General features: G+C 45.2%; 1 protein-coding gene across 2 annotated transcripts; it reads right to left on the bottom strand.

Moving 5' to 3' along the window:
* Window positions 1-461: 461 nt before the first annotated feature.
* GC (GC vitamin D binding protein) lies at window positions 462-34,461 on the bottom strand. 2 transcript variants are annotated; one of them, XM_035103095.3, is made up of 13 exons: window positions 34,315-34,461; window positions 18,112-18,181; window positions 17,117-17,249; window positions 14,491-14,702; window positions 11,637-11,769; window positions 9,501-9,595; window positions 7,921-8,050; window positions 6,166-6,371; window positions 4,105-4,237; window positions 2,403-2,494; window positions 1,809-1,941; window positions 1,403-1,503; window positions 462-607 (listed from the first exon to the last, which is right to left on the bottom strand). In XM_035103095.3, exons 1-12 carry the CDS (start codon window positions 34,376-34,378, stop codon window positions 1,447-1,449), a joined length of 1,458 nt encoding a protein of 485 aa, XP_034958986.1. In that variant the 5' UTR covers window positions 34,379-34,461; the 3' UTR covers window positions 462-607; window positions 1,403-1,446. The 2 variants fall into 2 exon arrangements, with proteins under 2 accessions (XP_034958986.1, XP_034958985.1); XM_035103094.3 differs by lacking the exon at window positions 1,403-1,503.
* Window positions 34,462-71,932: the final 37,471 nt, after the last annotated feature.

The raw sequence follows: 71,932 nt of genomic DNA on the forward strand, positions 1-71,932 counted from the left end.
GGGAAAGGCTGATGAAAAGCTGGTGGGAAAGAACCTCTGGCAAGCACTGACATATCAATAGATACTAAAGTACATAAGATGGCCACTATTTTCACCTGAGGTAGGTCTGCCTGGCTACATCACCTTCTGGGCTTTGTTGTCCCATGAGTTTTCTATTTTTATTTTGACAGCGTTTTGAATCTGTTGTCTAGCATGATGATGCTTTTTCCATCACTCCTTTTCTGGCTCAGTTCCCTTGTCTGCAAAATGGGTGATTTTGTGTGTGTGTGTGTGTGTGAAGCTGAATCACAACTGCAAAGCATTTCACCCTCTGAAGCAAAAGAGCTATACAAACAACATTAAGTAGAATTCGTGAATTATAATGAATGGGATTTTTTAAAAAAATCATTTCTAGGTGTGCACTTAGAGAACTCCCCCCCCTCAAGGCTCCCCCCCCACCTGTATTGAAACAACCACAAGGCTGGAAATATGAATACAGCTTTTATTAAGATGCCAATATGCCCTAGTCTTGTTTCTAGAAAACTAGACAGAGGTCAGCAGTGTTGACTCAGCAAAATCTAGGGTCTGTGTGCAATCTGAAGTCACAGAAAGTCTTTTCGTGCTGCACCTGCAAATATGAAAAAGAACGTTTCTTTCACGGGTATGGGAAAGGGATGAATTAATTAGCAAAGATATGCTTGGGCAGTGTTAGCAATGGAGACCAAATACATGATCAGCCTAAAGGATTTGCCATGCTAAACTTTTAATTCTCAGTCGCTTGCAATAGCACAGGTGTAGCATCCTATCATGAACGAGCCAGCCCCCAGTGAAGGCTTGCAGCCAGCTCCCAGGGAAGACTTGCAGCTAGCCCCCAGTGAAGGTTTGCAGTCAAATGAAGAAAGAAGCCAGGAACAGAGAGGGTTAACTGCCATGCAGGATGAGCTTCGGCTAGTGTCAACTCCCCCGCCCTTTGGCATGCCGGTTGATCAGGGAATGGCGGGGAGCCAGCCGGAACCCAATCAATGCTCTCTGGAAGTGCCAATTGGCGTGGACAGATAAGGAAGCAGTTCATCAGAACAAGATGAGATGGGTGCTGAGCCAATCCCTCTTAAGAATAGGCTAAGGGGAGGGCTGTTAGACAGAAAACAAAGCAAAAGGCGCAAAGTGAGAAAGTTCAATATTTTATGTAACCGGAAGAGGTCTTCAGAAGGGTCATCTTGATTGATGATGGAAGAGGCTGCGTTAAAGCCATCTGAAGCCATCTGTTTGTTTTTGACAATAAATCATCCTTTTTAATTAACAGCCGGGGACTGGACTCCTGACACATCCCAAAGAGATGTTAGTGAAATAAAAACTTCTCAGTGCATACATAGGCACAACACTGTACCCTGCATACAGAGTCTATTTTTGCTTTCCTACCTACCTGAGCCTTCCCCGCTCTAGAAGACACAAATCATATTCTCACAATTAGTTCTGGGCCAAGCAGTCATCACTGGTGCATGTGTAAGCCACTTCACTTTGAACCTGAAAATTGGGGGGGGGGGGTGTTTCAAAACTCAATTTTATAGAATTGCCATTTCAAAAAGTGAAAATCTGGACACAAAAGGTCGTTGAGCTTTTTTGGGGGCAAAGCTGTTGCGAAATCTCAGAAGAGAATGAAGTTTTTATTTTTTTATGAAATTTGCCAAAATTTAGACTTCTGACGTCGGTTGCCATGCATCCGGACATACAGTTCCAAGACACTTCAGTGATGTCTGAAGTAGGTCCTAGAAACCAGAAATCCAAGGGCTGATTCCTTGAATTGCTAAGCTGGAGAGACGGCTCCTTACCTTCAACCCGCAGTACGACGGAGGTGCGTTCAAATGGCAGCAGGTGGATGCAAACGTAGCCCTTTGCTCGACGAGCCCAGAAATGGTATCTTCAGAGGCACTGGGAAGTGCCTTGTGATAGTGTTCTCTTAGCCTGCAGAATGGGCATAATATCTGGTTTAAGAAGGCCTTGCATATTGCAATTTTTTTGGGGGAGGGGTGACTTATTCGATATGTGTTTCATGAGGCACTGCTAAGCCAATGGACTATATTGCTACATAGTGGATTTTTTATAGGAATTTTTTTATTTTGTTTCGACTACGGCAGACCAACACGGCTACCTACCTGTAACTGAGATCAGGAACACTTACTTCCGGGTTTTTGGCGTTTGGGAGCCGATTTGTTCGTCAACTAAGCCATTTGAGAACCAAGGTTCCACTGTAGTCATAATACACTGGGTTCAATGGTGGCTGGGATCACCAAAGTCATTTCCCCCAGAACCCAGACTGCTTTCTGCCTCCTATTAATTTTTTTTATGCCGCGTGCATAACATTGAATGCCCACAAATTTCGGGCTTACTATACAACCACTCCTTATCTAGAAGGTAGCGCTCACCTCTTCTTGAAATCCAGGAAAGTGTGAGTTGTGTAAGCTCCGCACATTTCGTTTCCTTTTGAAAGCAATTCAAATAACTTCGTCGGTGGTTTCTGGAGTTCATAAGGAAAAGTGTAGAGCGGCAGTAATATTAAGCAGTATATAAGTGCTTTTTGAACAATAGTGAAATTCTGCAGTGCTGATGCCACCAGTGAAAAAACCTGTCTCCATGTCAAAGCAAGTCAAGAATGATCAGGCCATGTCTAAACTAAGTGGGTTCCATTTGCAGTACACTACTGGCGCTGTGGGCTAAACCACTGAGCCTAGGGCTTGCTGATCAGAAGGTTGGCGGTTTGAATCCCTGTGACGGGGTGAGCTCCCGTTGCTTGGTCCCAGCTCCTGCCAACCTAGCAGTTCAAAAGCACATCAAAATGCAAGTAGATAAATAGGAACCGCTATAGCGGGAAGGTGAACGGCGTTTCCATGTGCTGCTCTGGTTTGCCAGAAGCGGCTTTGTCATGCTGGCCACATGACCTGGAAGCTATACGCCGGCTCCCTCGGCCAATAATGCGAGATGAGCACGCAACCCCAGAGTCGGTCACGACTGGACCTAATGGTCAGGGGTCCCTTTACCTTTACTAGTTCTTTTAGCATTCCTTTTAGGGTAGGGATGGGGAACATGTGTGACCATACAGTCATTTGTCGGACTACAGTTACCATCATCCTTGACCATGCTGGCTGGGGCTGATGGGGGTTAGAGTCCAACATCTAGAAGCCCACATCACCCTCATATGCGATTTTTAATTTTTTTTTTAAAATGTGAAATGGGGAGCGGAAAGGGTTTTGTTTAGGGCAGTGTTTCATGTTAATATGCCATGCATCTTTTGGAGACCCTATGGAGGCAAAAGATCGCTTGTGACTGGCCCAAGGTAACTCAGTGAGATTCACAGTTGTGCGGGGATTTATCATAGAATCAGAGAGTTGGAAGGGACCACTAGGGTCATCTAGTCCAACCGCCCTCTTTTGCCCAACGTAGGGATTGAACCCATTATCCTGAAATTAAGATTGAGGTTGGATGGCCATCTGTCATGGATGCTTTAGTTGAGATTGCTGCAATGCAAGGGGTTGGACTCGATGAACCTTGGTGGATCACTTCCACCCCTATGATTCTAAGAGTCTCTTTCATATATCTGAAGGAGCATCTCCACCCCCATCGTTCTACCCGGAGACTGAGGTCCAGCGCCGAGGGCCTTCTGGCAGTTCCCTTGCTGCGAGAAGCCAAGTTACAGGGAACCGGGCAGAGGGCCTTCTCAGTAGTGGCACCTGGCCTGTGGCACGTCCTCCCACCAGATGTCAAAGAGAACAACAACTACCAGACTTTTAGAAGACATGTGAAGGCAGCCCTGTTTAGGGAAGCTTTTAATGTTTAATGGATTACTGTATTTTAATATTTTGTTGGAAACAGCCCAGAGTGGTTGGGAAAACTCAGCCAGATGGGCGAGGTATAAATAATTTATTATTATTATTATTATTATTATTATTATTATTATTATTATTATTATTTCAGACCGAGCTCTTTCAGGCTTTAAAACTAGGGCAACACTATATACGGAGCTGCTCTTGACATGCAACCTTCATCTGGTCCAAAATGCAGCTGCTAGATTACTGGCTGGGCTTCCGTTTAGAAATGAAAAGAAGCTTTCAGAACTATATTGCATCTTACCTTTCCTGCGAAACAAGCAGCGGGGTCCTCCGTGCTACAACAACTATTCGCCACTGTTAGGCTATCGTCATACAGAGCAACGAGAAGAGCTTCTGGTGCATATGTAAATGTCTGAGCAAAGCGGTGTATATAGCTGCAACAGAAAGAAAAACATCTCAGAACATTTTGCAGTTTGCACTAGCTCTTGCAACAGCACAGTTTGCAATAAAGGTAAAGGGGCCCCTGACCATCAGGTCCAGTCGTGTCCGACTCTGGGGTTGCGGCGCTCATCTCGCTCTATAGGCTGAGGGAGCTGGCGTTTGTCCGCAGACAGCTTCCGGGTCATGTGGCCAGCATGACAAAGCTGCTTCTGGCGAAACAGAGCAGCGCACGGAAACGCCGTTTACCCTCCCGCCGGAGTGGTCCCTATTTATCTACTTGCACTTTGATGTGCTTTTGAACTGCTAGGTGGGCAGGAGCTGGGACCGAGCAACGGGAGCTCACCCCGTTGCAGGGATTCGAACCGCCGACCTTCTGATCAGCAAGCCCACCTGGGTCCCTACAGTTTGCAATAGCTCTATGCTATTATAGAAGAAACTAACCAGGACTTTTATACTTCACGAATCAGTTCTTGAAAAGTTTGTTTTAGGAAGGAATTGGTTCCAGCTCATTCCTCACCTTACAAATGAATTAGTACCCAAGGCTCTGGATCAAGGCTGGTACTGTTCCCTTTCTATTTTAATTACTGGTATGGGTTTAACCAGTGCTTTTTTTCTAAAAATAAAATAAAATAAAAAATGTTTAGCGGCACTCTCATTTTCCTACTCATATTGAAATACTGCCCCTCAGTGAGGCCAAACTTAGATTCACAAAATGTTCCCCCCCCCCCGAAAAAATCACTGGGTTTAACAGATTTTACATATGTACAGTATATAGTTCTGATTTTATCAACGTTTAGCCTCTGTTCAGGGAGGCTTTTTAATGTTTAAGAGACTATTGTGTTTTATTTTTCTGTTGGAAGCCGCCCAGAGTGGCTGGGGAAACCCAGCCAGATGGGCGGGGTATAAATAATAAATTATTATTATTATTATTATTATTATTATTATTATTATTATTATTAGTTTTTAAATGATTGGTTTTGTTATGTGCTGAGCTGAATCATAGAACAATAAGATCCAGAATCAGCAGTCTGATTGGTCCGCAGGAGCCACCCAATCCAACTCCAGGTGGAAGTGAATCCGTAACCTGATTGGCCTGCAGGAGCAGCCAATCAGGCGGCTGGCAGAAGTGAATCCGCAACCTGATTGGCCTGCAGGAGCAGCCAATCAGGCTGCTGGCAGAAGTCAATCCACAAACTGATTGGCCCACAGGTGTAGCCTGAAGTAGCCAATCACGCAAAGCCCATTGTGTAAATAATGTATATAAGCAGATGGTTTTGGGGAAAGGGGATTCTTCTCTTCTTCTCCTTGTCATAGCTGCCAAGTTATCCCTTTTTTTAAGGGATTTTCCCTTATGCTGAATAGGCTTCCTCGTGAGAAAAGGGAAAACTTGGCAGCTATGCTCCTTGTTGACTACGAGCTGAATAAAGAGCATGAAATTCACTCTCGACTCTGAGTATATTTCAGGTTTCTTTGAGATATGTTTGTAGTGGTTCTTGTTTTTAACTGAAAGCTGCCTTGAGTCCTGTCCGTCCAGAGAAAAATACAAGTTGTGAAAATAAATAAACACATTCAGTTTCAGCTCCTGCATATCACAACGCACCATACCTTGCCTGGGATAACTTAAATGCTTTTCCTTGGTGCCTAAGGCCCCCAGTCTCTTTCACAAGCACCCCAAGTCCTGCCCTTGATGAATTAAGAAATACCCTGTTACCTCCAAGTTGGCTGGAAAATAAAAAAAGAATATAAATGGGTTCTCCCACTTTTTTGATGCAGGTTTATGTTGAAGTGGGAATTAAGGTCAGTTTGCAATTTTGAGTTTGGAACCAGCAGGTGTTGCCAATAATGAATAAGCACATTCAAATTGCAGCTAATTAAAAAGCTTATCTCTAGGAAAGTGTGTGTTTGGGAGGGGGACACTTACTTATAAATTTCCCGCTGTCTGCAGTCCACATTACACAGGCATTCGGGAGTCGGACTTGCAACATTTGAACTGTCGGTGTTCTTGTCCCATGGCAGCGAATATATGCACACGTATTTTTGCAAGGAGCAATCTCCTTGGCAACAGTTGTTAATTCTTTTATCCTGGGCTGAGAGTTTATTGCAGATTTTGGCAGTGTGGTTTGACACCTGGGGAGGAAAGACAGCCAATGATTTCGCAACAAAATGGAACCACGTGGAAAGGTGCCTTTCCTACTGTAGTAAGTTCCCCTCCTCCCTTGCCTCCATGTTTAAGGCTGCTTTGGAGGCATTCAGCCGGGGAGGAGAGTTAGTGGGAAGTAGAAGACAAAGACCTTCAGTCCTGGCAATTATTTCGTGGGGGCCAGACCTTGGTGACTGGGAAGCTGTTTTCTTGAATAAAGAGCTAACTTTTCTGCTTGTCTCTGCCTCTTGATTGCTGACCTACATCTGAACTAGCCCTGACATATACAGTGGTACCTCGGTTTTCAAAAGTCTCTGTTGAAGAACATTTTGGAATGCGAACACCAAAAACCCGGAAGGAAATGCTTTGGTTTTCGAATGAGCCTCGGAAGTCGAGCATGCCATATGGCTTACGTACTGAGTTTTCCGTACTGAGTTTTCCGTATTGAGTTTTCCTTATTGAGTTTTCCATTTTCGACCATTTCGGAACACGAACGGTCTTCCAGAATGGATTACGTTTGAAAACTGAGGTACCGCTGTACATGGTCCAAACCAAAAATTAACTGATTGAAGGATGCCTGCCTGCCTGCCTACTGGTAAACTTTTGGATATTCTTTTTTGGAATTCATAGACTCATTGCACTAAATCCACACTGGAATTAGTACTGGAAGTAAGGCTCATTGAAATATGTAGAACTTGCTTCCAGGTATATGAGAAGAACTAGCTGGCTCAATCTGTGTTACGTAGTCGGCATGATCACATGACACAGCTCTTCCTGTCTTGTACCATTTTGGAAATAGTGGAGGGTGGGATCACATGTCTGAATGCCCCATATAAAAATTGTTCTGCAGATGGAAAACCAGCACATAGAAGACTAGTTGAGAAGGCCCAGTTAAAGCCTTTCTTCCCTGATTTGCTACTTTTCTATGTGGAGCTGGAAGCGGTACAACCCAGCAAGAGCCACATATAATAATAATAATAATAATAATAATAATAATAATAATAAATAATAAATAATATATTATTTATACCCCGTCCATCTGGCTGGGTTTCCCCAGCCGCTCTGGGTGGCTTCCAACAGAAAAAAGAAATAAAATAATCTATTAAACATTAAAAGCCTCCCTAAACAGGGCTGCCTTCAGATGTCTTCTAAAAATCTGGTAGCTGTTTTTCCTTTGACATCTGATGGGAGGGCGTTCCACAGGGCAGGCGCCACCACCGAGAAGGCCCTCTGCCTGGTTCCCTGCAACTTGGCTTCTCGCAACGAGGGAACCGCCAGAAGGCCCCCCCACTGGACCTCAGTGTCTGGGCAGAACGATGGGGGTGGAGATGCTCCTTCAGGTATACTGGACCGAGGCTATTTAGGGCTATAAAGGTCAGCACCAACACTTTGAACTGTGCTCGGAAATGTACTGGGAGCCTGATTCTGCAGATAAGAGGACTCAGCCATTTCTGCTGGACACAGAATGCTCTACTATTTTCAACAGAATGACAACGGCCATCAATGGGAAATGGCCTTTTGCTCCTGAATGCTCACCTCCTTCTGGATGCAGTCTTCTTCCAATGAATCGCAGCACTTGGCAAGCACTTCAGAAGCATCTTCAGCGAGGGATAGGATATCCTCAACAGAAGCATTTGGAATTTTCTGAGTATATGTTATGAAATAGCTAGACATAGGCAGAAAAAAATAAGTGGGAATTTAAATTAGTGTAGCTATCCCGAAATGGTCCACCCACCCTTTCTAAGCAGCTTCAACTGCCAGCGGCAGAATATAGACGCCACAGATTGAGTTGAATACACAGTCTCTTTCTGATCTCTTCATTATTATTATTATTATTATTATTATTATTATTTGAATGTACTGTATATACTGCCCTATACCTGGAGGTCTCAGGGCGGTTCACAGAATTGCTGCAACATGCCTATTAGCCCTATTTATGGGCATTCTTGTCTGAAGCAGTGTAGGAAAGGTGTCAGTGGTTGGTTGCATTTCCCAAATCCTCTGATACTCTCTAACCTTCCCACATTTAGTGTGGTATATTCTAACCATGCTAAGTTAAATGTGTGACAAATCCCAGTCCCTAATATGTGTTCAGGCAATAATAGGTTTATTGTTATGATCTGGCTTCAGGCAGTGACCTGGACACAGTGGATGGGAGTACCAAAAAGTTTATAGAGGATCTATACCAGGGGTGACCAACTCCCAAGAGACTGTGATCTACTCACTGCAATAAGTGGCAGTGATCTACCCCTCTTTTGGGGGTTCAGGTCAAAGTTGTTGAGTTTTTTCAGGGAGGAGGTAAAATGTTGAGCTTTATTTAGGGGAGCCACAGTTGTTCAGCTTCTTTAGGGGGAGCCGATGATCTACCAGTGATTTACCGGTAGATCACCACCTACCTGTTGGATATGCCTGATTTATAATTTAGGGAACCTCTGGCCCAACTTGGGAGCTCCTGAGTGAAGCTGGCAACTCACAAAAGGTAGACTGTGGCTGTCCCAGTTTCTCATTTTTGCATTCTTAAATTCAGTTCTCCACATTTCTCCAGCAATTTGTGATTTTTGTTTAAATCCTCATGAAAATTCATTAGCATTTTAGTGCGAATTTCGCCTGACAAAGACATTTTTGTATGCAGTTTGGGCTAATGTTAAAATTTTAGTAAACCATTTCCCTTAACATAATGCACGTTTGCATGCTATTTTCGCTAATACATTCATTTTTATGCAAAATTCCCCTTATATTATTGTCTAGTCAAAAATTGCATTGCAAAATTCAGTAAAGTGTGATATTTTTTTTTGAACGATAGTTGTGTTTCAGTTCCCATATTGTTTTGCAACACGTGAATTGGGTAGGTTTACCTTTAGCTATGAAGTGAATCATTTTGTGTGTGCCCTAGACAAGATTCTTATGCACTGCTGCATGACTTGAAAGACACATGTTTGGATATGGTAGCAAATTTGGTACTATCCCATGAAATTCCATTGCAGTTTGCTTCTTCCAACCCAAATAGATCTATCCAAGCTTTCACAATGAACAGGAACTACCAAAAATTCAGAGGTTGAAGAGGTAAAGTTCTGATCTGCCATAAATACATAGGAGGCAGAAGGTTTGCTTTGTACCTGAGTTTTGTTTTCTCTTTCCCAAACACGGAATAGCGGGAGCACGCTTTGTTGGACAGATCAGTGAGCATCCTGAGAGACTTCCTCTCCAGCTTCTGCAGCATAAAAGAAAGTGGTGAGGTCAAACACTTGACTCATACTTAGTGAAGGGATCTGCTTCTAGCAAATCTGGAAGTGCCTGTTAACAGGAATCCGAAATATAACGGAGCTTTGCCGTTGCACATTTTCACTCAATTTAGTTGTCAGGGATTTGAGGCGAGTGGTCATGAGGAAGCCCTAGCACTCAGTCATAGAATACCAACCGTAAAACGGGTGTTAGGAACATTCCTTCCCAGAGTGAAAGCGAGAGCTCCGAGGAACAAGGGGTGTGTGTGTCAGGAAGGAGGAGACAGAGGGTTGCTTCCTTCATATGTGGAGAGTGAAGTGAGCCCCTCCTGTCCTGGAAGGCAAGTTGTAAATTTTCAGGGCAGTGCCAGGCAGGCAGAGGGGCTACAACTCTCAGACATGCTTTCAGGGGAGGAGGCACAAGCTGCTTGTGAATCTCCTCGTACTAGAAGGATGGGCAGAGTTCAGGCTTGGTGTCAAGCCCACAAAAGGAGGAGCAAATGGCGTATTTCCTGTTGGAAAAGAGCCCACCTCCCAATTGGGCTCATCTGACCCGTCGAGTGTGGAAGACTGAGCTGCGTGCTCAGAATGAATATTGTGTAAATACAAATAAATCTGAAAATTATAGAAACGCTGGCCTGCCGTCTCTTGGTGTGAGAGGGAGATAGTAAATCCTGACAGCGGGAATCAAATACTTACCTCACAGAGATGTGAGAATCTCTACCACCACCTTGATCTCTATGGTGACTCCCCATTGACTGCATTACAGGTAACGGCCAATTTATGCACATCCAATGGGCATGTGACTGTGAACATGTGCATTATACCGAACCCATTAGCCACTTTTAAAATGGCAAAAACGCCCCCAAAAGAGCCCAGAAAGGGCAAAATTTGCGAAAACAGTGCCTAGCAATCCCAGGAGCCTTTGCACCAACCTTTGAGGCCTGTGGAGAGTTGGAGTTTAGTTTAGTTTATTGTTATGGTTCTCGACCAGCATAGGAGAGTTGGAGTTTGAGCTAGGCGGTTTGGGGGGAGCGGTTGTGGTGAGAGTTTGGCATCTGGTAAGTTCTGCTGGGTTTTTCGAGAGTTTCCGGAGATTTAAAGGGTGTTTGCAGGCTTTTCCAATGGCATTTCCAATATACACAATTTCACGTAACCGTGTGGTGCCTTGGAACGTAACCCCCATGTAAATTGGGAGTTGCCTGTACTTTGAATAGTTCTGCGCACGAGTCAAGGACAGCAATGAGTGAGTTCCACCCAACTTCTCCAATGGAGAAGGTCTGTAGCCTAGTAGAAGAATATCTGATTGCATGCGGGAGGTCCCAGGTTCAATCCTCAGCATCTCCAGGTAGATCTGGAAAGATTCCTGGGCTGAAACCCTGGAGAGCCATTGCTAGTCAGTGTAGACAATATAGAGCTAGATCAGGCTTCCTCAAGCTCGGCCCTCCAGATGTTTTGAGACAACAATTCCCACCATCCCTGACCACTGGTCCTGCTAGCTAGGGATCATGAGAGTTGTAGGCCAAAAACATCTGGAGGGCCGAGGTTGAGGAAGCCTGAGCTAGATGGACCAATGGTCTGGCTCAATATCCTATGTTCCTAACTCTGTTGGTTTAACCTTTGGACAGATACTGAGGTTGAGAGCAGGGCCAGCCCACCCATGAGACAAGGTGAGGCAACTGCCTCAGGCAGCAAGATCCACACGGGCAGCAGATCCAGACTCCAAGGAATGCACAATGGCAGGGAAATGTGAGTCCTGGCACCACTTCTTCTTCTTCTTCTTCTTCTTCTTCTTCTTCTTCTTCTTCTTCTTCTTCTTCTTCTTCTTCTTCTTCTTCTTCTTCTTCTTCTTCTTCTTCTTTGTGAATCATCACTGAGAAGGCATTTGATGTGCTTGGTACTTAAAGTTCATTTGTCAGGGAAATGGCTGCCGTCATTGGGCTGCAGCTGAATTGGAGGATAGTTTGTTTGAGCTGTTCAGAGACAAAGAAAGTGTAATGCGTTTAGTGCTGAGAAAAAGAAAGCACCGACCTCTTTTAAGAAGCAGACTGTGGGTTGCGCATGGGTACAACACGTTCCGACGATGGACAAGTAGGTCGTTGTGGAGGCAATCAGGAGAGGCAAAGGTGTATGGCTATGGTCAATGGAAAACTCATATAGAAACCTAGAAAATGGATCACAAAGGAAAACATGAGGAGATTGCATATCACAAGTGAGGTCAGCAAAATATTTGCAGCCACTTCCACTGTCAGACTTCTCCGAATGCCAGTTGCTGGTTTCCCACAGGCATCAAGGTGGCCACTGTGAGAATAGGCTAGAGTACCGTATTTTTCACTCCATAAGACATACCTTTTTCCTCCTAAAAAGGAAGGGGAAATGTCTGCGTCTTATGGAGTGAATGCATGGCCCCTGGAGCTGAATTGGCCAGGGGCGAAAAGCAAATAGTGCTTTTTTTTTTAAATAGAAAGAGCTAAAGGCTAACAAGAGGGAAAGAGGAAGCCGCTCAGCAGCAGATTCCAAGAGATCAGGGAGGGAGATAAGGGACTCTAGCTCCCTTCCAGCCCCGGCCCCTTGCCCCGGCTTCCATTGTTGAATGTTCTGCAGAGGGAGAATGTTTGTTTCCCCAGTGACACGTGACTGGCTGATTGGATTATCTGGCTGATTCGATTATCAGAAGCTGCAGAACTGTGAGTTGAACAGGTTTTTTCCCTTTGCAAAGTAAACTCAACAAGTTTGAGCTGATCCTTTAAAAATGGGGCTTTTCCTCTTTGCGAAAGAAGCTGCACAGCTGTGAGCTGATCCCCCCAAAAATGGGGCTTTCCCCCTTTCCTCCTCTGAAAACTAAGTGTGTCTTATGGTCAGGTGCGTCTTATGGAGCGAAAAATACGGTGGGTGGGCCATTGGTCTGATCCAGCAGGCTCTTCATCTGCAACACAAGACTTGCTTTGCTGCATATCCCCAGATTAGTCTAGGGTTGTAAATATATCAATTCCAGTTTTGTCTCGATTTCTCATTTTTCAAATTCTAATTTTAAAGTCTGATCTTTTTAAAGCCCTAATGAAAATTGGCTTGCATTTTATTGTTAATTTTCCCAATGCAATTTTGCAAACAATTCCCCTGTTTCCTAAAATAACAATACCTCAGTATAATATAATGCATTTTCCCCTACCTCCTACTAGTGCGAACTTCATTCGGCTCTCCATCATCATAGGTGGCTCTCCATAAGCTTTCTTACACTGTGCCATGCCATTGGTTTATCTCCCTCAGTGTTGTCTACTGTACACTGACTGGCAGGGGGTCTCCAGAATTTCAGAAAGAGGTCTCTCTCAACCCTTACTGGAGATGCTCCTGCTGGGGATTAAACCTGGGACCTTCTGCATCAAAAGCAAATGCTTTACCACTGAGCTATGGACCTTCCCCAGGCTCTGAAGCAGTCCTTCCATTCATAGATGGGACAGTTTGGATTCTGCCCCTTGTGTGGCAGCAGTTCTCAATAATTTATGGGAGTAACCAGTTGCAACTCTGCAACCCAGGTTGGATATTAACCATAACGCTTTATATGCAGTAAAGCATCTACACATCTTCTTTACAAAATGAATAAGGGGGCAATCCTTTTTTTACAAAGAGGGATGAGAGGCCAGAGAAAACAGAAGACAATTTCTTCCTGGTATCCTTATAATCTCGGCCCTCACTTCCCCCAGAATTATAGTATCAAGTTTTAAATGTGGGAAATGATGTTTCAGTCAAAGATGAAATTCCATGTTTGCTAGGCAAGCAAAGGGTTAAGACACATGGAATTCCTTGAAAGTTCCTAGAGAAGGCATTCTGTGAGGTCATATCCTCTGCTTGCACAGGTGAGGAAAAGACAATGGCATTTTAGTCCTTTGTTCTTCCTCTTGCCTCAGAAGACAATCTGCTTCTTCACCATGTAACCATGTAAGAATGCTTACTCTGTGATCTCCTCAGTACAGACATTTTGATCTCAACTATGTTTCTTGTAATCTAGAAGTATATTCTGACTTATTTTCCACTGTTGTTTACTGCTGAATCAAGTCTGCAACTTTAAGTAAGTAAATAATACCCCCCCCCCACATTACAGATTATTTTGTTTAAAAGGGAAGATCTGGTCTGCTAAAGCATCCTGGATAATTGCTAGTAAAGTTTGGCAACCTTTGTCCCAAATGTTTCCACATTTTATGCTGCAAAGGCATGGTAAATTTTAAACTCTACTAACTGGACGTTAACTCATAGAAGTGATAAGAAGAAGGATAAATAATAAATAATATCCTATCCAACCTCCAAATCCCTCCAATTTTAATTCCCAGCTGTGCAAAACAATGAGATGAAAACCTGTTTGTGGTTTTAAAGCTCTTTCTCACTTCACAGACACCTCACTGGAAAGAACTTTTGGCAAACTGGAGAAAATTTTCTAGAAGGAAAATATATGGGGTGGTATATTTGCATTATAACAGATCCAGGAAGGAGCTATAGCTCAGTGGGTAGAGCACATCATATGCGTTGAGTGCAGAAGCTCTAGCTTTTCCTCTCTGTTGTTGAGAGTAGAAAACTAATTCTAGGCTGAAAAATCCCCGCCCACCCCCAGACTGCTGTTGGTGGACAGGAGTGAGCTAGTTGGATCAATGATCTTGACTCAGCAGAAGCCAACTTCATAGGGTGAGTTTTGTAAGAACTGTTATGATAGGATAATCAGCAGATAGAGACAAGGGTTAGGATCTTTAGCATTCTCACCAACTACAGGGATCTGTCTCCAGGGCTTCCCTGAGCCCATGGAGTCTGGACCAGCCATCAGAGTGTGGCCAGAGATGGACTCTGGTGCCTGAATGAGACAGGTAAGTGGCACAGTTGAAATGCACACATGACTCACCTGTCTGCAAAGTCCTGGGGGTCCTTTCTGAAGGCCCCACATAGTTCCTCATTGGATGGCTCCACATATGTATGGAACTCCTTGGGTGGGTGCTTCAAGGCTGCCAGGCACAGCTTTCGTTCAAGGCCTTCCTCGCGGCAACAGGCAGCTGTCCCTGGATGCTTCGGGAAAGGGTTATTTGGGTCGCAGGATTTGGCCGAGAGTGCTAAAGACTGGGTGGGAAGAAGAGAGAGGGAAGGAAAAAAGAGGAAAAGGTTGCAAGTTTGCCTAAGTACTACAGCGTCTGATACATAAGATCACAAGAAAAAACACTGTCTGATGAAGCAAAGGGAAATCTAGGTGGAATCTACACACATATGAAAAACACTGTGAAAATGTTTTTTGAAAAACGTTTTGAAAAACACATTGAATTTTGCATAGCTCACTGTCGCCACCTAGTGTCACATTTGTATATTGTGCTTTACAACACATTTAAAATGTTTGGTTTGCAGCCGTATAGCTGAGTCCATAGTCCAGTATCCTGCTACAAAGCATCACCACACAGATGCCTTGGGGAACAAGCCCAACAGCAGGAATGAAGGATGCAGCTGACTTTTTCTGCTGGCCCCCTGCAAGTGGCATTCAATGATACACTGCTCTTGTACATGGGAGTTCCACTTGACAGCCCTTGATAGCCTTTATCCTCCAAGGATCAGTGTAATCCAATTTTAAAGTCACCTAAGCGCCACACTAAATATTACAGGCGACTCTCAACTTATGCGGGTATTATGTCCCAGAGATAGCCCATAAAGCCAAAATTGCATATAGTCAAAACAAATTGGGTTCAATGGTGGATGGCATTGCCAAAGCCTTTCCCTCCCAGATGTCTGCCCCCTTTTCCACCCTGTTTATTGATTTATTTAATTATTGTCAAGCACATAAAGCTGAATACACGTGTCAGGATTTACTATCTCCCTCTCACACCAAGAAATGGCGGTTTTATATCATTCAAATTTATTGGTATTTACACAGTAGCTCAGTCCAAGCACACAACTTCCTCACTCGATGGGTCAGTTGAGCCCACTGGAGGGTGGGCTCTTTTCCAACAGGATATACGCCATCGGCTCTGCCTTCTGTTGGCCTGAACTCTGCTCCTCCTCCTAGTCTGAGGAGACTCATGAGCAGATTGTCCAGTTTGCCTCTCCTCCCCTGAGAACCTGTCTGAAAGCTGCTGCCCTTCTGCCTGCCTTTTGCTGTTCTAAGAAGTTTCGACTTGCCTTCCAGGATGAGAGGGGCTCACCTCACTCTCTGCATGTGAAGAAAGCAAGCCTCTGTCACTTTCTGCCTACCACCCTTGGTCCTTTGAGTCCTCACTGTCGTGCTGGGAAGGGACATTCCTGACATCATGCAAGTTAACTAACTGTGCACAAGATACGAGTTACCTGTATGTGCATAGCTGTGTATGGTGCTTTCGATTGCAGGGTGGGTTGGTATCAGGAGTCCCATTCTTTGCCCCATGTCAATTCCCCACCTTTGATTGCTCCCCTACTGCTATTTTCCCCATTAGGTTTTCCCCTAAATGGGAACCTAGGAATGTACACAGCTGTCGTTGGCCCGTCCAGCCTAGCAATGTCTAGACCAGGGATGGAAAACCTTTTACAGCCTGAGAGTCACATTCCCTTATGGACAACCTTCAAAGGTGAATGTAATGGAGTATCCTGGAAGAGATTGTGGCCAGCTGACAGGCAGGAATCCTGTACAGGAGCACTCAAGACTGCAACATTTTGTTGCATGCACAGTTTGTTCCTTCAGCTAATAAGTGACCTTAGGCACCCAACTCTTGGAAACTGGGGTCCCTTGGCCCGCCAATAATTTTCTCCTAGGGGCACAGCCCCCTTAATATTTTCTCCCACCCTCCCTCAGTCTGCTGCCTCCCCCCAGCCATGCTTCTCTTTGCCCCGCACAGTTTGTGTCAAGGCTTCGGGAAAGCTATTCCTACCCGGTTGCAGCAAGAGCAGAGAAAACAAGGTAGAGTCCTTTCTAATGAGTTTTATTCAATCCTAATAGCGAGAGACAAAATAACGCAACAAGCCTTAACAATGGCTTTGCTCTAAACCGGGCTCCTCCTCCCCCTTTCCTAGCAACAGCATCTCCCTTTATGGTGGCTGCTTGTGGCCAAATGTTTCTGATTCTACTGTTCCTGCACTCTCAACAAACACCAAGTTCTGGGAGAAGGGGGGACATAAATACTCTCCAGTGACAACGTGTCAGCTGGCTGCCTTGCCTCTGTCTCCCTCCCCCTTCTTCTAACACTTCCCAACTCTTTTGTTTGTCTGTCTCTGAGCTGTGACCTTCCTCAAACTCCTCAAACCCCTGCTGTAAATCAAGGCTGCATTCCTCTTCTCCTGCAGCATCAAGAGAACTGGGGTGTGTGTGATCTCCACCATTCCAACTGTTGCTCACTGAGCCTGCCTGAGCGCATGCTGGCCTGACCTCGACTTGGAAGGAGCATGATATGATGAGGGGGCGTGGAGGGGGGCAAGGGAACCCCCGCCACCTGCCATACCTCCCCCCAATGTTTTCCTCAAGTTGGTACCACTTAGCACCAAGAAGGGCTGGATGCACATCTATGCTTGTGGAAGTGTACCTCCGTTGTGTAGCATTCCGGGTCGGCTCCTTCAACACAGCATTTTTCTGCAAGGGCGACAATCTCCACCACGATACTCTGGATTTCCTCAAAGGTGCCGTTGGTATACTTCCTGCTGTTCATGATGATTGCTCTGTGAACCAACAGGAGGGAAAGGGTATTATAATATAATAATAATAATAATAATAATAATAATAATAATAATAATAATAATTCAAAGTGCTGGTTTCGCCCTACAGAGCCTTAAATGGCTCAGGACCACGATAACTCAAGGACCACCTCTCTCCATATGAACCTACCGGGACCCTGAGAGCATCCTCTGAGGCCCTTCTTTGTGTGCCTCCTCCTTGAGAGGTCCAGATGGTGGCAACATGAGAACGGGCCTTTTCTGTGGTGGCTCCCCACTTGTGGAACGCTCTCCCCAGGGTGGTTTGCCTGGCACCTTTATTATATACCTTTATGAGCCAGGCAAAAATATTCCTCTTCAACCAGGCCTTTGGCTGGTTAACATTTGATACCTTTTAAAATGTGTTGTGGGAGGGGGTGGGGCTCATTGGTTTCCTTTTCTTCTTATTTTTTATTGCAATCAAGCAATATATCAATTTTGTTTAATAACGGTAAAAATAAAACAAATATTTCCACGCTATACTGTTGCCACCAGCTGCAGCCAGCAAAACCCTAGACATGAAAAGCCATTCAATTCCACATTTTGGCAGTCTCCACCCACAATGCAGAATTTGTCCCTCAGATTCAGCCTGCCTTACCAAGTGGCTGTGTGATCCACCAAACTCTCTCCTTAAGTTATTGGGTTTTGCTCTGGTTTTCCCCACCCCACTCCGCCTGGCTCAGTATTTTCAAAACCAAACAGGGGCAGCCCTGTTCAGAAACAGATATTTGATATCTCTCTTTTACGACCAGAGCTTTCCCATTTTGGCTGGTCTCAATGACAGCAGGTGTGTGGCTCTGAATAGGCGTTGCCTTCAAAAAATACGTACAGAGAACGGAATTTGTCTTTTCCCAAGTTGTTGAATTCTTGACAGATTTTGTCTCTCATGTAATCCCGTCCTGAAAAACCAAACAGGAGGAAGAGCAATTAATTCAAAAGCCCGTTTGCATTTCAAAGAGCTACCATATCACCCCAGTTACTGTATCATCATTGCCATCAGTCATCAATATGAGGACTGAATTCTCTGGAGCCATGATAGAGTTCGATAATAAGAACATAATACAAGCTTGCTGGATCAGGCCAATGGCCCATCTAGTCCAGTATCCTGTTCTTACAGTGGTCAACGAGATGTCTGGGTAAAACCTGTGAGCAGGATTTGAGCACAAGAGCACTTTCCTGTGGTTTCCAGCAACTGTGGTTTCAGAAACATTTGCTTTCTCCAGTTGTGGAGGCAGAGGATAGCCATCAAGGCTTTGCAGCCATCAATAGTCTTCCCCTCCATGAATTTGTTTAATTCTCCTTTAATGCCATCTAAGTTGGGGACCGTCACTGTCTCCATTGGGAGGAAGTTCCATAGTTCAACTCTGTTCTGCATTCTTACTTTTGTACGTCACACCTGATGTAGGTTGGGTGGCCCACAACAGAATTGAAAGCATTTGTCTAGCTTTCAAAGGTGTGCCTTTCTCCAGATTCCTGCAATCTGGATTTCTGCAATGTGGAATCCTGCTTGATAACAAGAAGAACATATGTTTAAAGAAGATTAGGAAATGTTTATTGAATATATATGGGGGGGGGTTGTGTATATTTGAAAACGTGGGCAGCATTAAATTAAATTCAACCGTGAAAATAAGTTTTGATGGATGCAATAATGGAATACTCAATACTTTAGTTTATATAAAATATGCAGGGATTTATGTTATGCAAAATGAACCATGGGAGGAGAAGAAGGGAAGTCATTGATATTTCAAGGTTGTTTAAATGAATATCTAATATAATATAAATTAGTGGGGGGGGGGAGGTTGCTTGCTTGATAATGGCCGAGCTTAAATATCCTGAGAGCATCCTGCTGTTTATTCTTCAATAACTCCAGGTTAGGAACAGTTTCTGGAAGATGGATCACACCTTTGGAGAGGCGTAAGTCACAACCTAAAGGCAGCTCACTGTTTCAGGAATTGCCACCAAGTGCTTACGGCGCTGAAACGAGTCTTGACAATCTCCAAGGGGAAGATATTTTATCCTAAACCCACCTCTCTCATTTCCTCCCCTCCAGGGCCCCAATTTCCACAATTCTTCTCTCCTCTTGATTCATTAAGGCTAATTAATAGGGCAGGAAAATGCAATGAAATAAAATTAAAAAATCCTTTTTATCGCTGCTTGTTTCATCCTCATTGCACACTTTGGAAATGAATATGTTACGATCTAGAAGCAAAAGCTGAGAATTTCTAAGGGAAATTGCTGTTTCTACTCATTAATTCTGGGCGAAGGCTTCATGTAGAGAGAGAGAGAGCATGGAAACCCGAACAATGAAGGAAGGATTTGTGCTCTCTTCTGGGAGCCTCGAGACTGTCATTCTTCACAGGTGGGATTCAAGGAAGTTTTGTGCAGTTAGAGTGGGTGAAAATACTCTGGCAGTTTAAATCCACTTTAAACAATGGAATTTACTTTATTTTTTAATGCCACCTGGCAAGTGAAAAGAGAAATGCCTTGAAAAGTGTTGGGCGAATGAAAGATTAATGGGAAGTTGTATAAACACCCCACCTGCAAATCAAGCTGCCTGCTCATGAATTGTTGACATCTGTCTGTTTTGAGAGAAAATGGAGTGTGCATCTGGGAGTGAAGTCAAACAGCTGCATTAGCAGCACTGAAGTGACCTCCCTGGGGCGCAAGGCTGGGGAGTGTGTCTGGAGGTCCTGGGCTGCCCAGACAACAAGACCCCTCTCTTGCCCTTGCTGTGAGGCTCAAAGGAAAGCAGAGCAATATGTTTGGCACCAGCTTGACTCCAGGAGCTGCCGGAAGGCGCCATCCAACAATCTTAGTGTTGGAGATTCATTCCCCGTGTGCAGTCATGGGTTTGTTGTCTATCACATGACAGTATGTGTTTCGTTTCGACAGGAATGGGATGTGACATCGACAGGATGTTTGTCTTCCTGTGTTTCGTGAAGTGGGACTATTGTCCTTTATCCTTTCTCTTTCCTGTCTGATGCTAGAGGGAGAGAGGGAGCCATGTTGCAGTGCTCTGTGTGTGTTTATATGTAAATAAAGTAGATTAGCCAAAATGCTGAGTTGCTGAGTTCTGTTACGCAACTGCACAAACCTCTGCGGATCCCAAGGGTGCTGATGTCTTCTGGCATCAGTCGCTGTGATGTTCGGGCTGGAGAAAGCTTGTGAAGCTCCCAAACGATCTACCAGGAGGGAGAGAACATGCCAGCTGGGCATGTGTCTCTACCAAGGTTCTACTCGAGAGTAGGACATCCTGACACTTAGGTCTCTACTCCCGATGTTTGTAGGGTTTACTCCTTAGCCTTCTCTTCTCCTGAAGATATCCCACAAGGTAGGGGAGGTCAGAGTTTTTCTTCTAGATGGGCTACCTACCCAGGTTGACGAGCCCCATCTGCCACTCAGTTCCCTCTACAGCATGTGCAGAAACAGCCTTCTATTGAAAATTGAACCCACTCTTAGTCTCATCCACTCAATCTGCCAGAGCCTGTCTGTGAAGCAGGACCAGTGAGTAGTTTAGTCCAGGATGCATTCTGAGAGGGCCAGATAGAGAGGGCTGGAGGGCCACTTTTGACCCTGGGAATTAACCCCCACCCCCACCGCTGCCTTAGAGCAATAATAATGAGAAAACAGAAAGATTGCAACTTCTGATTTAGGAAGCCATTCAGCACAGAGGCCAAGGGCATTGGAGGGTAGAAACTAGCAAAGAGGTCGAGAAACAGACAGGAACAGAAGGATAATCGATACTGAGTCGGTCTGTATAAGTTTGGAAAGCAAGCATCTTAGGAAAAAAGACTGATAAAATAAACATGCGTTCTTAAAAATGCAGGCTAGTCTACAGAAGCGGAGAATAGAGAAAGAGGAGAGAATGTGAAGATGGTATTTCAGGGAAATAATAAAATAAGTAAAACTAAAAGCAACAATATCGGCGCCATCCAGATACTCCCAGCAGTATTTTCAATGAAGGGAAACAAATGAGTGAAAAGTTAGACTCGACTCCTTGAAAAGAAATGGAGGAGGATGCAGAGGGGAAAAGAGAGGTTCATTAAATGCAGTAGTAAAAGAAAATAAGAAAGTATGGGAGTGTTAGAGAATGCAGCATACATAATATTCACTTTGAAGGTGCATTACTCGAGTCTATAAATAAATAAACAGAAGCAATCCATGAAGTGCCAAAAGCTGCAAGAAGCAAGCTGGATTCTTCTATTTGAAACAACATTTGAGAAAAAGTTAGAACGAGTGCAAGATCTTGCAAAGCAAGTGAGTTCTAAAGGCAGTGATGTGGAATCAGTGACCCTTCAAAAATTTGTTAGACTCTGTCTCCCATCAACCCCAGCCCACACAGCCAGCAGTCAGGGAAGATGGGAGTTGTAGTCCAACAAATAACTGGAAGACTCCTGGCTCCTCATCCCTGCTCCATCCCTCTACCAAATTGAACAGTTGAAATTGTTTCACAATGGATAGAGGCTCTGCTGAAGATGGTATTAGAGTGGAAAGGAGAGAGTCTAACAGTGAATTCCTGTGCCTACTTGTTTATTTTATAAAATTTATACAGTGCTTGACTGTGGAGAAAAATTCAAAGTGTTTTACTCAGACACTGTTTTACAATTTTGTGTTGTGCGTTCCACTTCCTGAGTGGTGGTACCCAACTTCTTTTAGAGCCATGGTTCTCCTGTGAGGAGGCGGGATTAACTAAAGGGGGCGCTAAGAGCAGTGGCATAGCGTGGGCTGCCAGTCCCCAGGGCAGCTTGGAGGGCAGTGTGGGAAGCAGGGGAGCGTACTGAGTATGCATGTGCATTCAACCGCCTAAAAGCACCCACATCACCCAGGAGATAGCAGCCATGGGGATAAGAAAAGAAGAGTTGTTCTGTTGTCGGGAGAGGTCACTTCCAGGTTTGCATGGAGAAGCTGTTTTCAACAGAGCCCAACAACAGAAGCACGTTGAGACTGCACCGGGTGTTGAAATTTTGTGCCCCTAACAATTTTGCACCCAGGGCAACTGTTCATGTCGCCCCTTCCACACTCCTCCTAAGAGGCAAGGGGGTGGTAGAGGGGTCACAGGAGGTGACCCCTTTCATCCCATAAACTCATCCCCTATGCCTCCTACCAATTATTCAAAATAGTGGTTTGCACAACCTAAGGAAGGCAACAACACAATGAAATTCAAAACAGTAACAATTAAGTGCACATTTATGGAAAATCCAATTTAAACTATTTAGTTTAATTCATTCAACAAAACTGATGAACTTCATTCAGTGATACTAGCTTTTCGAAGTCTCATAGTCATTTACACCTCCAGTGCCCCCTGCCTCTTAGCGCCCCCTCCCAGGTAATTGCACTGCCCCACAGGGGGCGGTACTACCCACCCTTAGAACCCCGAACTTGAAAGATGTGCCTTATCATGCTGGTTTGGGGTCTAGACTATCCTGTTGCATCTCTTGCCCCTTTGCCTGTTAACAAAAAGAAGAAGCTGATTTCTGTTCCGGTAAGAACCCGAAGAGGGCACTGTTGTGACGCACATTGTCGAAAGAGCAAGGATTTGCTAGCGCATATTGTTCTGGCTGGAAATATCCCGGAGAAACATACAGAAGTCAATATGATTCCAATGAAATAACATACTGCGTCTCCATTATGAAACCCCAAAAGAGAATATTGCAACTCACGTAGCTTCCATTTGTGCTGAAGGGCTTATTAATGAATAGCTAATCTCACAAAGTAGCTGTGTAAGTGTGCCGGCTCGGCCTCCGGAGAGACAGCCATCGGTTTAAATGCAAGTGGGGACCTGATGGTGGCTTTTACATCCACTTTTACATCCAATTCCATGGAGTATTTCTCTCCCAAGAAGACTGTTTGAATCGAAACCTGGGCTATATTTGCAGATACATACCGCGTTTTGATCTGTATGCTAGTCCTCCCCATCCAAACAACACATCTGCAAGTATTTTTTTTCCTTTTGCTTTCAAGTTCCAAGTTTTCAAAAGTTTCTGCTCTTTTTGTGAAGATCAGTCATAGAATCATACAGTTGGAAGGAAACATGAGGATCATCTAGTCCAACCCCTTGCAATGCAGGAACACACAGCTGTCCCTTATGGGAATCGAACCTGCAACATTATCGGCACCATGCTCTAACCAACTGAGCTATCCAGTAACGTAGGTAGGAACACAGGAAGCTGCCTCATACTGAGTCACACTATTGGTTCATCTAGCTCAGTAATGTCTACACTCACTGACAACTGGGAAACACTGGCCTGCGAGCGCCTTTACCAAAGGTGTCATGGGCTTTGAAGACACTCGATCTCAGGACGCAAGGGAGAAATGTGCTAAGAGGAAGGCGGGCTTGGCAAATCCACACCATGATCAACTCCCGCCTGGAAACCAATGTCCCCACTGTGGAAGGACATGTGGATCCAGAATTGGCCTCCACAGTCACTTACGGACTCATTGTTAAAACCATGTTTATGGAAGACAATCTTACTCGGCTACGAATGATCGCAGAAGAAGAAGAGGAAGAGGAAGAGGAAGAGGAAGAGGAAGAAGAAGAAGAAGAAGAAGAAGAAGAAGAAGAAGAAGAAGAAGAAGAAGAAGAAGAAGAAGACACTGACAGGTAGCAGTCAGAGGGATCCTCTAACCTGAAGATGCTGGGGGTTGATCCAGACACTTTTGGCATGCAAAGCTATGTTCTGTCACTGAGCTATGACCCTTCCACAAGGTTTTGGGTTAACTAGGTTCTGGAATTGTAGACATGGGAGAGACGGTGGTGTTGCAGAAGGGAGCACAACTCTGGGACTTTTTGTAGAGGAGGAATCACAGAATCAGAGCATTCAAAGTGCTGGTTTTGACCTATGAAGACTTAAACGACTCAGGGTCACAATACTTCAAGGACCACCTCTCTCCATATGAACCGACCCCCACCCTGTGATCATCTTATGAGGCCCTCGTTGTGTGCCTCCTCGAGAGAGATCTGGAGGGTGGCGACATGAGAACGTAGGGTTTCCCATTATTGGAATCCTCTCCCAGGGGAGGTTCACTATTCACCTTTAGACACCAGACAAAAATGTTCCTCTTCAACCAGGCCTTTGGCTGATTTGCAATGCGCTCTATGTGGGGCTACCTTTGAAGGTGACTCGGAAACTACAACTAATCCGGAAAGCGGCAGCTAGACTGGTGACTGGGAGCAGCTGCGGAGACCACCTAACACCGGTCTTGAAAGACCTACATTGGCTCCCAGTACGTTTCTGGGCACAATTCAAAGTGTTGGTGCTGACCTTTAAAGCCCTAAACGGCCTCGGTCCAGTATACCTGAAAGGAGCGTCTCCACCCCCATCGTTCTACCCGGACACTGGTGGTTCCCTCACTGCGAGAAGCCAAGTTACAGGGAACCAGGCAGAGAGCCCTCTTGGTTGTGGCACCCACCCTGTGGAATGCTCTCCCACCAGATGTCAAAGAGAAAAAAATCTACCAGATTTTAGGAGACATCTGAAGGCAGCCCTGTTTAGGGAAGTTTTTAATGTTTAATAGATTATTGTATTTTAATTTTTTGTTGGAAGCGGCCCAGAGTGGCTGGGGGAAACCCAGCCAGATGGGTGGGGTATAAATAATAAATTTATTATTATTATTATTATTATTATTATTATTATTATTATTATTATTATTATATTAACATCCTATGTCCTTTTAAATGTGTTTGTGTGTGGGGAGTAGTATTGGTTTGCACTTTTTTGTTCTTGGTTTTATTATGTATTTTGTGTTTTTCATGGTTATTTTGTTATTTTTATGTTATTTTGTTATTTTTATGCTGTGAATCACTCTGAGATCTACAGATTAAGGGCAGTATACAAATTTAATTAATAGCAAATTTAATTTGTATCATCTTCATCATCATCATCATCATCATCATCATCATCATCACACAGGAGGTCCCAAGTTTAGCCTCAGACATCACCAATAAGGACTGGGAGACACATTGAAACTTTACAGATCTTATAGTGTAGCAGTGGCATCAATTGGAACAAATACTCTCCAGAAGCAGCAGCAGCAGCAACAACCAAAAAGCCTGTTTTTATCTACAGCTTAATGAGCAAGCGTCACTCCAACAGTGAAATGCCTTTTGTTTCTGGTAAATTGCTGCAAGGATTTCTCAATCTGGCATAGGACTAGTGCACCCTGCACACGTATTTTCTGTTTGGTCAAGGCCGTCTTGTGCAACTGACAGTTATCTCAGGGTCATTATCCTGCTCTAATGACCTTTGCCTACAAAAACAGTTGCTGCATCCACAGGATAATCGGGGAGGAGCTTGCTTGGGGGGGGGGCTAGCCAGGGCTATGGAGAAGGTCTCAGGTGCTGTATGCACTACAGTATACATTTTAAGCAGTACCATACCACTTTAAACAGTCATGGTATTCCCCAAATAATCATGGGAGCTGTGTTTTCAGCACCAAAGTGATCTCCCTGGGACGCTTGGGCAGTGTGGATGGAGGTCCTGGGCTGCCCAGATGACAAGACTCCCCTCTCAGCCTCACTGATGTGGTCCAAAGGAAAGGAAAGCAATACATTTGGCACCAGCTGGGCTGCAGGAGTTGCCTCACAGAGCTACAAGTCTCGGAATTCTCTTGGGAGTGGGATTGATTCTTAAACCACTCTGAGAATTCCAGACCCTTGTCCCAGAACGTCCTGCTTTTCCTTACGACATCCCTATTTTCATAGGCGAAATGTTGGAGGGCATGGTAGGGCAACCCTATTTTCATCGGAGGGTATGGAGTTATGCGGCCCCCCGAGTCAAGGAGATAAGTAACTAGACAAGCTTTAGAAGACATTCGAAGGCAGTTTAATTATGTTTTTATATATTTTGGAAGCCACCTAGAGGGGCTGGGGCAAGCCAGTCAGATGGGTGAGGTATAAATAATAAAATTATCATTATTATCATTACTATGGAATAGGACATTCCCTATTTTCCTCGGAGAAATGTTGGAGGGTATGGAGTTTTCCTTTCTTAAGCTGAAGAGTAATTTTTGCGAAGGTGATAGTCTCTATTTAGGCTAGGGATGACCAATTTTACAATATTGTCATAGGCTTGGTAGCAGGATGGGAAAGGCTTAGGTGTGATGTTGTCTTCAAGCCTGTGGTTTTATATCTGTAAGATGGGATTCTGCCGCTGAAGGGTATCCTTAAGTGCTCAAACCAATCCATTTATTAACTTAATGGCTCTAGCCAATTTCGTTAAGTATCTCTTTGCATGACTGAAGAGCGCAGAAGCTACTAGCTAAAGATGCTTTGAGAAGGCAGGTCTTCCTTCACTTCCCTGGCAGGAAGTGAGGTCACTGGCGAACACACGAGAACAAAAAGCCAGAAGTCAGTCTTGTTTAGAGGTCGGGGCTGGGGAGGGGTGGAGGGGTGAGAAAAACAAAGAAATCTCAGAACATTTCTCTGAAAAATATATGCTGATAAAAATTGGCTTAGCTCTTAGCCACTTCTGCCTCACTATCTACAAAAAAACCCTGCAAACCTTTCTTGATTTAACGCAATAATGAGATGGGGGGCGGGCGGGGAGTGTGTATATTGTGGGACATGATGACCCGGTCAAAAAGCAAATCGGTTTTGGTCCCCAGGCAAAAATTTGGCAAATTGAGCCATATAGACACAGTGGCCTTATTTTATCTTGTGAAATGCCCTAAACTCTTTGGATGCAGAGTGGTATATTATTATTATTATTATTATTATTATTATGATGATGATGATGATGTTGTTGTTGTTGTTGTTGTTGTTGTTGTTGTTGTTGTTGTTGTTTAGGCCTGGGACACAGCTTGAAATCACATTTGCCTGCTTAACGTGGAGGCCTCTCCAATTATCACATCAAGAAAATCCAATTAGAGCTTTGATAAAAACAGAGCATCACTTCAACTGCCTTTCCAAAGTAATTGAAACATTAATTACCATGTAATTTGTAGTCTTTAGGCTCAGGGAAATACTCTGAGGCTTAATGGGGGAGGGCGTAAGAGCGAAAGAGAGAACGCCTTCTGTCCCATGAACACATGAACAAATGTGTTTGCCAAATAACCAGAGAGGCGCGCTTGCAATGACACCAGACAGGCCTGGCTCTAGGTGCAGTCCCGGTGGTGCGGGGCGCCAGGGCGCGGGGCCGGCAGGGGGTGTGAGGGCGGGGGTGCCGGAGCGATCTCCACGCCTCAGCGCCAGGGCGCCCGACCTGCTCGAGACGGCCCTGACACCGGAAGCCTCTCCAAAGCAGAGACAGATGATACCCTCCTTTAACAAAGGAGATGCGTGCTTATCCATAGCCTGGCCCTTGGGGAGGGGGCGGAAGAGGAGCTTTGTTCTGCCCCATCACCCTTTTGTCGCCATACACATTGGCACCTTCCATCTATGCAATTTGCCTCCTGAGGGTGCCGCGGTTGGGACGAGAGAGGGAGAAGTGGTGAGATGGAAAGCAGCCTGTTATATTTGCTAAGCAAGGGTAAGACTGAAAGCCCCTTCCGCACCTACCTTTGTATCCATGGGGGATGAAGATCCCCTCCTAGGGTTGCGTAGCTTGCAAATACAGTCATACCTCGGTTTAAGTATGCCTTGGTTTGAGTATTTTCAGTTTAAGTACTCTGCGGACCTGTCTGGAATGAATTAATCCGCTTTCCATTACTTTCAATGGGAAAGTTTGCTTCAGGTTAAGTACGCTTCAGGTTAAGTACGGACTTCCGGAACCAATTACACTCATACTTCAGGTTAAGTACGCTTCAGGTTAAGTACTCCGTGGACTGCCTGGAATGGATTAAACCACTTTCCATTACTTTCAATGGGAAAGTTCGCTTCAGGTTAAGTACGCTTCAGGTTAAGTACAGACTTCCGGAACCAATCGTGTACTTAAACCGAGGTACCACTGTAAGTGATTTGCTTCTCTTGAGAAATGCCTTTAAGGGCAAGGGGCAGGGGTGAGCAGTGGGCAGAGGCTGGGGTGCCATCTCCTGGGGGCCGAGCCCTTTTGGGGACCCCCAATATTTTTGGGGAGGGGGCACCCCCCATGTTCAATGAGGGGGGCGGTGGGCAGCTCCTCTTCCTCTTGCTGCTTCCGAGGAGCAGGTGTGAGGAAGAAGCCCCAAGCCAGTGGCAGCAGCAGTAGAAGCCATGTTGACGCCACGTCCAGCTCCACCCCCTGGCTCCTTCGATGTCCTGACATCATGCACGCAACTCTGGCCCCCCAATTCTCAGTTGGCAGAGGCAGTGCAGTGCACCTGGTTTGGCAATGGCATTGCTACCATGTCCTGTAACAGTGATGAGGCAGGGCTGTGGAGACCTTGATGCAGTTTGGGCATAGCAATGGGAGTGCCACATTGACTTGGCCAGTGTGCTCAAACTGCCACCCCCTCCCCATTCTGGTAGGTGGCAGCAACACAGCTGCATATAGCCCCTCCCCACTGGCAGCTCCTGGTAAGGGGGAACAATCTGCAGCATAGTTGTGGGGTGGGGGGCAACTCCCTCAATAACTGTCTAGCTCAGCTGTGGGGGAATCTTTGACCCACCAAATGTTGCTGGACTACAGCTGCCATCAGCCTCAGCAAGCATGTCTAATGACCAGGGATGATGGGAGTTGAAGTTCAACAATATCTGGAGGGCCAGGTATTCCCTATCCCTGGACTAGCTTGCATAAATATCATGGGCCTAGCTGTGCTAATGCCGCCCTCATACTATACGGCAGGATAACTGTGCATTTTGAAATGCAGATGCAAAACAGTGCAAGGATATTTTTGTCTTGCAAATGTGAGAGAAACAAAGGGAAAGGTCAAAGAAAAAGAAAAAGGTAAAGGACCCCTGGACGGTTAACCCTGACTATGGGGTTGCGGCGCTCATAATAATAATAATAATAATAATAATAATTTATTATTTATACCCCGCCCATCTGGCTGGGTTTCCCCAGCCACTCTGGGCGGCTTCCAACAAAATATTAAAATACAATGGCCTGCTAAACATTAAAAGCTTCCCTAAACATCTTGCTTGCAGGTTGAGGGAGCCCGCCTTTGTCCACAGACAGCTTTCCAGGTCATGTGGCCAGCAGGACTAGAATGCTTCTGGAGCAACGGAACACCGTGATGGAAACCAGAGAGCATGGAAACACAGTTTACCTTCCCGCCACAGTGATGCCTATTTATCTACTTGCACTGGTGTGCTTTCAAACTGCTAGGTTGGCAGGAGCTGGGACAGAGCAATGGGAGCTCACCCCATCGTGGGGATTCAAACCACCGACCTTCTGATCGACAAGCCCAAGAGGCTCACTGGTTTAGACCACAGTGCCACCCACACCACAGGACAGAAGCAGAGCATGCTGTTCCCATACCCCAGACTGCATCCTTAAAAGGCTCTCGTGTTGCCAGGCTGGTGGAAGCTGCTCTTTCACAGTCCAGTGGATGATGCCTTGCCTGCGTAACGTTCCACCTGCAAAGTCTGGGAAGAGGTGAGCTGCGTTCAAAGGGACCACAGGCTTCAACTGACCCACAAACTGGGAATTCCTCACCCCTGACCACCTCTGGGAGAAGGGCTAAGGAAGGACCCCCATTGTAAGAGCCCATTGTAAGGACCCCCATTGTCACGCAGAGCTATAATGATCTAGATGGACCAAAGGTTTGACTCAGAATATGACAGCTTCATCTCTCCAGCCAGCTGTGAAAGTAACATTGCAGAATAATAAGAGAAAAGAGGGATTCACACTGTGAGCATAAGAAGAGCTCTGCTGGATCTGGCCAAAGGCAAATCCCGCCCAGCATCGTGCTCTCACAGTGGCCAGCCAGATGCTTATGGGAAGCTGGCAGGCATGGCTATGACGTGAGTGCAGTAACAGTCTCCCTTCCAGCAACTGTATCCAACAGTGGAGGTAGAACTTATTTGTATTGTTTTGTTCCGATTTTAATATATGTGCTGCCAAAGCAAAGGAAGTATTCTCAGCAGACTCTGCAGCGTTTCTCTTTCTTTTGTTCCAAAACACATTTTTTTAAAAGTATGAATTGCTTCAATACTTAATCCTTCGGTGTGCATATTTGGCTCTTTTTCATCTAATCTGCTCCCCGTGTTTTGCCTGTTCTTGTTTGTTAGCTACTTGCAACTTGAAAATGTCACCTTCGTTTGCCTTGGGAAGCTGTATTGTTCTATGGCCGAAAAGGTCTTAAGAGAAAGCAGGTTCTCCCCTTAAGGAGAGCATGGGTTGCGGAAGGGTTAACAAGACCTTCCCTGGTCAGTAGGGGCGGGTCAGTTTGGATGGCCACTGAGGGTTTGTTGCTGGGGAGAATGTTATGTTGCTAATTTTGATTGACAGCCACAGCCTTTAAAAGGGTGCAAGCAGGTTGCGCTTTCACTTTTGGGTGCTTGCAAACGGATCTCCCTCCCTCCCTCTCTATATTTAGGGTTTTTTTTTTCTGCGCATGACGTTGCTGTGCCTGTCACGGGGTTGTCCGTATTCGGGGGCCTAGTAGGAATTTTGCCACCTGGCTGACTAGCTGGTGCTAGGTGGTTTTTGCCTACTACATAGCAAACTGTCATAACTTGTAAGGTTGGCGGTTAGGCATTGGTTAGAATTGGATGGTGGAGGGGTAAGGATTTGGCTGGGCCTGCCCCTCAAAATTGCTGCTGCCTTTAGGGGTATTCCGTTAAAGGAATCCTGGGGCTCAACATGTTTGTCCGTACCCCCGCAAGGGGCTAGGACTGTGCATGAGGCTCGGGGAGCATCTGGGGGAGAGGTCAAGGGCTTGGTGACCCTGCCCCGGCCTCTCTCAGAGGGTGCCTACCTATCCTGGCTTCCCCAGTACACTAGGGGAGTCAGATCTGTCCCAGGCGGGGGACAGATGGCATGGGAACCAATGCCTAAGCAACCACTCACATTCAATTGTATTTAAATAAAGTTGTGGCCAAAATCAATGCCAAAAACCAAAACTTAATTTCCGTGTGATGTGTGAAATTATTTGGTGGGAAGTCTTGGTACCTCGGCACGCAAAGAGTTGGTCCGTGTCTGAACGCAGATCAAAAGGAGAGGGAATGCGCAATATTCTCATGGCAAATGTGGGTCCATCTTTTTGGTGACTGGAATTCCACCAAATAATGCATTTGCCCTGGGAACTTCTAGAAATAATATGTGCTTTTAGCAACTGGAGAAGGGGGCACAGCTCAGTGGTAGAGCATCTGTTTTGTCTTCAGAAGGTCCTAAATTCAATCCCTGGCACGTCCAGTTAGAGTTGGGAGAGACCCCTTGGATAGTCATTGCCAGTTACTGGGCTAGAGGGACCAAGGCAACTTATTATATTCCAAGGACTTCTGTTCCTTGACTCAACGTCTGAGCTTGGCTCCGTGCTTGGGGAGGGGCCATAGCTCAATGGCAGAGCATCTGCTTTGCATGCAGAAGGTCCCAGGTTCAATCCCTGGAATCTCCAGGTAAGACTGGGAGAAACTTGTGCTTGGAACTCTGGAGAACCACGGACAGACATTGTAGAAGATGATTATGAGCAAGATGGACTCGGTATCAGGCAGCCTCTTGCCCCAACAGAACTTGCCCACGAAATTTTTGAGGATATGCCTGGAGGTGCAGAGTGTTCTAACACAGGTGAGTGGTGAGGTGAAGGGCAAACAGGGGGACAATTTTGCATCAACGGGCATACTGGGATAGGCCAACTGGAATGTTCAAATGCTAGAAGGCTATATCTGATCAGTTGCTAGAAGGCTGCCTGTTTGGATAGCTCAGTCGGTTAGAGCGTGGTGCTGATGATGCCAAGGTAGCAGGTTTGATTCCTGTATGGGAACAGCTGCATATTCCTGTATTGAATGGGGGTTGGACCAGATGATCATCAGGGTCTCTTACTGAAATTCTATGATTTCTCTCTTGAATTCAAGGATTGATGATATCGTCAAAGTTGTCAAGTTTTTTCAGGGAGGAGGTAAAATGTTGAGCTTTTTTTAGGGGAGCCACAGTTGTTCAGCTTCTTGGGGGGGGGGAGCCAATGATCTACCAGTTTATCTGCCACAGACGTCCAGTGATCTACTGGTAGATCATGATCTACCTGTTGGACATGCCTGCCCTATACTGATACCAATACTTATGCTGATTTTCTGAGCATATAAATAAATATTGGAGTTCAATGTGTCTTAGAGCAGTCTTGGCCAATGTTGGGTCCGCCAGATTTTAGATTTGACCATTAAAGATAGACTTGCATATTAAGAGCAAATCAGGTATTGCAGGAGGGATATTCTTTTAGAAATTCAGGAAGGTTGGGGGTCACATTTAGACTTCTTTCCTGGCTGAACTTTCTTTTAGAATTGCTCTCTAATCCAACATTAAATTTCTACTGGAAACTCACCCTTTCACAAGGAGCCTTCCACCCTCCCCTCTTCCTCTCCCACTTCTTCTCATATTTAATTAATATTTTCCCTCTGTGTCAAAAGGCTTTAAAAGAAATCCTTTTTCAGAACTGGTATTTACTGGGAAATATGGGTTGGGTAGAGGAATTGAGTGGGTGGCTTGCTTTGTAAATCAGGAGATAGTAAAAAAAAAGTTCTCCTTGCTTAACTCTAGTTCTCTAGTTCTACAATTGAAATCTTTACCACCTGTTAAATTCAATTCTATATCAGCAACAAATATATATATATTATACCCATCAGTGAGCATAATTGTGCATTTAGAGGTTCAGGTTTCAGTGAAACAGCTTCGTTGAATTCTTTTTAGGATGACTTAGGAAACTGTTTCATCTTTAGAAGGCATATCAAATTCAGACTTCCCCAACTTGGTGCCCTCAAGATATTGCTGAATAACAATTCCTAACACCCTCAGCTGGCATGGCAAATGGGCAAGGAAAACAGGAGTTGTTCCATACATTGGGTGGAGTTTGACATCATGCACAAGCACATCAGCTTTCTGGATGGAGCTATCCTTCCCATGTGCTTTTCTGGGGGTTCCCTCAACTGCCCCAGAGCCAATTTTTTGGGGGGGAGGGGTGCAAGGTGCTTGGGGTGGGAGGAGAGTGGGCTCATTTTACCTGGTAAACTGATACGCTTGTGCAGATGGAACATTCATCTAGTGCGATGGTGAATTCCTCGGAGAGAGGATTTTTTTGGGGGGGGGGGAAGAGTCCCATTGTACAAATGGAAGTATTTGCAAGGGAGTTCTGCTTATGGGGTTTGATCAGTGAATCCCATATGAACATATAGAGGATGGTCATGCCTGCCTGGACTCTGGACATTTATACACAGGAATATGAGGATGAGGACCCGGTGGCCATCCAGATGTTGCTGGAATTCAAATTCCAGTATCCATGGCCAAAACGTTTCTCTGTAACCAGGACTCTTAACTATCTGTGGCCTATTAGAAGCGGGGGGAATGTTTTTACCCCCAACACTCTGTTTTAATGTATCTATGTGTGGGTTCCCCCCCCCCTTTGGTTGTACGGCGCTTTGATTTGCCTTGGGCAAGATAAAGTGACTAACAAATTTAATAAATATTCAAAGCTAAATAATTGGTCTTGTTAGATGGAGTAATGGGAGTGAGCGCCAAATTTTATTCATTTCAGTTGTTTATTACATTATTTTATATATTTATTTATATTTATAAATTGTTTTATTTATTAATTAATTGGGCCCAATGGCGCATAGAGGTCCAAAGGTCTCCCTCCTCTAAGTTCTGAACAAGCAGAGGTCCGGCAGAGAGAGAGAGAGAGAGAGAGAGAGAATATTTTTCTTCAGAACACTCTTACAAATTCACCTGCTTAACACATTTTTCCCAAGCAAGTGATAATGAGTTTCTTTCTCACTGCCAAGCAAGGACCAGAAGCGATCAGTGTAGTTTACGAACCCATTGAAACAGCAATTTGTTGTTCAAGTGCAAGCAAATCCTCTCAAACATTTCGTATTATGAAGTCTTGACACGGTCTTAGAAAGAACGAAATCAAAGCCTTTGTCTTTGCTGTCGGAGGCAACCCACCATTTCCAATGGAAGTTTCCACAGCAGCGACACACAATGTGTGCCTGCATACATATGTATATTTTTAAAAAAATCCTTACCTCTCTCGATTGCATGGCTATACGTTAACACGAGCAGCAAGGCGGTTATGATGACCGTCTTCATTTTTTGTCGCCTTACAATTGCACAAGTTTAAAGGGAAGACGATGCGATCGTGGCTTGCTTCCTGTGGGCTGCTTCACAAAGGCGGCGGAAAAGTTCGCCATGCCACTTATATCTATTTACTCCCAATTTTTTGATCAATGATTAATTTTGGGGTGGGACAGGGGGCATGCATCCTTGGCCTGGCTGAGATAAACTGAAGCTTCTGCCGGCAGGCAAACAGACACGGGTGGGTGGGTGCTGACAGACTCCAGACCATATTCCATTTTAAACATTAACTCAAGAATGCTCGGGCAGCCACACTTTCTCCCACAAGGTTTGCCACATAAAAGAGAGAGGGCCTGTGTGGTCCCTCTGCTGCAGCACCTTGTTTCTGACAGTACTCTCCGCATCAAATGTGGCACATTTATCTAATAAAAGTGTAGACTCTAGCACTGTGCAACAGATTCGTCCTGAATCCCAACACAAATCAGGCCTATTCGGAGGGAACGGGGCCACAGACAACTTGGACTGAGACGGCCACAGATCTCTGTGGGTCAGTTTGGATGGCCCAAAGGGATCCAGGGCTGTCAGCTGGTGGGGCATCAGGCAGGAAGGAGAGCTAGGTATCACATATTCCTGCGAAAAGGTCAAGACCTCCTCGACTACCAGCTGCATCTTCCTAGAAGAAGCTAGGATCCTGATGCAGCTAGCTCCCCTTTTTGCTGGATGCCATGCAGGATTAATGTCTTTGATCAACAGCTGTTACTTGGAGGCACTGATCCTGCATGGTGCTCCTTTTCAAGCGGCTTCCTTGCAGAAGCTGGCATGCATGGCGCAGGTGCTGTTTTGAATTGACCCCAGGGCCGGATTTAAGTTTGATGAGGCCCTAAGCTACTGAAGGTAATGGGGCCCTTTATACGTCCAGCTGTCCTTTGTCAACAACAAATTGTCACTGTTTTTTGTGCTGAATATATGCTATATGGTAATTTATGGACCTGTTGTTGTTGTTTAGTCATGTCCGACTCTTCGTGACCCCATGGACCATAGCACGCCAGGCACTCCTGTCGTCCACTGCCTCCCGCAGGTCTCTAAAGCCACTTGCACATGCAGAATGTAGGCACCCTATATACAGAAATGAGCAAACCCGTGATATTTTAGGGAGCAGGCTAGCAGGTGGGGCCCAATACTCACATCGTAGGAGCCTACACAAAACAAAACACTGTATGTAGGTTTTATTTTGTTTTTTATTTTATATTACAGAAATGTACATCCAGTTTTTTTTTCTTTAGTTTTTTTTTGGGGGGGGGGCAAGAGAGAGGGGCCCTAAGCTATAGCTTGTTTAGCTTATACATAAATCCGACACTGATTGACCCTAATACTCTCTGTGCTGGTGGAGGTAAGGTAAAGGTAAAGGGACCCCTGACCATTAGGTCCAGTCGTGACCGACTTTGGGGTTGCGCGCTCGTCTCGCATTATTGGCTGAGGGAGCCGGCGTATAGCTTCCAAGTCATGTGGCCAGCATAACAAAGCCACTTCTGGCGAACCAGAGCAGCACACGGAAACGCCGTTTACCTTCCCGCTGTAGCGGTTCCTATTTATCTACTTGCATTTTGATGTGCTTTCGAACTGCTAGGTTGGCAGGAGCTGGGACCAAGCAACGGGAGCTCACCCCGTCACAGGGATTCAAACCGCCGACCTTCTGATCAGCAAGCCCGGTGCCGGTGGAGGAGGAAACACAAAACATTAGCCACACTGTGTATGAACTAATTTGTGGCAGGACTCTGGCTGGAGTGGGTGGTCCCTGATTGTCCCAGGGCAGGTTGGCCTGATTGGGCTCTGCTAGATCAGAGCCATGAGGCAGACTGTGTGTGTGTGTGTGTGTGTGCGCACACACACACACACACACTTTGCAAAGTAGGCTGTTGTAGTCAGATCTACAGATGTGCAAGTTTCCAGGACAACCACTGATTTATCACCCAAAAGGAGGAGATGCATCACCCAAAAAAGTGGGCAAAAGAACACATTGGCTTGTGTAAAAGCTGCTTATGCTAATTTATTTGTGTAGGTGCAAATTTAAAAATAAATCTTCTCATTTTAATAGATGCATCTCTCTCTTTTTAAAAAATTGCTTTTCTATTATATCACACCATCAGCATATACTATCCGAACACAGGATAATTAGAAAGGAATAGCAGAAATATAAGACATTATATGAATAATAATGATAACATAACTTATTCCTCCAACTTATTTAGCTCTTACCAGTATGTATCTTAACTTTTGCTCCCCTTCTACTCTTTCCATGGTTTCCTGTTTGCGATCATTTTAACTGCATTTTCTTACTCCACTAGATTATTTTTATTACCTTACAATCTCTCACGTTGTAACGTCTACTGCTGAGCGTTTTTTTGCCAGCCTGTTATTTTCTTGTTGTAACATTTTCTCCATATAGTCTATATATAATGTCCAGTCTTCTTTTAGACTCTTTATCATTATTTCTTAATCTATTTGCCACGCTGGCTAATTCTATATATTCTAATATTTTAAGATGCCATTCTTCTTTTGATGGTACTGTTGACGGGATACACCCCTGGGGGGGGGGAAGATGGCAGACCCCCAGTGCCTCTGAGCGTAGCCCTGTTGGCTCACCTCTGGCTGGCATTTCCCCTTCAGTCCAGAGAACCGGTAATATGCGACCCTTCTCTCCTGAGAAGAGCACGCTGGTCTTCTTGCATCCTCCGGCGAGAAGAAAGACTCATGTGTAGTTCTAAAACTACCGTACTTTATTAGCAAACTATATACAGAGGCTTCATAATCACATCTCTCTGCTACCATAGAACATACCTGCCAAGTTGCTGTCAGAGAAATAAGAGACCGGGCCGGAAATAGCAGACCGGAAGTAGCGCTGCCGCCATTTTGGAACTGGGCGGAGCATGCTCAGAAGTGACTTTTGATGCTGCTTTGCCCAGTTCCAAAATGGCTGCCACGTCAGAAGTCGCACTGCGGCCATTTTGGAACTGGGCAGAGCAGCATCAAAAGTCACTTCTGAGCATGCTCCGCCCAGTTCCAAAATGGCGGCAGCGCCAGAATAAACCGGGGAAAAACAAAAAAACCCATTTTTTCAGCTAGGAATAGCTGGAAAAACGGGAATTTCCCGGGGGGAAAGGGAGACTTGGCAGCTATGCCATAGAACAGAAACACACTGAACCGCTTCTCAGAAGAACAGAAACTGAATGGTACAATAACACTCTCAGTAGGAGAGAGATAAGACAGACTTCCGTTCCCACACTCTCTCAGACTCATGACTCTTATGTGATATAAACAAATCATACCAGTCCTTGCTGAAGCAGCACATAAAACAGGACAGCAATAATCCTAACAACTGTATCTGTTCTCCACTTTTGTGCCACAAGAATTCTGGCAGCTGTGGTCACAAATATACATAAAGTAGTTTTGTTTTGGGGATTTCTGTTGTTATAATTCCCTGAAGGAAAGCTTTTGGATTTTTGGGAAACGGTCTTTTAAACATTGTCTTAAGTCCGTTGTTCACCTTCTCCCAAAATTCTTTTATTACCCTGCAAGACCACCATGAATGATGAAATGTACCAGCTGTTTCTTTACACTTCTGACTAGGTCACATTTGGATCTAAACATCTTGGCTAGTCTGCCATCTGTGGATCATTTTTAAGCAGTTCTCTTTCAGCGCATAACTAGCAGTGAATTCCACAGTCGTTCCCAACAATTTAAATCAATATTATGACCCACAACTTGTGCCCAGTTGGTCATAGATGATTTTGCAAACTCTTCTTTCATTTCCTAATCAAGGAATGTTTTATACATTTTGGATAAATTTTTAGTTCTGGATCTTAATATTTCTTTTTCAAATTGTGATGTTTTTTCTGCAAATCCCAATTTCTTGTCTACCTTAAATTTTGAAATAATTTGGTAATAATTTAGCCAGTCCAACACATATTCTCTAATCTCTTCAACCCCCCCCATTTTTTGTTCCCCTTCTGAAAAGTCTAACAATTTAATATAGGTGCCTCAGTTATCTCTCATTTAAATGTTTTCCCCTTGTCTCTGCTTCTATTTTGGGATAACCACCTTGGTGTTTGGTTTTCTAATAAATGTTTATCTCCCCCCCCCATACTCTAATAAATTTTTTCCTAACAACATGGTTGGAGAAACTTTTATGTATTCCAGCCTTGTCGTACCAAATGCAAGCATACCAGGATAACCACCTTGGTGTTTGGTTTTCTAATAAATGTTTATCTCCCCCCCCCATACTCTAATAAATTTTTTCCTAACAACATGGTTGGAGAAACTTTTATGTATTCCAGCCTTGTCGTACCAAATGCAAGCATACCAGCCATATTTAACGTCATGACCCTCGAAGTATAGCAATAGTATTTTCATCAATACCCAGTCTTTTATCCAGCAGAACCAGGCAGCTTCAAAATATAATTCTAGGTCTGCGAGTGCAAAACCTCCTCCATCTTTTATATCTATGAGAATCTTAGGTTTCTTCCCCCTCCAAATAAATTTAGACAGATCTTTTTGCCATTATTTTAGGCATTGTGTATCATTGAGTACTGGGATTGTTTGAAATAAAAATAGCATTTTAGGGAGAATTAATGAATTAATTGGGGGACGCGGGTGACACTGTGGGTTAAACCACAGAGCCTAGGTCTTGCTGATCAGAAGGTTGGTGGTTCGAATCCCCGCGATGGGGTGAGCTCCCGTTGCTCGGTCCCAGCTCCTGCCAACCTAGCAGTTCAAAAGCACGGCAAAGTGCAAGTAGATAAATACAGCGGGAAGGTAAACGACGTTTCCATGTGCTGCTTTGGTTCGCCAGAAGTGGCTTTGTCATGCTGGCCACATGACCTGGAAGCTGTATGCCGGCTCCCTCAGCCAATAAAGCGAGATGAGCGCCGCAACCCCAGAGTCGGTCGCGACTGGACCTAATGGTCAGGGGTCCCTTTACCTTTTCCTAATGAATTAATAGATACATCTTTTCATAGAAGGGATTTTATTTCTCTGTTTTCCAATATAAAATTCAGTTTCTTGTGAAAATTCACCACTGTTTCAGCATGAATTTCTCCTAATATACACATTTTGCATGCAATTGTACGTCATTTTGCACCACAATTGGCCATAATATAATGCATTTTTGGATGTCATTTTCATGAATGTATGCATTTATATGCACCCTTTACCCTAGTATCTGCATTTATGTACACATTACCTGGCTGGAGAACTGCATTGCAAAATTCAAAGAAATGCAAATTTTGACAGATGGCTCTGTTTTGGTTACCTAATTGATTTGGAAAATGCAAATTAGGTAGACCACCTTTAAATGCAAACTAAATCAATTTTCTCCCTATCCCTAGACTGTACTACATTAAGTATCAGAGGTAGTGTGCCTCTGAATAACAGTTGCTGTAGATCTATATAGTGGGAGAGATAATTAAAATATAATATCAATATTGTGAGTTAACCAGTCTCATATAACCAACATAATTTAGTCTAATTAATGCACAAAGGGGTTAACACCATAGAGTCAGCTGTCCTGACAGGCTTAGCTCCCCTTGGGAGGGACTAGGTAATGAAGCTTCCAATCTACTAGAGAAGCTCAATGTGTGAGGAGGTCAGAGCTGGTTGCTGCAGCTCAGACCTCATGCGTCTTAAAAGTCCTCTTGAGTTCCTAATTTAGGAACTTTCACCACTGATGCTAAGCCAAGTTTTACTGCATGTTTTACTTTCTCTAAATGCTGTATAGATATGCACATGAACTTGACCTTTGCAGAGTGTGTAAGTAAAGTATTTTAAACTTACCAAATGTGTAGTCTTTTTCTATGCAGAGGAAGAGGGGAATTTTTTGAAAGAACTCACAAGGGCATATTTTAAGTCTTTAATAGCCTATATCTCCACACTTGACTTTGCTGCATGTTTCAGGTTTTTAAATCTGTGCTGGAGTTTTCTCACCAAAGAGCACTTGCCCCAAACCTGGATCATACCATCCAGGGAATTATCCTTTTTATATATCTGTATTTTTCATTGCCACCAACAAATATCAGGTATAATATATAAAAACACATTATATTACAGATGACCGTTCTGCAAAAACATGCATATTTGCTCGAAATTCCTCGCAGATTAGGAGACACTGGCACTAAATTACTGATGAATTTTCATGGGGACTTAAAAAAAAAGAAATCACAAGCTGGTGTGGAAATGTGGAGATCTTAATTTAAGCCTGGAAAAATAAGAAACGGAGAGGAAACTCAAACTGACAGATTCATACACCCCTAAGACAAAGCTATCATGACTAGCAGTTATAGCTAGCCTCATTCCCCATGACAGCCTCCCTTTAGGAATAAGGTGTGAAGCATGATGCCCCATCATTTCTGTGCTTTTGGTGCATGCTGAAAATCTTTCTCTCCAAACACGGTGAATCGGGACGGGGACCCTGCATTAGAGAACAGCAGCCTACCCCCCCCCCTATTGCTCAGCACCAGTCACCGAAGCAAGCACAGATTGCTGTTACCATGGCTTTTTGCTGGAGTCTTTCAGGCACTGCCCCGGACCTGTCATTCACTCTGCCTGATGGCTGCATCCAGGTACCATAACTAGGGAAATCAAAAACTGGCAATCTGCTCCTGGGCATTTGTGAATTCTTGTAATCAAATCCAGGAGTGGAACCTGCAAGCTGTGATGGACAAGGTAGTATCCCTTACCACTCGGGGTACTGTAAGAGCTGGAGAAGAGCTATAGCAGAGCACTTGCTTTGCAGCAGCTAAAAAAGCCAATGAAATTCTGGGCTGCATCAATAGGAGTATAGCATCTAGATCTAGGGAAGTAATAGTACCACTGTATTCTGCTCTGGTCAGACCTCACCTCGAGTACTGTGTCCAGTTCTGGGCACCACAGTTCAAGAAGGATACTGACAAGCTGGAACGTGTCCAGAAGAGGGCAGCCAAAATGGTCAAAGGCCTGGAAACGATGCCTTTGATGAGGGACGGCTTAGGGAGCTGGGTATGTTTAGTCAGAAGCAGAGAAGGTTAAGGGGTGATATGATAGCCATGTTCAAATATATAAAAGGATGTCATATAGAGGAGGGAGAAAGGTTGTTTTCTGCTGCTCCAGAGAAGCGGACAGGGAGGAATGGATTCAAACTTCAAGAAAGAAGATTCCACCTAAACATTAGGAAGAACTTCCTGACAGTAAGAGCTGTTCGGCAGTGGAATTTGCTACCAAGGAGTGTGGTGGAGTCTCCTTCTTTGGAGGTCTTTAAGCAGAGGCTTGACAGGCATATGTCAAGAATGCTTTGATGGTGTTTCCTGCTTGGCAGGGGGTTGGACTGGATGGCCCTTGTGGTCTCTTCCAATTCTATGATTCTATGATTCTATGGATGCAGAAGGTCTCAGGGCATCCTCTGAGATTCCCAAGTGAAAGAATCTCTGGCAGCAGAGCTGAGAAGAAGAGAGACACCTCCTTTAGATTCCAAAGAACTGCTGTCAGCCAGGCTAAATCAGTCCTGCAACCACAGAAGTTACAAACCCACTCTCTGAAATGTATGGATAAACCCTTTGACCCCGAAGAGCAGTTAGGCTCTATTCTGAAACCTTGTGAAATGTGTCTGCAAAAAATAATAATAAACCAAGATAACTGACAATACAATCAGGGGCGTAGCAAGGGGGGGTGTAGAGGGCGGGCAGCCCTGGGTGCCACGCTGGAGGGGGTGACATTCGGCGCACCCCCCCCCCCGTGACTCCCAAGCCGAGCCCCCCAGTAAAAAGCCTCACTCGGCGGCTGGCTGCTTGCTCACTTGCTTGGCGCACACTTTGCTTCTTCCTGCTGGGGTGGAGGCGATGGGCGAGCCAGAGAGGGGCATCATTGGCTGCCGCCCCTCCCTGGCCCACCCCTCACCTCCGCCCCAGCAGGAAAAAGCAAAGCGTGGGCCTAGCAGGTGAGCGAGCAAGCTGCAGAGCGAAGCTTTTTAAAAAACCTTGCTCCGCGGCTTGCTCATGGCACCGCCAGCAACCCACTCCATAGCGTGCATGTGCAGTGTCGCTACGGAGCGCACATTCGTGTTACGGAGCGGGTTGCCACTCCGGGTATCCGAGCGGCTTCCTATGACACTGAATACAATTGAATGCGTGGTGCTCTGATTTCAGCTGGCTTGGTTGAATTGCTCTGGGTTCAGGGGAGATGAATGCATGAGGAGGGAAAGCAATGTGCAAGCAGAATGGCCAATGCATAGGGATGGTGGGAGCTGCAGGACAACAAAATTTGGAGGGCCACAGGTCCCCCACTCTTGCTCTTTTGAACTAGATGGTCTTGATACGGTATAAGGTTGCATATGTATAAGGTTGCATACACACACCAGAGTCCACAGCTTCTAACAAAAGACAAGCAAGTGGAGTGAGTGAGCCCAGCTTTTTAAATAAAACATTTGCATGAATAACGCAGAGCTAATCTCCTCCTGAGACAAAGGTTGAAGTCTAGTCTGCCAGATATCATGGTGCTTATATAACACATCGCAAACATCCAATGCAGATAACCAGGCAGGCAGAAGGAGGGCTGATCCCATTACAAATTTCCTATCCAGTCCCCTGACATAGAGACCTCTTGTTATATTTCAGGGGACATTCTAGCTGTGTTTTATGGGAATGTACACCTTCCTGTTCTATCCTGGGTTGTAAGCAGGGCAAGATCAAGGGACAGAGGCAAGGGACCTTAGGCTGAATTTGTCTGCACATTTTTAGGAACAGAGAATGATGATCTCATCCTTGTTCAACTCTGTTTCATGAAAAACACGTTCTGGGGTGAATCAGATGCTTCTAGAAGTATTTTACAGTCTGGTTTTCTTTAGCAACCATTCTTGTAAAATGGGGGGGGGGGGAGAGGGAGACCACTCGCACCTCAAGGTCCGCATTATCTTCTAGACAACCTTCTGGGAGGGGCACATGTGGTGGGTGGGGCCAGAGACAAAACAGGCTGTGCAACCAACCTAAATTTTACCTTTTGTATGAGTTGGCTTTGTTGTTCTTTAGTCGTTTAGTCGTGTCCGACTCTTCGTGACCCCATGGACCATAGCACGCCAGGCACTCCTGTCTTGCACTGCCTCCCGCAGTTTGGTCAAACTCATGTTCGTAGCTTCGAGAACACTGTCCAACCATCTTGTCCTCTGTCGTCCCCTTCTCCTAGTGCCCTCAGTCTTTCCCAACATCAGGGTCTTTTCCAAGGATTCTTCTCTTCTCATGAGGTGGCCAAAGTATTGGAGCCTCAGCTTCACGATCTGTCCTTCCAGGGAGCACTCAGGGCTGATTTCCTTAAGAATGGATAGGTTTGATCTTCTTGCAGTCCATGGGACTCTCAAGAGTCTCCTCCAGCACCATAATTCAAAAGCATCAATTCTTCGGCGATCAGCCTTCTTTATGGTCCAGCTCTCACTTCCATACATCACTACTGGGAAAACCATAGCTTTAACTATACGGACCTTTGTCGGCAAGGTGATGTCTCTGCTTTTTAAGATGCTGTCTAGGTTTGTCATTGCTTTTCTCCCAAGAAGCAGGCGTCTTTTAATTTCGTGACTGCTGTCACCATCTGCAGTGATCAAGGAGCCCAAGAAAGTAAAATCTCTCACTGCCTCCATTTCTTCCCCTTCTATTTGCCAGGAGGTGATGGGAGCAGTGGCCATGATCTTGGTTTTTTTTATGTTGAGCTTCAGACCATATTTTGCGCTCTCCTCTTTCACCCTCATTAAAAGGTTCTTTAATTCCTCCTCGCTTTCTGCCATCAAGGTTGTGTCATCTGCATATCTGAGGTTGTTGATATTTCTTCCAGCAATCTTAATTCCGGCTAGGGATTCATCTAGTCCAGCCTTTCGCATGATGAATTCTGCATATAAGTTAAATAAGCAGGGAGACAATATACAACCTTGTCGTACTCCTTTCCCAATTTTGAACCAATCAGTTGTTCCATATCCAGTTCTAACTGTAGCTTCTTGTCCCACATAGAGATTTCTCAGGAGACAGATGAGGTGATCAGGCACTCCCATTTCTTTAAGAACTTGCCATAGTTTGCTGTGGTCGACACAGTCAAAGGCTTTTGCATAGTCAATGAAGCAGAAGTAGACGTTTTTCTGGAACTCTCTAGCTTTCTCCATAATCCAGCGCATGTTTGCTATTTGGTCTCTGGTTCCTCTGCCCTTTCGAAATCCAGCTTGCACTTCTGGGAGTTCTCGGTCCACATACTGCCTAAGCCTGCCTTGTAGAATTTTAAGCATAACCTTGCTAGCGTGTGAAATGAGCGCAATTGTGCGGTAGTTGCAGCATTCTTTGGCACTGCCCTTCTTTGGAATTGGGATGTAGACTGATCTTCTCCAATCCTCTGGCCATTGCTGAGTTTTCCAAACTTGCTGGCATATTGGGTGTAGCACCTTAACAGCATCATCTTTTAAAATTTTAAACAGTTCAGCTGGAATATCATCACTTCCACTGGCCTTGTTATTAGCAGTGCTTTCTAAGGCCCATTTGACTTCACTCTCCAAGATGTCTGGCTCAAGGTCAGCAACCACACTACCTGGGGTGTACGAGACCTCCATATCTTTCTGGTATAATTCCTCTGTGTATTCCTGCCACCTCTTCTTGATGTCTTCTGCTTCTGTTAGGTCCTTACCACTTTTGTCCTTTATTATGGTAATCTTTGTACGAAATGTTCCTTTCATATTTCCAATTTTCTTGAACAGATCTCTGGTTTTCCCTATTCTATTGTTTTCCTCTATTTCTTTGCATTGCTCATTTAAGAAGACCCTCTTGTCTCTCCTTGCTGTTTTTTGGAAATCTGCATTCAGTTTCCTGTATCTTTCCCTATCTCCCTTGCATTTTGCTTGCCTCCTCTCCTCCGCTATTTGTAAGGCCTCGTTGGACAGCCATTTTGCTTTCTTGCATTTCCTTTTCCTTGGGATGGTTTTCGCTGCTGCCTCCTGTATAATGTTACGAGCCTCCATCCATAGTTCTTCAGGCACTCTGTCCACCAAATCTAAATCCTTAAACCTGTTCCTCACTTCCACTGTGTATTCATAAGGTATTTGATTCAGATTGTATCTTACTGGCCCAGTGGTTTTTCCTACTTTCTTCAGTTTAAGCTGGAATTTTGCTATAAGAAGCTGATGATCTGAGTTACAGTCAGCTCCAGGTCTTGTTTTTGCTGACTGTATAGAGCTTCTCCATCTTTGGCTGCAGAGAATATAATCAATCTGATTTCGATGCTGCCCATTTGGTGATATCCATGTGTAGAGTCGTCTCTTGTGTTGTTGGAAGAGAGTGTTTGTGATGACCAGCTTGTTCTCTTGACAGAACTCTATTAGCCTTTGCCCTGCTTCATTTTGAACTCCAAGGCCAAACTTGCCAGTTGTTCCTTTTATCTCTTGATTCCCTACTTTAGCATTCCAGTCCCCTGTAATGAGAAGAACATCCTTCTTTGGTGTCATTTCTAGAAGGTGTTGTAGGTCTTCATAGAATTGGTCAATTTCACTTTCTTCAGCACCGGTAGTTGGTGCATAAACTTGGATTACTGTGATGTTAAAAGGTCTGCCTTGGATTCGTATCGAGATCATTCTGTCATTTTTGAGATTGCATCCCATTACAGCTTTTGCCACTCTTTTGTTGACTATGAGTTGGCTAGCTTTTATTATTTTCTTTAAAAATCAAATATTCACCCAAAGGCCTAATTAGTTTCTCTTCCACCACAGCCAGTTTTTTATTGACCCCCCCACTCAATTTCCATCCTTTCACCCCTAATCCCAGTCGCTTCCTTGCCTCAACCCCCTAGAAGACCCCCCTCATCTTTTCACCTCTTCTCTAGTCCCTTCCATTACTTGGCCCTTTCTCAGCATATGGCTCTAGCTTTTTCTACATGTAGGCTAATTTCGACACACATTTGCATGCCCCTTACTATCCTTCATCCAGGCAGACAAGAGCTATTAGAGTGTTTGAGGATATATTCCAGATAGGCAAACAACAATAAGAACACTCAAGGAAGATGTGGCTGAGCAGGGGGTGTGGTCTGGGGACATTTCCAAGGGCCAAATAGAACAGGCCAGGGGGACCTCAGTTGGCCTTTGAGCCTGAGGTTCCCCATTCTGCTAGTGTGGTGTAGTGGTTAGAATGCTGGACTAGGACCAGGGAGACCAGGGTTCAAATCCCCACTCAGCTCATTGGGTGACCTTGGGCCAGTTGCTCACTCTCAGACGAACCCACCTCACAGGGTCGTTGTGATGGTACAATGGGCAGGAGGGCAAGTATCGAGCTCCCTGGAGGAAAGGTAGGATATAAATGTAATAAACAAAAGAATATGAGAGAGGGGCTTCAAATCTTCACCCTGCATTCTGTGACATGGCTGATTCTCACCTGTTGCAAAGGAGGGGGATTGTTTCCCAACCCAGTCATTCGTCCACGGGGTTTCAAACCTCCATAACAGTCTGTGCACTCTGCATTCTCCTTACACCCAGCATTGACTGAACAAGCTCAGCTGGGGAAAGTGCCTTGATTTTGCTTTAAACAGAGCAAATGGGACCTTTTGTGTTCATCCTTTATGAAAGAGTTCACCCCTCGATCAAGCCACCACTTGACCTTTTTCAATAAAACTTAGCAGGTCGAGGCTATTAAAAACTTTCATCTCAAGGTATCTCCCATAGCTCTTAAACTATCTCTTTTCTTCTTTTCACAGGTCAAAAGGTCTTAAAAAACAACCCTTGTGAGACAAGACAAGGTATTATGGGTATAGGGTCAATGATGGTAAGGATGGCCCTTTAAAATAAGGCTGATTCAAGGAAATTAGTGCTTGACCTGAGTTCGGTCAAGATAACTCTAGAATGATCATCCTGGGTTAGTTTGGGTCACTCAGAATGGTGCAGAACTGCCAGGGTGTTGGGTGGGAAGACTGCAGGGGGTCTGCTATCGGTCAGCTGATGCCATCATGATGGCTGACACCACCACGGCCCACCTACCTTTCAAAGCTGGTCCACGCAGGGAGACAAAGATCTGACTCCCTTGGCCAAAAGTGTGCCACCCCTAGGCCACCCATGGGAGATCAGACTGGGAACTCATGGTTTTGTATACAGCTGCCACACATGGTGGATCACCAGGCTGAAGCATCTCCCTAGCCAGGAAAGCTGTCCCAGCTGCAGGAGTGAATCTACTTAGCCAAGCCGACCATTTGCTGTTCTGAGCATTTATTGTTTTATCATTTAATCACTTTCACAAAGGAAAGGGCAACAAAGCCTTCCTGTTCAGGATGGGACCTAGGCTGAGCAATGGTAGTCCTTAGATTTGGAGAATTTCAAGGGAAGCCCAGCAAGTAAAGGTGTGTTCCAAAGCCATGGGAACATAGGAAGCTGCCTTCTTATACTGAGTCGGACAATTGGTCCATCTAGCTGTGAGTGGTCAACACTGACTAGCAGTGGCTTCCCAAGGTTTCTGGCAGGGAGCCTTATTCCAGCCCTTCCTGGAGATGCTGCGGACTGAATTTGGGACCTTCTGCATGCAAAGCCAAATGATCTACCTTTGGGCCGTGTTGGCATCAAGAATGTTAAGTCCCCAGTCCTAAGCCTATTTCATAGAAGGTAAGTCCTGTTGAACTCAGTTGGGCTTAACTTTGAGTGAATGGGATTGGGCTGCAGAACATACTCTGCCTACAAAGTAGATCCATTAAAACCAGATTAAAAACCACAGTATGAAGACTAAAAAGTGCAGTTAGTTGATGTTATTCCCCAGATGCTTATGAAGAAGGTTCTTGGATTTGGACATTGTGTTGGCTGGTGATGACAATGACTCTCTCTATCTCTTTCAAAGTTGGGACTCAACAGAGACTAAGGAACTCCACTCAGTGGAAACAGCTTCCATTTTTCTTCCTTTCCGTTGCACTTGCATGAGCTTTCGGAACGGATGTAATTTTCCAGATCAGTCCATTTTATCAACATCACTGTCTTGTCCTCTGATTTATTTACTGCATTCCAAAGCGTGGTGCAATCTGTCCTGGAGTTTATCAGTAATTATTCATATCTTCCTTGGAGGAATGAGGGTTTGCTTTGTTTGCAAGGCTATGGAGAGGAGAAAGGCAGTGAGACAGTCTACTGCAATTCATGTTACGGGCTAAGATGTCTGCATTAAATGACCTTGAATGTATTCCTTTGCTGGGCCTGATGGTATTATTTTATTTATTTTTAAACATATCGGCTGTACCATAAAAAAATGATCAAAACAGCTCACAGTGATACATGCAAATAATAAAGGCATGTGCAAATTGAAAACCAGAGACCATCAACTAACCATTATAGAAATATGTACTTTTAATTGCCAGTGTAAGTTGGGAAGGACAGTAAAGTTTTAGGCAGTTGTTTAAAGGTTGAAAGAAAAAGTTCCTGGTGCATCTCTATTGGCTGAGTATTCCAAGGACTGGACCAATGATGCTTGAGCCTCACCATCAGGGGACAACCCATGATGCTCTTGTATACAATCTCTTTATGAAGAGCAGAATGTCATGAAGCACTGTGTCAGGTGAGCCGAAATGGGACAAGGGTCCCATTCATTTACAACAGCTGTAAATGGGAGAGAGGGAATACTAACAATGGCAAAAGGGTTGATACAAAGGCAATGCATTTGTCTGCAATACTGTGTTTAGAAAGATTAACATGGCATTACAATGAGCAGCCGGCACCTCTCATTTTAAGTAAAGAGGGTTTTTAATCACCATCTAACAAGGAGTAAGAAGATCAAACCTATCCATTCTGAAGGAAATCAGCCCCGAGTGCTCACTGGAAGGACAGATCGTGAAGCTGAGGCACCAATACTTTGGCCACCTCATGAGAAGAGAAGACTCCCTGGAAAAGACCCTGATGTTGGGAAAGATTGAGGGCACTAGGAGAAGGGGACGACAGAGGACGAGATGGTTGGACAGTGTTCTCGAAGCTATGAACATGAGTTTGACCAAACTGCGGGAGGCAGTGCAAGACAGGAGTGCCTGGCGTGCTCTGGCCCATGGGGTCACGAAAAGTTGGACACGACTAAACAACAACAACAACAACAAGGAGTAACATTTCTAAAGCAACTGTAAAAGGTAACTTCCCACAAGCTTCAAAGTTGTCTAATGAAGCTGGTTGGCTTTTATAATAGTTATAATCTTGATGGAGCCCAGGAAGTCCCTGAAGAAAGAGAAAGATCAATTCTCCCACTTCAAATTCCAGCAGGAGAAATGATGACCCCCCATTAGCAAGAGAGAGGACTCAGCCGTGAACAAATAAAAGAAAGAAAGTTTGTGGGTCAGTCCATGAAGGTAAGAGGAATTAATGAAGTTTTAATGAAAAATTGCACAAGTTTTTAAAGGGGGGGATCCCAAACTTTCGAAGCAAACTTTATTTCTAGAAGAAAACTGCTGGAACTGCGGGATAAATAAATACAATGGAATTGGACCTTTCATGTTACAGTGGTACCTCGACTTATGAAGGCGATCCGTTCCGTGGCGCTCTTCGGAAATCTAATCCTTCATAAGTCGAAGCGTCCATTTTGCGCATGCGCAAAGTGTGATTTTGCGCTTTGCGCATGCGCAGACCGCATGCACGGAGAAAATACTTCCGGGTTAGCGGACTTCGGAAGTCGAGGCATTCGTAAGTCGAGGCATTCGTAAGTCGAGGTACCACTGTACTGTCTTAAAATAAGCTTCTAACACTTTTGGATCTCAGGTCCACAGAAAATCCCAAACTCACAACCAGAATGGGCGGGACAAGAATCCAGGCTGTATAGCAATATCCACCTCCTGCCAAATGAAGGGCCCTGAAAGGAGACCATCAATACCAGTAATGTAAGCAGTGATGTAAGCAGAACCCTGCTGGTTCAGGTCAAAGGTCGATCATAGACCATCACTTTGTTCTCACAGAGGCCAACCAGATGCCTATGTGAAGTCCTCAAGCATTCTCCTCACTAGAGATTCCCAGGAATTGATATTCAGAGGCACACTATACCCAACGTTCTCAAACGCCAGCTCAATAACAGAGTAATGACAGTCCCTGAAACATGCCAGAACCGCTTTGTTTCCTTGCCACAAAACAAATGCATCTATATATCATCTGTATTGCCACCAAGAAGTTCAGATACCTGTCAGCAGGATCGCCACTCTGGAGGAACAGGCTCATCTCGAGCCTTCCTCAAGAGGGAATGGACCTTCGGATTATTGAGGATGGTGGGTGAGTTCCTCATCAACAGCACCTGGGTTGGCGACCCAGAGACAACATCCACTTTACCGCCAGCAACAGGCCGGAGTGCCCCATCATCTCCACCATGGCCAACTACCTGAGGCTCAACAACAGGGATTGTGTGTATGTCCATGAACTGAACAGAGTGAAAAAATATAAGTCATGGAGGTGTGGAGAGTGTGTGTATGAACTTAGCAGTGCTTAGCTTGTTGTTGTTTTAGTTGCTAATGTTGACAATATTGTTTTATAGGTTATAAATGCTGTATTGAATTGTTAATAATATAATATGACTTTTGTTGTAATTAGCTTATGCTTTAGTTTCTGCCTTCATAGAATAATTGAATTATGCGGTGTCCCGTGCGGGGATCGAACCTGCAGCCTTCTTTGCTAATAGTGTTTTATAGACTGTAATTGTTCTACTGAAGATTTGTGAATTATTTTATATTATTTATGCTGTACCTGCGATGTTCTATGCTCTACTATGTTAGTGCTATTTATTGTTTGTAAAGCTGCTTTGGGATTCATCCCTGATCAGGAGTGGAGATCCTTCTTTGTTGTATCCTTCACTCTTGTCCCTTCTGCCTCTGCACTGTCCCCTCCCACTCTATGTTTACCTGCACAGGAAATGGACTTGGCAAGTTGTAGTATGTCATCTCTTCTCTGACCCCAGAAATGGAGCCTGAGATGGCCCTATTCTTTAAATGGGTCATTGGTGCCAGGTTGTCCCTGACCTATGCAAGTTGGGAGGTTGCCAGGCCAAACAAAGTGCCCATGCAATGAAGCATAGCTTTGGAGAAAGTTCTGTATCTCGAGCCAAAGGATTGCAACACTTGTGGACACCTTTAGTGGAACTGAAGCTTTTGAATGAATAATACCTCTGTTTTCCAATCTCAGTAAATTTGGGACTTTTCAGAGTAGAGACAAGGTGCAAGAGGCAACACAACTGAAGTGTATACAGTAATGCATAGCATGGAGAAAACTGGATGGAGAAAATGAAGCTGGACATTGGAAAATTCAGCACAGATAAAAGAAAATACAGTTGAACTATGGAATCCACTCCTACAAGAGGCAGCGATGACCAACAACTTGGATGATGATGATGATGATGATGATAATAATTTATTATTTATACCCCACTCATCTGGCTGGGTCTCCCCAGCCACTCTGGGTGGCTTCCAACAGAATATTAAAATACAATAATCTATTAAACATTAAAGGCTTCCCTAAACTGGGCTGCCTTCAGGTGTCTTCTAAAAGTCTGGCAGTTGTTCTCTTTGACACCAGGGTGGGTGCCACTACCGAGAAGGCCCTCTGCCTGGTTCCCTGTAACTTGGCTTCTTGCAGTGAGGGAACCACCAGAAGGCCCTCGGCACTGGATGGCTGTAAAAGAGGATTAGACAAATTCATGGAGGATGAAACTACAAATGGCAGAGGCCGTATGCTTGCAAATACCAGTTGCTGGAAAGCGCAGGAGGGGATAATACTCTTGTGCTCAGATTCTGCTTGTGTGCTTCCCATGGGCATCTGTGAGAATGGGATGTTGGATAGCATCTCCAAGGAGGGTTGGGAATGTCTCCTGCGCAAAACCCTGGACAGCCACTGCCTGTCAGTTTTACCAATGATCTGACTCAGTATATGACAGCTTCCCATGTTCCCATGTGTATCCAGACACGAAGAGCATTGTGCTTCACACTGCCACTCTTCCACCTTCCCACCCACATCAAACCCAGTGTCGTGTGGTGATTTTTTTCTTAGGGGAACACTTAGGGTTAGAAGCACCAGTTTACAAGGGCGATTGGGGGAAGGCTGATGTTGACTTCCTGACGCCCTTGCATGCGAGCGTCTTGCCTCTCTCCCTAAGCGAGACAAAAGCTTCCCAGGCTTTGGGAAGGGAGCACCAGGCATCTGATAGGATACTGGAGCATACCTGCCAAGTTGCTGTCGGAGAAATAAGGGACCGGGCGGAAGTAGCAGACAGGAAGTAGCGCTGCCGCTATTTTGGAACTGGGCGGAGCATGCTCAGAAGTGACTTTTGATGCTGCTTTGCCCAGTTCCAAAATGGCCACCGCACCAGAAGTCGCACTGCAGCCATTTTGGAACTGGGCAGAGCAGCATCAAAAGTCGCTTCTGAGCATGCTCCGCCCAGTTCCAAAATGGCCGCCGCGCCAGAATAAACCGGGGAAAAACAAAAAAATCCGTTTTTTCAGCTAGGAACAGCTGGGAAAACGGGGATTTCCTGGGGAATACGGGAGACTTGGCAGCTATGTACTGGAGTCCTCCTGCCTCCTTCTCAAAGCTGGGCAGGTCTTGGGAAGATGGTTGGAGGGCTCCTGGATCCCATTGGAGTCCACCTTACTGGGTTTTCAGAAGGAGGCACCAGGTTTTAATACTTTAATACTCTAATTTACCGGGCACATTTAGGGGACCCGCCTAGTCCCCTTAGTTCAGGCATAGGCAAACTCGGCCCTCCAGATGTTTTGTGACTACAGTTCCTATCATCCCTGACCACTGGCCCTGTTAGCTAGGGATCATGGGAGTTGTAGTCTCAAAACACCTGGAGGGCCGAGTTTGTCTATGCCTGCCCTAGTCCACTGACTGCATGCCACTGGCCAAACCCAAAGCAATACAGGTGCCGCTGTGTTCTTAGGCTGTCCCTTGTAAATAAGAGGGACAACTGGAACATAGGAAGATGCCTTATATTCAGTCAGTCCATTGTTTCACCTAACTCACTATTGTCTACACCAGGCAGCCCCAAACTTCGGCCCTCCAGATGTTTTGGACTACAATTCCCATCATCCCTGACCACTGTTCTTCTTAGCTAGGGATCATGGGAGTTGTAGGCCAAAACATCTGGAGGGCCAAAGTTTGGGGGTGCCTGGTCTACACTGATGGGCAGGGGCTTTCCAGGGATTCAGGAAGGAAGCTTCCCCAGCTCTACCTGCAGACTTCAGGGACTGAACCTGGCATCTTCTGCATGTAAGGCAAAATCTCTACCACTGAGCTACAGTCTTTAGCAGCTGGATCACATTAGGTACCTAGCCATTTCTTCTGTTGCTCTGGATAGTTAACCAATAACAGTGAATTGTTGTCAAAACCCTTGAGTCCTGTTCTCTTTCTCCCCTGCATTTGCCTGGGACCTTCTTGGGGAAAGATTAGGTGCATTATGGATGATGGCATGTGATATACCAGCTCTTTACCTTTGAAGGGATGGAGCGGAATCCCCCAAAGACATTCCAAAAGGCCAAACCTGACGCTCAGGACACTTGTTGGTAAAGATCAGCAATCTTTGTGGGATATGGGATCGGTCCATTTCAAAATAAATGTCCTGATGTGAAATTGGTGCATATGGCAAGCACGGAAAGGGTAGTCAAGGGCAAAGCTTAAACTACTGGAAAGTGAAAACAAGCCTTCCCTGGGGGTTTAAGTAGTAGTCTAAATGCACAGCAAATTTTCGCAAAATCACAGTAGCAAGAGAGATTCCTGGACCACTTTATCCCATGTGCTTGGGATATGGTAAAGCCACTGAAAAAAAATAAAGTAAAATAAAGTTGACATAAATATGTACTTTTTATTAAAATTATATCCTGTCCTTCCTCTAAAATGAGCACAGGGTAGCAAACAACAATACAGCAAACTATAAGGACATCTAAAAAAAAAATTCTACCACAGATTCAGGGTGAGGACTATCTTAGATACGAAACAAAATATATGTTATATGAAAAGAAGAATATCTTTGACATTTTATTTTTAAAACTCTATTTTAAATAAAAACTCTAATAACATTTTTATTTTTAAGAAGTTTGAAGGCCGAAGTAGAGAGGGGTTCCATGTGAACAGCAGTTGAACATGGACCAGTCAGTTCTTTGGGCTAGGCGAATATTGTTCCAAAGAGATGGGCAATGGCCTCCATTGCCTTCGGTCAATCGAAAAAATCGAAAGATTCAGATCCCTGAATCTGGAGTGGCAGCAGAGGGCACTGCAAAGTGGTAACATGAGCAATCCCAGAGAAGCCTGCAGGAGCCCCTGGGCAAGTCCTCTTTTTTGTGGCACAGTAAAACAAAAGAACGAAAATAAGTGAGTATGTTTATGTCAGGCGTGGAGTATCCTCTCCTCCCCCGGTAGTCTCAGAGGCAAGAAGAACAACAGTTCGTATTTAATGGTGTTTTATTCAGTCATCTGGTTGCAAGACAAAAGATCCATGTCTCCATGCACAGGAGACATTGGCTACTCTGAGTCCCTCCTCTTCCGTCCCCAACAACATCTTGGAAACCTACAGGAAGTCACAGGAGCAGGGCGGTCTCTAGGCCCGGGCCAGGTGGCGCAAGGTGCCAGGGCGCCTGGCCACCAGGGGCGTGGAAGGGGCTCCGAACGGCTGGTGTCTGGGAGCAGCTGCTGCCAGCGCCCCCCCCCCACGGCGGCAGTAGCGCGCGGCCCTTGAGCTTCCTCTTCCTCTCCATGCGCCTGCTGCCACTCTAGGCAGGAGTCTCGCTGATTCTGCTTCAAGAGGAGGAGAGGAGAGGAAGCTCAAGGGCCGTGCGCCCTTGCTGGGTCACTCCAGGTGCCGATGCGGTGGCTGTGGCTGCTCCTCCTTCTGCTGGCCATGCTGTGAGGCGGGGAAGCGCTCCCAGCTCAGGGGTTCCTGGGGCCGCTACCATCCTCTGCCTCCGTGGCACCCGGTGGCCACGATGCCGCGCCTGCCCTGGGCAGCAGTGACAGCAGCAGTTCCCCCAGCAGCGAGGTGGCACGGAGCAGCAATGCCTGGAGGGCGCCTCCACCATGCCGCGCCGGGCAAAGTGCTGCTCAGTAAAGGTCAGTAACTCTGGGAAATGGGGGGGGGCACCGGAGGGACCTTTGCACCACGGCACCGGATGGGCTTAAGACAGCCCTGCACAGGAAGTCACATCCCTCCACATTCTCTGTTCTTGAATGCAGAGGGACCAGCGAGCCCTTGGACTAGGAGGGTCTCCCATACTCTCCAGGGAGGTCTCTGCTGTTTGCTCTCTAACTTCCCCCTCCTCTACAATCTTGTAACTAGGCATTTTTTCATTTCGCCGTACATCATCCCTGTCTCCCTCTCTTCCTGAAACTGCTGCAGACGGGGAGGGCAGAACTTCCCACTCTTCCTCCTCTTCTGAGAGGAGCTGATCAGACCAAGGGCTCATTTCCCATTCCTCCTGTTCAGTCCAGTTCCTGACAGCTTATAATTCACTGTCCCATCCCCACCAAAATTAGCCTCCACCTCTTAATCAACTAAACCTTTAGCTGATTAACTTCACAGGTAAAATAACCATTCATCCCTGCTTCCTAGTAAGCTTGCTTAGTAGTGTAGCCTTAGCTGACTAGGACTCAAGTTTTAAGTTGCTGATTGATTTGCCATTTATAGTTGCAGGCTTTCAGCTGTTCTGCTCATCCTCTAGCTCCCATCACCTGTGACATTTGGCCATGCTTCCTGGGGCTGATGGGAGTTGGAGTTCAACAACATCTGAAGAACATCACCTTAGCTACCCTTGACCACAGTGTTCTGTACACCAGCCAGGTTTCCTCTTATACTGTGTTGTACACACCCTGCCCTTAGTTGTAAGAATTGCAGGGAAATTATACATCTAATTATCACAGTGGCTATAATTGTGCTAACAATGCTGTCAATTACTCCTTTCCCACAAATATAACTGCTTGTATTTTCCCCCTTTTGGCTGTTTTTAATTATCTCCCTTCTTCCCCTGCAGAGCAGCTTTCCCATTACGCTCAGCCATTCCACGTTGTTCCAAGGCAAGCACCTCTGGCCCATTTTTATCACTGGTGTTTCACGGCTCAACCTGTTCCTTCACTTCCATAAAGTTTCACTTGCTAAATCATTTCAGTCACTACGTGCTCCGAGCCTTGATGGGATTAGTCTAATTTCTTGCATGCCACGAGCCATCAGACACTTGGATTTGATATACTTGAACTAATTTCACTTCTAGTGTTTTGCATGATTTATGCCTGCAGATGTGGTACAGAGTGTAGGTATGAAAGTACACACTGAAATGCTTCTTGGTACTTCTTCTTTTTAAAGTAGAAATGTAGAAATCTAGACTCTTAGGAAGAAGGCTAGACCACAACAGGGCCGGCCCTACGGCAAGGCTGGATGGTGCAGGGTGCCAGGCCGCCGGGCCGCCAAGGGGGTGCCGCGCTGCTGAGCCTGCGGCAGCCGTGCTACGCGCTGCGCCCTGCACCCACCAGACAGCTGCGCTGGGAAACGGGGCGGGGGGGGGGGCGCCGGAGGGATCTTTGCACCACGGCGCCAGGTATGCTTAAGACGGCCCTGGACTACAATCCTCTTTCTGGCATGCTACTATGCCCAAGAGAAAGTGTGCTCCTTTTACAGAGTTTCTGAGGGCACAGGTTGGTGCTGTGGCTCAGTGCAAAATGACTTTTGCTATATCCCATACAGTGGAACTTTGGTTGCCGAATGCTTCGGAAGCCGAACAATTTGGAATCCGAACGCCGACACCCTTGAAGTGAATGCTTCTGTTTTCGAATGCGCCTCAGAAGTCAAATGGCTTCCGAGGCGCGTTTCTTCATTTCTTAAAAGGAATTTGCTGACTGGCAATTGAGCCTTGGTTATTGAACGTTTTGGAAGTCGGATGGTCTTCCGGAATGGATTACATTCCACATCTGAGGTTCCACTTTATTAGCACTTCACCTACTTTGTGAGCCTCCCAACAAGTCTCACAGTTTCATCTTCTTCTGTGCAGCCAGTGCCTGCACAGAGTGGTCATGATGGGAGCGGCCTCCATGTGGGTTCAACCATTAGCTTCCTGAAGAGCTTTGGGACAACCGAGGCTTTCCAGGCTAGTTTTTCCCCACCTAAAAAAAGGAAGGAGAATTGTGTTGCAAAATGCTGAGCTGCAAAAGCGCTTAACAGATGCAAGGGACCTTTATAATAACAGCCTTTTAACCAGCTGGGGTGGTGTTCATTAGCAGCTCTGGGGAGTTCCATTGCTAAGTTAACATTTCAGTTGTGCTTTTGCAGAGCTGGTTAAATATTCTCTCATTTCTCCAACACTTTGCTCAAATCCCGTAAGAGCGCCATTCAGCAAACAGGAAGGAGGTCAATGTACCTCTGGCGCTCACTCTCTCCCTCCCTGTGGTCTCCTTTGGGCTGTTTGCACAGTGAGTACACAGCATTAGATCTAATTATTAATAAACTTCCTTTCAAAAGGCACTCCCCAGCGGTTGGGTCTGCTTGAACCCGCTGACACCACATCCAGCTTTAAACGATGATGTTAGGGAAATGGTGCTCCAGGGAGCCCGGAGGTGCAGACAAAAAGCCATGTTTGAAATGGTCTTTAAATTGCCAGAAGACACAGCTGGGCATAATGTTAACAACCAATTGGTCAAGGGAGGGAGCAAACATGCTAGTTTTGAGAGTGTGGGACTGCCACCTGTTGCAAAACACATCACAAACAATGAGGGGAAATTGGCTCAGCATCTCAGATCACCGGGCTCAAAGGAAGTTGATTCAAAGGGTGTCTAGAATGAGATGCATGCTGAACTGAATCACACAAATAAATCAAGAACATACGAATAGACTGCTATATCAGACCAGTGGCCCATCATAGGCTACCCATCCTGTGCTCACAACCTGATGCCTATGGGAAGCCCACAAGAAGGATGTGAGCACAAGAGCACTCTCTCCGACAGTGGAGGCAGAACAGAGTCATCGTGACCCTGAGGTAAGACGCCTCTTCTTTAGGGGATGAGGCTGGGAATTCAGACTGTGAAAGGGAATTGCCCTCAGGATCGGTCCCAGAGGTACATAGCAGATTGGAAGCATCTGTGCAAGCCATTGTGCCATTCCCTTGGCCCAGGAAGGTTGCATTGCCCTCCTCTGAATACACATCAGAAGCCCTAGTGCAGGCACCCCCAAACTCGGCCCTCCAGATGCTTTGGGACTACAACTCCCATCATCCCTAGCTAACAGGACCAGTGGTCAGGGATGATGGGAACTGTAGTCCCAAAACATCTGGAGGGCCGAGTTTGGGGATGCCTGCCCTAGTGGAACCTCAGTCACCCACACTCCATCAGAGTCAATTACTGCTAAAGCAGGCTTCCTTTCATGGAAGGCAGAGCGAGCTACTGAGATACAGCTGCAGCTGCTGTTTAAGGCTCAGTCCAAGGATGACTGCTGCTGAAACAACACTCTAGTCCAGGCACCCCCAAACTGCGGCCCTCCAGATGTTTTGGCCTACAACCCCCATGATCCCTAGCTAACAGGACCAGTGGTCAGGGAAGATGGGGATTGTAGTCCAAAACATCTGGAGGGCCGAAGTTTGGGGATGCCTGCTCTAGTCTAGCCTGAGCTCTACATGGAGCTGTCCCAGGTACTGTACTGCTGAGGCCATTGCTCAAAACAGAGTCGTACTCTAATCTGGCAACAACTGAGAATCAGAACAATGATACCAGCTCCTGGTAAGTGGGTCCCTGAGTGGTTCAGGGCCTAAAAAACTGCCCAGGTCTCTCCGTCTCTAACACAAGTCACTAATTTATAGGTGGTTTTCTCTGTAATTACTGTTCCTATTTATTTCTGTCCTTCCTGTTTTTGCTTGTTCCAGAGCTAATTTATAATTCCCGAGAAACGGTAGCAATTTTTGTTTTCAGAGAACATTATGAACAGCTTGAACTGCTTTAGGGTACTTATCCGAAGGAGCAAAATGAAAATAAACAAAGTTGTTAAAAGAAAAATGGAACACTATTATAAACCAAGGTGGCTTTTTTTTTTTTTGCTGAGCCAGAATCCTGCCTTGCACTTTACATCATATATGATATCTGGGGTAGGGCAGGTAGGTGTGGTTTGGCCAAAATGGCCTTGTGGGCTAAATAAGGAGCATAGCTGCCAAGTTATCCCTTTTTTTAAGGGATTTTCCCTTATGCTGAATAGGCTTCCTCGCGAGAAAAGGGAAAACTTGGCAGCTATGATAAGGAGTGCCTTATTAGGCCTGTGGGCCTGAGGTTCCCCACCATAGCTGCCAAGTTTTCCCTTTTCTCGCGAGGAAGCCTATTCAGCATAAGGGAAAATCCCTTAAAATAAGGGATAACTTGGCAGCTATGTTCCCCACCTCTGCTGTGAATTAACACTAGATTTTTGCTAGCACGGTCACTGATTTTGTCATCCAGGGCCAAGACAAAAAATATCACTGGAAAATGTATTAAATCACATTGACTATACAGGATATTTCATTATAATAACCTCTGCTGTTCTCAGCTATGGAAAGTGTGCTTGCTTTGGTCTGGTCCATACATAGCACTTAGCCACAATTGTTAAAACCATGGTTTATTTAGCAGTCTATGAAGTTGAAACAAATCATGGCTTATTTCTCTGGGTTTTTTTTTCTGCCTTGCGGCTTTGGAACTTAGTAGGGTGGCCAAACATACCATGATTAAGGAAGGGTCTTCAGTTCACACATAACACCAAGTCATAGATAAAACAAGCCAAGGTCCATAAACCAACAAGAAAACATGTTTTCAGATTGTGGTTTATTTGCAGTAAACAAACCATCATTAAGCTTTTGGGTAGGGTTTCCATGTAAGACTAAGCCATGGTTTGATGTTGATGGTTTATTATTTATTAAATTTATATAACACCCTTCATTTGAGGATCACAGGGTGGTTTATATTATAAATAATGTGTGTGAACCAAGGCTTCTAGAACTGGCTTCAGGTTTTATGGTATGTTTCCAGGGCAAAATTGATGGGCCCATCCTGTCAGGTGTCCTCGGCAGGATTATCCGGTTGCAGGGGCAGTGCCATAGCTGTCAAGTTCTCCCTTTTAAAAAGGGAAATTCCCTTATGCTGAATGGGCTTCCTCGCAAGGAAAGGGAAAACTTGACAGCTATGGGCAGTGCCCCAAACCATGTGGCTGGGACTAGCAACGAGGGATGGGGAGGAATTTGATTTTATTTGCACTTCAAGGAGAATCTACCTAATTCACACTTCATAAACCATTACTAGACCTGAAACACAAGTGTGCTCGTGCACTTCTCCCAATTTTGCAATGCCGTTCCCTGAACAATGTGTAGAGAAAAAACTGCATATATTTGAGAAAGGTATGCGTAGATATGCAGCTGCAAGTGAAAACGAATACGCAAATATTATTCTATTTTAATATTACTTGAATTTCTGTTCCTCTGTTTCTCTCAAAGGAGCCCAAATGTATAATATCAGGGGAAAATACATGCATTTTTTTTAAGTGCACATTGGTCAAAACTGCATGCAAATAGGATAAATTTGCACTGAAATGTTGGCAAATTTTCATGAAATAAATAATTGCAAAACTGATGCAGAAATGTGGAGAACTGAATTTATGAAATGGGAAACTCAAATGGGCAGATACTTACCACCCTTTAAAATTCCCACACAGATCCAAGCAATGCTTCTCAGGTGAATTTTTGGGTAATTTAAAAGGTGCTGCCTGGAGTACCTAATCAGAATGTGTGTGTGTGTGTGTGTGTGTGTGTGTGTGTGTGTCCATCCATGTCCGTCTGTCCACTGGCAGGCAGTTGCCCAGGAGGCCAAATATTGGTGCACCCCCTTCCTTCTGTCCCTTTCACTCTAATATCACCTATTCAAGCAGCCCATTTTATTCAGAGCAATTTCTTGGCTAACATTACAACCTACCAAAAGCCTTTTTTGGGTGTTGTCTCCGATGCCACGTTACAAAAGCTCACAGCTGCTCCTTTCTTAAGCCTCCATTACACATGATTCATTTTGCTCGTTTTGTTCTAGAAAAGAAAGAACACAATTTCGCACCCTGCTCCCTAAGAAGAAGAAGAATATGTGAGGTTGTTTTCTTTTCTTTTTTATTCCAGCTATTTCCCCTAGTGAAAGCAATCTTCATTAGAGCAGGGTCATTACAGCTCAGCTGTTAGTACTGGTGTAGCTTTTCTAAGATATGAAATGGCCAGGTTTTGGCTTAGATAGGACATTACCCCCCCCCCCCAAATCTTCCTGCCCCCTGGAAAAAAATAAACATTATAAATAAATAAACTGCAATTTTGACCATTTCCGATTGTTACATAATTTTCCCTCATCACAGAGAGGGAGCATCATATCCTTACAAGTCATAAATAGAGAGTATCCTTGTGGAACAGATTTTCTTTCCTGCCTTGGCTGCAATCGTTAAGACATCTCTGCAGGACAGGGAACAATAGACTTCATTATATGCAGTTATTTCTTCACCCATCAGCTGTTGAGAGTGGCATTTTCCTAGCTTCCCCTGCAGGTTACGAGTGCAAGCCAACTTTCAAACTGTGGACACCATCAGTGGTACTAACTAGGCTGTCCCTTGCTTTGAATGAAGGGAGACCGATATGATGCTATGTTCAGATTTCCCCCCTGAAATGGTAACCAAAGAAAGGCCACATCGGCACAAAACCTTTAGAGCAGTATCATGCTACTATGAGTAGTTATGGGATCCTACAAGGAATCGTGGGAATGGTGCTTTGTCAAGAGTGCTGAGAATTCCTAGGACACACCTCCCATCCCCTCACAGAACTACAATAGCCAGAGTTACCTCTGAAGCGGTGTAAGGGTGACTCCCTACAGGGAGCCAGACCCCATCATCCTGACATCCACCTCGTCAAGCACAGGGAGCAGCAGTGGGTCAGAAGCAGCCGGGGGGGGGGAAGAGACTCGGAGGGAGAGAGAAACCAGCGTGAGGAACAATGGAAAAGCTCGGGGGCGGAGAGATGCGGGCAAGGGCTCAGGGATGCTGGAGAGCCAGGGCACCGACCGCTCAGGGAGGAGACTGAGAGGGCATCACTCCTTCTGGCACAAGAGTTAAGGAGAGCACCCCGCCGCAGGTCAAGGGGGAGGCGTTTTGGGGTGCCCCGACTACTTTGCTGCCATAAGAACAGACGTACGCCATTGCCGGATTCTGATCCAGAATGAGAGGTCATGTTTTAAGCAGTCTCTGCACTGTAAATGCCTTGTACAATAAAAGTCTATAAAGACAAACTGGACTCAAGCGGAGTTACTCTAGAGTAGCCACGACGACCCTCTGACAAGCGGGATTGACTGCTAAACCACTCTGTTAATTGTGAGGGCAATAGGTGTCTCTAACACCTCCCAGCACCCTTAAGAAACTACAAATTCCTGGATTCTTTGGGGGATGCGATGACTGTTAAAGGTGATATGATATGGCTTTAAATGAATAGGGTGGATGGAGCCTTGCCTGTGAATTCAGAAGATCTTTACTATAAATGGTTTGACCTTCCTCCTGCATATTGTGTCATTCTACATCACTGTGGTGGTTAACAAGTATATTCCAAGGTACCATAATGAGCAGGAAAACACAATCAATTAGAGTAGGTTGGGGAGATTGTAGCTGTCTAGATGTTGTGGGACTCCAACTCCCACCAACCCCAGCCAAACGTCAGGGCTAATGGGAGTTGGAGCCCAGCAACATCTGGAGGGCCAGTGGTTCCCCATCCCGGCTCTGGGGGATGGAGTGGGGAATGGCACAATATTATGTTGAGGAAGGAGGTTAAAGACGAGGAACCTGAAAGGTAAGAGGGATGGCAGCATATGGGTGCCTAAGGTGAATTTGGGGGATTGATAAAGGTGGCTGGTCTAGCAGAAGATCCCAATGCAACCTTGCATTTAGCTTCTAGCCTGGTAGCCATTGGCAAGAAGGAATTGTGAGTGAGTTGCTGGAGGATGGATTTGGCAGGCGGTAAAATATGGTGGACTGTTTAATAAACAAGGCTTAGTGTTATGTGAAAACCCTGTCCTGCAGCTTAAATATGGGTTGCTGGAGAGAGGCCATAGCTTAGTGGTAAAGAATACGCTGCAGAGGCAAAAGAAAAAAGAAAAGTCTCAGGCTTAGTATGAGGCAACTTCCTATGTTCCTAAAAGGTAGAGAAGAGTTGTGTAAAGAAATCTGCAGGGAAGAAGAATATAATACAGTGGAACCTCGGTTTATGAACACCTCAGTTTACGAATTTTTGGTTTACAAACGCTGCGGACCCATCTGGAACGGATTAATTTACTTTCCATTACTTTCAATGGGAAAGTTCGCTTCAGTTTATGAACGCTTCACTTTATGAACAGACTTCCGGAACCAATTACACCCATGCTTCGGGTTAAGTACGCTTCAGGTTGAGTACTCCGCGGACCCGTCTGGAACGGATTAATCCACTTTCCATTATTTTCAATGGGAAAGTTCGCTTCAGTTTATGAACAGACTTCCGGAACCAATTGTGTTCATAAACCGAGGTACCACTGTATTGGAAGAGAATTGGTTGGGGTTGTGGCTAAAGTAGAAATGGACTGGTTATCTTTAAAAAATAGCTCTTAATATCTAAAGGACCTCTTTAGTGGACATAAACCTGTCCAACAGTTGACATCTGCTTTAGCAACGCCTTTTTCAGTGTCCCAGCTCATTACTAGCAAGGTGGACTTTTCAGTGGGGATGGTGCTCAACTATGAAGCTCCACCCCTAGATGATACACTAGGTCTCAGGTTCAGTTCTTGGCATTTCCAGGTAGGGCTGGGCTGGGGGACTCCTGACTAAATCCATGCAGTGGATGAAGATAATATTCAGCTAGATGGGCCAACAGCTTGACTCAGTACAGAAGCGGACTTAGGGCAGCGTGACAGGGTCCCATGCAGTGAGTGCTGAGCCAAAGGGGGGTGCTGCAGGGTGGCACAAATATGATGTAGTGAATATGCAGAAGAGAAGCCAAGAGGTGGGTGGGGCTGCAAAATTTGGCTTCCCACAGGGTGATGCAGAAATTCGGAAGACGAAAATCCACCCCTGCTCAATATAAGGCTTATTTCTATGTTCCTTCCTTGGGGATCATCCTTACTGCTCTTAGCAGTGTCCTTTAATAGACTTTCTGCTGCTTGTTGATGTTTGATTGGTTTTTACAGTGTGGATTTTGACAAAAAAAGTTTCATCTGCAACTTTCATGGCTTTCTTATTATGTATTTTATGGATTTTAGTTTGTTATCTTAAGCTGTCTTGAGGGCATCAGTGATAAGGTGGAACACAAATCTTTTATTATTTTTAATGTAATGAATGTATGACTATACCCAACTTGAAATGACTGCACTCTGACGCCACAGACCTGTCACAAAGCTTCTTTATTTTGCTTGGGCAAATTGGGCTGCAAAAATAGGCATGAACCTCTGCGGCCGATGCTAATTTCAACTTTCAAAGGCGGAAAGGGAAATGAGCAAGATTCCTAGCGGGCAAGGCTTTTCAAGCACCTTGGATAGCTCCGTATGACTGCAGAAATAGAAATAATTACACAAAATATATTTAGATTTGCGCACTGTGGCACAAAGGGGATTGCTATGCCTCATTTTTTCTTAGCACAGTGAATAATAAGTATGGATTATGAGCTCACCTCTTGTCTCTTTTATCAGGAAGGCCAGAGCTTAGGAGAGAGCTGTTGCTGCATCAGTGGAACAACTCAAGATGGAAGCTTGCCATAGGAGCTGGTGGGAAAGGGCAATGGCAGATCTTCGCATCTCAAATTTCATGGGTGCCCCATGTGGTGCCAGGAGTGAATTAGATAGGTTTGCCTTTAAGTGAGGACTGTATAGAATTTACCCCCCACATCTGTGTGGATGCTAGATTATATTGGGTCTTACTGAGCATTCACAATGATTTGTTTGTAGGATGGTTATACAGTCATACCTCGGTTTAAGTACACTTCGGTTTGAGTACTTTCAGTTTAAGTACTCCGCAGACCCGCCTGGAACGGATTAATCCACTTTCCATTACTTTCAATGGGAAAAGTTCGCTTCAGGTTAAGTACGCTTCAGGTTAAGTACAGACTTCCAGAACCAATTACACTCATACTTCAGGTTAAGTACGCTTCAGGTTGAGTACTCCGCAGACCCATCTGGAACAGATTAATCCACTTTCCATTACTTTCAATGGGAAAGTTCGCTTCAGGTTAAATACACTTCAGGTTAAGTACAGACTTCCGGAACCAATTGTGTACTTAAACCGAGGTCCCACTGTATAACAAAGCACATTCATCTTGCAATAATCTTCATGTGTTTGTGGGGTGTACATACATCTTCCCGTTAATCATTTAACCCATATTTTTCAACGTGTTTCCCCATCGCTTTCCAAACCACGAAGAAACTGACTTCTGTATATACCGTAAGTGGATCTGTTGCACAGGAGCAACAAGGACATTTCATCCACTTTCATTGCACAAACCTCAAGGTCTGGGATGAACCTGAATCTCACCTGCAAATTACTGATAGGCTAGAGGTGACCCTGAGCAGAAGACTTCTTGCAATTGCTCATCCATCAGGCATAATTGTTCCGGACAAGAAAGGCAAGCTGTAAACAAGCACAAAATGTTGTTGTTGTTGTTGTTGTTGTTGTTTGGGGGGAGTTTATAGACTGCAGCTTTCACAGGCTGACAGAATATGGAGGAAGATACTGTATTGTGTCACTGTTCCAATACACGTGGAAGCAATGGAATGTAACAGCTCTTGCAGGTGAAACTATGCTAAGCTAAAATAAAGATTACCCTGTCAGTGGCTGTATACTTCCTTGCCTTCTTAAGCTTCTCTCTCTTATCTTCTTGAGGAGGGTGGCCAAATCTGCTACAGCAGCTGCTAGTGCTGTACCATGGAAGATTTGCTGAGTGCATTGAGAGGCAGATTGCTTCGCCATAGAACCTGCCGTTTTCTCCCTCTGTTAACCGAGTCAGGGAAAGCGTTCTAATTAGTGCATGAATCATTTGCTCCAATTACTCGAACAGTTTTAAAGAAACCAATGAGAGGACAATGCAATACCTAATGATAGAATGAAACAGCAGACGAAGGAGTAATGCTAGTCATCTACCACCCTGTGGAAAGTTTGGCCCAGGTTGTTTCCTGGTGGAAGAACAGAGATGTTGCTTGCAAACAATGCCCCTGTGTTCGTCATCTTGGAATAGTTGAGGAGTACGTTTTCCATATTATGAATTAGTAAGAGTTTTGGGTGTTTCGTGGCTGTGCTTTCTCACACCAGGGCAAATACTGCATCCTGGTTTTTATAGTGTGAATGCTTCTCATTCCAGCCTGTGCCTTGCACTCTAGGCTGCACCTGATATGGTGGGATATGAAGCTTTGGCAGTCATGTGGAGGTTGCTTCTCGGCAGCTATTTCCCATCCCATTCTGGTAATGCAGGCATGGAGGTGGGAATGGTAGAATCATACACAAGGACTGTGCTTTAGTGCCTTATAGTGTTGTGGTTCTGCTCATGTTATTGCCTACCCTCTCCTATACACAGGGCTAAATGTATAGTCCATGTGCATGATATTGTATTTCTCTCACAGGCATCCTGAGAAAAGCAAATAGCTACCTGGAGGTTATATTTCAGAAAGTGTATTAATTTTCCAGTGCCTCTGGTCTGGCAAACAGAGTGGCATCACCAAGAATGCAAAAATTGATTACTAAAATCCCATACCCTAACCCTAACCCTAAACCTGCCTTATAGTGTTGGGCAAGGGTCGGCCCACAAAGACCATTTTACCGGCCCACGAGCTGCCCCGAACCGAGCTGCCCACTTGGTGAGTCCCCTGTGCGCTGAGCTAAACCAGCGCAGCATGGTGCGGGGACTCGCCGAGTGGTGCCGGAAATCGCGTCTGCACATGTGCAGATACTGGAAACCACGTCAGCGCATGTCCAGACGCTGGAAACCACTTCTGCGCAGGTGCAATTTTCGGCATCTGAGCATGCACAGCAGCAATTTCTAGTGCCACGGACATACATGGAAGCGATTTCCTGCATCGCACTGTGCCAGTCTGGCCCACGGACTATCTCCGTGGGAGACATCCGGCCCATGGCTGGTAAACCTTGGCAACCCCTGGTGTTGGGGTTCTGCTCATGTTATCTTCTACCCTCTCCTATGGTTTTTCCTATTTCTGTGTGACTGGTTGGAAGGAAGTTTCTCTCCCACCACGGCTGGTAAATTGTGAGTTCTATGTTACTATTGCATAATTCAGGAGTAGTCAATGTGATGCCCTGCACTGCACATCTTGATGCACTACAACTCCCATGATCCCTGACCATTCACCATACTGGCTAGGGAGGATGGGAACTGGAGTCCAACAACATCAGGAGGCCAGCACCTTGGGTATAAATTTTCGAGAAACAAAAGAACCAGACTTACTTGGCCTTCCTGGATCAACACAGTTCAGTTAATAGAACATGAGACTCTTAAACTCAGAGTTGTGGGTTCAAGCTCTATGTTGGGGAAAAGATTCCTGCATCGCAGGGGGTTGGACTAGATGATCTTTGGTGTACTTTCCAACTCTACAATTCTATGATTCCTGATTATGAATATACAATTACATAGTTACAGGTAGGTAGCCGTGTTGGTCTGACGTAGTCAAAACAAAAATAAAAAAATCCTTCCAGTAGCACCTTAGAGACCAACTAAGTTTGTCATAGGTTTGAGCTTTCGTGTGCATGCACACTTCATCAGATACACTTATGAATACGGTAGTCAGAGGGTGGGGGTGGGGTATTACTCAGAAGGGTGGTGGGAATGGGTAATTGGGTGATAGGAGTGGTAAACCTGTTGATGACTGTTAATGACTGTTAACGACTGCAGTTGGTCTTGCAGGAAAAAGCAAGGGGTGAGGTGCTAAAGAAAGCTTTATCATGTATAATGAGATAAGAATCCAATGTCCTTATTCAGACCAGGTCTCTCCATGGTTTTAAGCTTGGTAATGAGTTGCAATTCAGCAACCTCTCTTTCCAGTCTGTTTCTGAAAATTTTCTGTAATAAAACAGCTACTTTGAGATCTTGTATAGAATGTCCTGGGAGATTGAAGTGTTCTCCTACTGGTTTCTCTGTCTTGTGATTCCTGGTGTCAGATTTATGTTCATTTATCCTTTGGCATAGGGTTTGGCCTGTTTGGACAAAACCATGGAGAGTCGTTAACTATCAGCCAATCACCCATTCCCACCACCCTTCTGAGTAATACCCCCACGCCCACCCTCTGACTATTCATAAGGGTCTGGTGACTTCTGTTTCAGTGTATCTGACGAAGTGTGCATGCACACGAAAGCTCATACCTATGACAAACTTAGTTGGTCTCTAAGTTCCAAATGTGAAGCATTCTATATGCCATTTTCACTAATGCACACAAACTTCCCCGGCACACTTTAGCCTAGTATATATGCATTTTTGTACACATAACTTGACTGGAGAACTACGCTGCAAAATTTGGAGAAGTGTGAACTTTCAAGGGTGGCTGCATTTTGCTTCGTGTACTGTTTTTGGAAAGTGTGAATTAGCGGCGTTTGCCTCAAATATGAACTGAATAAAATCCACCCCCCCATCCCTAGACATTAGGGGATTGCTCCAAAAGCTTCATGGAAAATATTAGATTTGAAGGAATTAAGGGAGGTAGGCTCATGGAGGCACCTTGGGGAGCAGCAACAGAGCAGGAGAAAGGGAGGATCTGTTAAAATCAGCTCACACACCATCATTTTTCTCAGCAGGGTGTGGAAGTTCATTCAGAAAGGAACCACAACATTAGGCTTGGGCTCCACTTCCTGCAAATTTTGGGAGCAACTAAATCCACATGTTGTTGTTTCTTCAGCACCGGTAGTTGGTGCATAAACTTGGATTACTGTGATGTTAAAAGGTCTGCCTTGGATTCGTATCGAGATCATTCTGTCACTTTTGAGATTGCATCCCATTACAGCTTTTGCCACTCTTTTGTTGACTATGAGGGCCACTCCATTTCTGCTACAGGATTCTTGCCCACAGTAGTAGATATGATAGTCACCCGAACTGAATTCGCCCATTCCCTTCCATTTTGGTTCACTGATGCCCAGGATGTCAATATTTATTCTTGTCATCTCATTTTTGACCACATCCAGCCTACCATTATCCATGGTTCTTACATTCCAGGTTCCTATGCAATATTTTTCTTTACAGCATCAGACTTTCCTTTCGCTTCCAGGCATATCCGCAACTGAGCAACCTTTCGGCTTTGGCCCAGCCGCTTCATCAGCTCTGAATCTACTTGTACTTGTCCTCCGCTCTTCCTCAGTAGCAATCCACATAGCTGCATCCTAGATGCTTATGGATTTAAATGAATGTTTGGCATGCTTCCAGATGAAAGATGGTAAGATTTGATGGCTTGTTTGTGGACTGCTTAGACCAGGGGTCGGCAACCTGTGGCCCATGGGCCACAAACGACCCATGGGGGTCATTTCAATGACCCACAAGCTGCCCCAAACCGAGCCGCCCACTCGGTGAGTCCCCGCGCACTGCGCTAAACCGGCGCAGCATGGAGCGGGGACTCGCTTCCGTGGTGCAGGAAATAGCGCCTGTACTAGTGCAGACGCCAAAAATAGCATCGGCACAGAGCGATCTCCGCGGGAGTGAACTGATCCAGGCGACGTAAACCTTACCGATCCCTGGCTTAGACTTTGCAGCACCCCTGCCTAAGTCGTAAACAACGAATATAGTCAAAAGCTAAATTTCCTCCCTTCCACTCATGCCCTGTCATTAAATTTGAATTGGACTTTCTTTTAAAAGCAACAATATCCTGCAGTAAACAACAGCATCTCAAGCCTTGCTTTATTGATATTATTTCTTGTATCGTCTAGCAGACTGCCTGGCGGGTGTCCCCCCCCCCCCCCGTGTAAAATCTCCTGGAAAGTTTTTTTTAAAATAAAATAAAATAAAAAGGTCACATTTTGAATACCATTCTTCCTTTCCTTTCCTGCTCCACTCCACTGTCCCCCCTCCCCCCTTCTGAGCTTGGAAGAAGAAACCAAATGTGAAAATGTTTGTGTTTGTTTGCTATGGAAACTACATGCTGTGATTCAATATGACAAGTCCTGAACCTGAACAGCTCGCGCTGTTCACTTAACGCCGCAGTGAAATGGTTGCAGTAAGTTAGGTGCGGAGTGTCTCCCACAGGGCCCTATTATAACTCTTTGCTCTCCACCATCATCTCCCTTTGTGCACAAGTGTGCTGCTGCTGTAGTAGTAGTACATAGAGACAGCTCATGGCCATTCCTGCAATTATGGTTGGAATTATGTCCCAACACAGAGGCTATGGGCGAAGCTTTGGATGGGCTCATGCATGCCCCGGGGCATGCTAATGGTTTCCCATGCGGATGTGGGTGCAGATGTTGCTCAGAACAAGCTGTTGCTGCTCACACATGAGGACTGTCGATTATGTGCCCTGACTCTGAACTTGAATAGTTTTGAAAGAAATAGAGCTGAAATAAACACTCCCTCCCTGATAAACAAAAAAACAAAAAACTCCTCTGCAATCCTACTCTACTTACAAAAAAGTTCAACTGCCATAAGGTACATTTCTGTCAGGAGTCCAGGATCTCACCTGAAAACACAGCAAGCGTAGTTAATTAAAGGTGCCCCATGATATTCTTGTAAAGAAGCTGGTAAAATGTGGGCTAGATAATGCTGTTGTCTTTGTCCATGGAGTTTTCTTGGCAGGGATACTGGAGTGGCTTGCCAGTTCCTTCTCCAGGTGGATCACGTTTAGTCAAAACTCTCCACTATGACCTGTCCATCTTGGGTGGCCCTGCATGGCATAGCTCATAGCTTCTCTGAGTTATTCAAGCCCCTTCGCCACGACAAGGCATTGATCCATGAAGGGGATCTGGAGGAGACTCTTGAGAGTCCCATGGACTGCAAGAAGATCAAACCTCTCCATTCTTAAGGAAATCAGCCCTGAGTGCTCCCTGGAAGGACAGATCGTGAAGCTGAGGCTCCAATACTTTGGCCACCTCATGAGAAGAGAAGAATCCTTGGAAAAGACCCTGATGTTGGGAAAGATTCAGGGCAATGGGAGAAGGCGATGACAGAGGACAAGATGGTTGGACAGTGTTCTCGAAGCTACGAACATGAGTTTGACCAAACTGCGGGAGGCAGTGCAAGACAGGAGTGCCTGGCGTGCTATGGCCCATGGGGTCACGAAGAGTCGGACACGACTAAACGACTAAACAACAACAACAGACAATGCTACCATTCAGTGGATTTGTAACTGGCTGACTGACCGAACCCAAAGGGTGCTCATCAATGGCTCCTCTTCATGCTGGAGAGAAGTGACTAGTGAGGTGCCACAGGGTTCTGTCTTGGGCCCAGTCTTATTCAACATCTTTATCAATGACTTGGATGATGGGCTTGAGGGCATCCTGAGCAAGTTTGCAGACGACACCAAATTGGGAGGGGTGGCTACTACCCCAGAGGACAGGATCACACTTCAAAATGATCTTAACAGATTAGATAACAGGGCCAAAGCAAACAAGATGAATTTTAATAAGGAGA

The sequence above is a fragment of the Zootoca vivipara genome, chromosome Z1, assembly GCF_965207765.1.
Source record: "Zootoca vivipara chromosome Z1, rZooViv2.hap1.1, whole genome shotgun sequence".
Classification (NCBI taxonomy): Eukaryota; Metazoa; Chordata; class Lepidosauria; order Squamata; family Lacertidae; genus Zootoca; species Zootoca vivipara.

Excerpts from the sequence above, each read along its gene's own strand:
- GC (XM_035103094.3), bottom strand. The coding sequence starts at position 34,378 with ATGAAGACGGTCATCATAACCGCCTTGCTGCTCGTGTTAACGTATAGC. Across the intron at positions 2,495-4,104 it reads CTGCTTGTTTCGCAGGAAAG|AAACCACCGACGAAGTTATT; the intron begins GTAAGATGCAAT and ends TATGAACTCCAG. Across the intron at positions 608-1,808 it reads CGTCGTACTGCGGGTTGAAG|GTGCAGCACGAAAAGACTTT; the intron begins GTAAGGAGCCGT and ends TCATATTTGCAG.